This window comes from Xenopus laevis, chromosome 6L (genome assembly GCF_017654675.1).
Source record: "Xenopus laevis strain J_2021 chromosome 6L, Xenopus_laevis_v10.1, whole genome shotgun sequence".
Taxonomy (NCBI): Eukaryota; Metazoa; Chordata; class Amphibia; order Anura; family Pipidae; genus Xenopus; species Xenopus laevis.
The window spans coordinates 147,988,457-148,060,545 of NC_054381.1; the positions used below are offsets into that span (position 1 = coordinate 147,988,457).

Here is a 72,089-nt window from a genome sequence, read left to right on the forward strand (position 1 = left end):
CGTCATATACACAAACAACGTGCCACTTGCGTATGATGTGTTTGTCTCCTATACATCGCTAAGAACCCAGAAGAAGACATTCTGACTACAGCAACATTTACCCATTTGCAATTTTGCACCTGGGCTGTAACCCAGGGTCGGATTGGGCCGATGGGGCACCGAGAAAAAAACAGTCCCTGGCTCTTGTGGCCCAGTCCTTTTCCCTGAGCTAATCTTCTTGCCGCACGTCGGCGCACGCATGTGCAGGGGGGGGCTGCACCATGGGCAAACCCCACGGCAGGGGATCTGGAGGGGGACATGCGACACTAGTCCCAGTGGGCCCGGGCCCCCCTGTCTGACCCTGCTGTAACCTATAGCAACCAATCAATGATTAGCAGGTAGCTGCATATAATTCAGTTGGTTGCCATGGCTTACTGCTCTAGGGCAAATTGGCCCAATGTTAGTAAAATAGCTAGTTATATAGCAGAAAGTGTATGTGTCAGAAGAACACAAAAATATGAGGATGTGCTCTAGATTCCTTAATTACATAGTTACATAGTTAGTTACATAGTTAAATTGGGTTGAAAAAAGACAAAGTCCATCAAGTTCAACCCCTCCAAATGAAAACCCAGCATCCATACACACACCCCTCCCTACTTTTAATTAAAATTCTATATACCCATACCTATATTAACTATAGAGTTTAGTATCACAATAGCCTTTAATATTATGTCTGTCCAAAAAATCATCCAAGCCATTCTTAAAGGCATTAACTGAATCAGCCATCACAACATCACCCGGCAGTGCATTCCACAACCTCACTGTCCTGACTGTGAAGAACCCTCTACGTTGCTTCAAATGAAAGTTCTTTTCTTCTAGTCTAAAGGGGTGGCCTCTGGTACGGTGATCCACTTTATGGGTAAAAAGGTCCCCTGCCATTTGTCTATAATGTCCTCTAATGTACTTGTAAAGTGTAATCATGTCCCCTCGCAAGCGCCTTTTTTCCAGAGAAAACAACCCCAACCTTGACAGTCTACCCTCATAATTTAAGTCTTCCATCCCTCTAACCAATTTAGTTGCACGTCTCTGCACTCTCTCCAGCTCATTTATATCCCTCTTAAGGACTGGAGTCCAAAACTGAACTGCATACTCCAGATGAGGCCTTACCAGGGACCTATAAAGAGGCATAATTATGTTTTCATCCCTTGAGTTAATGCCCTTTTTTATGCAAGACAGAACTTTATTTGCTTTAGTAGCCACAGAATGACACTGCCCAGAATTAGACAACGTGTTATCTACAAAGACCCCTAGATCCTTTTCATTTAAGGAAACTCCCAACACATTGCCATTTAGTGTATAACTTGCATTTATATTATTTTTGCCAAAGTGCATAACCTTGCATTTATCAACATTGAACCTCATTTTCCAGTTTGCTGCCCAGTTTTCCAGTTTAGACAGATCACTTTGCAAAGTGGCAGCATCCTGCATGGAACCTATAGTTCTGCACAATTTAGTATCATCTGCAAAAATAGAAACAGTACTTTCAATGCCCACCTCCAGGTCATTAATAAACAAGTTGAAAAGCAAGGGACCTAGTACAGAGCCCTGCGGTACTCCACTAACAACACTGGTCCAATTAGAAAATGTTCCATTTACCACCACTCTTTGTAGTCTATCTTTTAGCCAGTTCGCTATCCAGGTACAAATACTATGTTCCAGGCCAACATTCCTTAATTTAACCAGTAACCTTTTGTGTGGCACTGTATCAAATGCTTTAGCAAAGTCTAAGTAAATCACATCCACTGCCATCCCAGAATCGAGGTCTCTACTTACATTCTCGTAAAAAGAAATTAAGTTAGTCTGGCAAGATCTATTACGCATAAAACCATGCTGGCACAAACTCATAGTATTATGATTTGCTATGAAGTCCAGTATCTTATCCTTTATTAACCCTTCGAAAAGCTTTCCTAATACTGACGTCAGACTAACTGGCCTATAGTTTTGAGGCTGAGAACGGGATCCTTTTTTGAATAGAGGCACCACATTAGCAATTCGCCAGTCTCTTGGCACAATACCAGATCTCAATGAATCCTGAAAAATTAAGTAAAGAGGTTTGGCAATCACAGAGCTAAGCTCGCTAATTACCCTGGGATGAATACCATCTGGCCCTGGACCTTTGTTAATCTTAACCTGTTCAAGTCTCTTTTGAATTTCTTCTTGTGTGAACCATGCATCATTAGTTGTATTACTAGAATTGGGAGTGTTAAGAAGGAAACCTTCACTTACTGGTTCTTCATTTGTGTAAACAGATGAAAAATACGAGTTCAGAATCTGCGCTTTTATTTTGTTTTCATCAACCAGCTGATCCCCCTCTGATAGTAAGGGTCCCACCCCTTCCTGCTTCATTTTTTTACTATTGACATATTTAAAAAATAATTTGGGATTTTTTTTACTGCTTGCTGCAATATCCTTTTCTATAGCAATTTTAGCTTGCCTTATAGCTTCTTTGCATGATTTATTGGCCTCCTTGTACCTTATAAATGTTTCGGCTGTACCAGCTAACTTGAAAGCCTTAAAAGCACGTCTTTTCTTACCCACCTCAACACCAACGCTTCTATTGAACCAAAAAGGTTTTGCTTTGCAACGACGTTCCTTGCTTACAAGTGGAATATACTGACAAGTATATTTATTAAGCAGCATTTTAAAGACTTCCCATTTTTGTTCTGTGTTTAACCCTGTGAAAAGCATTTCCCACTTAATATGTTGCAGAGATGCCCTTATACTGTCAAAGTTTGCACGTCTGAAATTTAGTGTTTTAGTTACTCCCTTATAGAATTGCTTCTGCAACAGAATCTCAAAGGAGACCATGTTATGATCACTATTCCCTAAATGCTCACCCACACAAATGTTAGAGATGAGTTCAGTATTGTTAGTTATTACAAGGTCCAAAAGAGAGTTATTCCTAGTAGGTTCTTGAACGAGCTGGAATAAAAAGTTGTCATTCAGCATATTTACAAACCTACTAGCTTTTTCTGTCTTAGCAACCCCATTACCCCAGTCAATGTCTGGATAATTGAAGTCACCCATAGCAACAACTTGACCCAGCTGTCTATCAGCTGTCTATCATCCTATCCATGTTTTACTCTGGATAACCACAAAATGGCAACCGATAATAAACAACAAGCCACTGCCATGTTACGATAAGGCTCCAGAAAGCGTCTACACATCGAGACCTTCTGCTTCAATTCACAGGCTCTTGTTTTGTGCAGAGGAGAAGGAACAAATCAGAAGCTGTGTTGGTGAAATGTAAAGGCCATTAGGGTCTATAAATAATTGAATGAATAACATGCTCTGGCTGACAAAGCCATGTCTCCCAAATGACATTCATCTCATCCGTGCGGCCATCTTGTACAGTGATTTGCAAGCCGACTGTGTGTGTCCTGGAGACCAGTATAATGTATGCATGATCTACTGGCTGAGGGACTTATCTCACATTCACAAAGTCTCCGTGGAAAGTGATACGGTGACCTAAATTTCAGTCTCATTGAGAAGAAGTTGGGATTTTCCTGACAGGAGAGACATGCTGTCAGCTGAGCGAGCCGAGATAGAGGCCACAAAGCAAGAGCACACGGCTGAGGAAATCAATATGAAAGTGAATGCAAAGGGAGCGAAGGAATGGAAAGAGGAATAGGGTTTCATAAAGTGATATTAAAAATATGAAAATCAGAAGGAAATGGAATTTGTTGTTAGAACATTCTCTAGGTCTGAGGGTCAAAACAGTGTTCAATAACCCCCACACCCATCCTTCACCAAGAGAAAAGAGTCAACTCCCATCAGTGTATTTAAATAGTCTTCTTTTATGACTTTTATATCAAGTAAATTATAGTTATAAAAATGTACCCCAAATTTATGAAATCATTAATATGTATGATTCATCAATACCTCATAGTTCTAATGTCAACTGCCACATCCACTCTCAGCCTAACATTAGGGCTCATTAAAGAAAAAAACTGCATCATGGGTAGAAAAGCATAGCAAATTGTGTTTGAAATTGCACTTTTCACATTGCACTTGTGTTTGTAAATGAGCCACGGGTCTATAAAAGGAACCCAGAAGTCGGACAGGTGCAGGTGGAGGGAGGGTGGGTGGCGGTTGTGGGTTGGGAAAATCCCAACCCACACATCACTAGTACATTAGATAGCTTTAAGAAGGGGACGTCAGGAGAAGGCCCCTGGAGGTTGCAAGGAGGGCCCATGAACTTGCAGCCTCTAGTGGCCCAGTTTGACCACAAACGTTCTACCTACCAGTTTTGCATGCCTTGCCTGTTCTCCAGTACCTGCTCCTCCTCAGCCCTTATTTCCATACCTGGAGGCAATTTCCTCTTCAGAAATCTCAACCACCCCTCACTAAATTTCAGGATGTTTTTGGTCATGCCCAAGTCATTCCATGCTCACAACCCATCACACACAGACCATGCCCTGTTCATGTCCTATTATACACTTACCACTCCACCCAAATAGGGTATATCATACAGAAGACTCCTGACAAATGGTGGACGTGTTCATCTCCAAAGGGTACCCCCTGCTGTAAAATGTATTAGATATTAGAAATCTTAGGCCTCGTGCTTTTTTGTGGTCCTCAATGACTTCTCTTCACAGGAGGTCCATGACCTTATCACAAAAGCAAGGCTCTTGCGCGATTTTATACGGTCATGAACTTCCTCATTGACTTCTAAAATCCTTATATTTTGTAACAAGGGCACTTTATTCCCTATTTCTTTGAAAAATTATTTACTTTCCCTTTAATAAATGGGGGAACAGTGAGTCGCCTCCTTACTAAGCAATGCATGGCAAGTACCTTGCTTCATTCACCCATCCCTAATATATTTGTCAACCAGTGTCTGTTATTATAGGTGTAATGAAGGTCAGTCTATCAAGAAAACAATTTTATCAGTATATTATTGAGCCGGGGAAGCACTAAATGTCCCCTCCTGGCAGTTCATTACATTTTGTTTGCTCGGTGCGCTGCCCATGTTATCATCACACTGGGTGTGCAGTAAAAATATTCAGTCCCATCACCGCTTGCAGGTAATACATAATAACCATGTTCTAGTGGAACTGCCAGTGACTTGCTCGTGTAAATGAGGGTTGGAGAGAATTCAGCCTAATCCAACAGCAGCACAAAGAATATTAACTCTACTCTTCATCTATGCTAGACAGACAGACAGATAAACACACATACAGACACAGAGATAGACATGTAGATAGACACAATGGCAGACACAAAAATACACATATATATAAATAGACACATAGGTAAACACCTACATAGACACTCTCATAGACACTCAATGTAAAAGTAGTTGAAAATTTTTTTACTACCACAATATTAAGCTTTTTCGAACACCTAATATAATGAATTTATACTACACTGCCTGTCGGTCAGTTTTCCAACTATGTTACAGTCAGGGGAATATGTCAGAATCAACACAGAGAACTGTTTGGATGTTGCTCTGATTGGGAAAGAGATCAGGAGCTTCAGAAAACCTTTCCCATCTCTTTCCTGAGCAGAACAACAACAGGACAGTTCTCTGATTTCCTTCTGACTTGGTCCCCCATGACTGGATCACGGTTGGTCGAAGTGACCAGTAGATGGAGCCGTTGTTGCAAAATTCATTATATTAGCAGTTTTACAAGATTTTGAAGGAGCAGTATAACTCTTTGTTCAATAAGTGTGCAACGAATATACTTTCTGCCTATTGTTTTAATCATGAGAAATCTATGTTTTTTGTTATTTCTTGAGCTAAACAGAAAAACAGAAGCTCCTCCGTGTTTAGTCCATGTGACTTAGGTCAAAAATGTTGGGTATTTTTCATTGCCACCAGAACCAATGATTTGTAGGCATTTTAAAGGATAAGTAAGCTTTAGAAAAAATTTAATGTAAAATTGCTCAGGATACTTTTCTAAGCACTTTTGCAATTTACATTAAAGGAGTTGTTCACCTATGATATCTAGTATAGGTCAGTCTAAAAAACTATGAGTTAACTTTTAGTATGATGTAGAGAGTGATATTCTGAGACAATTTGCAATTGGTTGTCCTGTTTTATTATTTGTGTTTTTTGAGTTATTTAGCTTTTTATTCATTCAGCAGCTCTCCAGTTTGCAATGTCAGCAATCTGGCTGCTAGGGTCCAAATGACCCTAGCAACCATACATTGATTTGAATAAGAGACTGAAATGTGAATAGGAGAGGGTCTGAATAGAAAGACGAGTAATAAAAAGTACCAACAATAAATGTGCAGCCTTACAGAGCCTTACAGAGCCTTACAGAGCATTTGTTTTTTAGATGGGGTCAGTGACCCCCATTTGAAAGCTGGAAAGAGTCAGAAGAAGAAGAAGGCAAATAACTAAAAAAAAACTATACAAAATAAATAATGAAGGCCAATTGAAGTTGAAAGTTGCTTAGAATTGGCCATTCTATAACAAACTAAAAGTTAACTTAAAGGTGAACCACCCCTTTAATTGTTTTTTTTCTGTTTCAGAGCTATATAAGTTTTCATTAACTGCCAATATCATGAATTTTGTAACAACAGCGCCAACTGCTGGTCGGTTCCAGTAACAGTACAGTCAAAGAGATATCAATTTAGAAGGAAAACAGAGACGTGTTTTGATGTTGCTTTGCACAAGGAAGAGATCAGACACCTTCCCATCTCTTTCCTGGGTGGAGGAAGAAGAATAGTAGGGTTATGGTTGTTTGGATGATGTTTGGGTATGGTCATTAATGACTTGTTTTATGGATTTCAAATGTTGACAGCAGTAGCGTAACTGGATGTTACTGGGCCCCATAGCAAATTCATTTTAGGGTCCCCAACATATAAAGAGGTTTTTACCAATATATATTGAAATTGCTCATTAATTAGGGTCTCACTGCCTGGGCCCCCTATACTGCCTGGGCCCCCCTGCAGCTGCAGGCTCTGCTTCCTATGTAGTCACACCCATGATTGACAGGCAGCATGTGACTTAGCCAGGCTCCCTAGCAAACTCCAGGAGCTGTGCATGAACCGTGTCTCATAATGAGGCGCATTTTGATGTTGTTTCACAACATGACTGCCCTATGTCACATTCTTATAGATGCACCGATCTACTGAGTGATCCCATATAATTCTGCTTACTGACCTCTGCTTTCTTCTTACAAATAATCAGATCTACTGAGTGGTTCCATAGAGTTTCACTAATCGTCATCTGCTGCCTTATTATACACAGATCTACTGAGTGATCCCGTTGGGTAGTGGCAACCCCTCCTTAGATGCCTCCAAACTTGATTGTTGATAATTCTGGCCCTTTAATGATAGAATTCGCTATGCAGTGGACTTTGAAATCAGCCTTTTAGCATCTCAGGTGATATATCATTAAGAATTAAAAATTCTTTTTGACAACAGAACCCTATAAAAAACCACATTATATTGGTGAATCTCAAGCTTTGAAGTGGGGGGGCTGCATTTCAGGTATAAAAAATGTAATTATGCACAAAGCGTGAATCACTGCACAGCACTTAACTACTACATCTGATGTCGCCAACAGAGAAGCAGCTTTCCATATAATTATCTTCATTGTGTGGTTGAGGATACAGGAGGTCTTTGAACAATAGCAAAGCTTCTTTTCTTGGAGACCCCTGAATGGATAGAAATGTGGCGCGTAAGTATCTTATTTACATTAAGTCAATGAAAAGTGAATTCATACTGGGGTGATTCATGTTGAAAACAACATGACACTACTTGCGGAATATTATACAGACGAAAACACAGAAATCACCCAATAAAGGCTCCTGTGCTTTACAAATGAATCCTCTGATTTTAACTCACACGTGGCATCTTCATACCTAGCAATGGCTTCTAGCTGGTGGCTTGTTCTGTGCTTGTGCCTAATAGTCAAGGATAAAGAGTCCTTGGTGGGGCTTTGACTTTCAGTGTTTGTTTAATGACTTTTCATCTTCTTTTGGGAGACAAAAGCTTTTGCTAAACGCCATTAAATTGTAGCTACACCCTCTATTTAGCTATTTGTGCCTACAAGGATGAAGGACATGTCTAAAAAGTAAAGATGCATCGAATCCACTATTTTAGAATTCGTCCAAATCCTTTGTGAAAGATTCTCCCTAACCCCGAACCGAATCTGAACCTTAATTTGCATATGTAAATTAGGAGGGAAACAGAACTGTGCACGTAGAATGTGGTAGAGAAATTTTTGAATTTCTTGTTTGTGTGCCATTTTTTGGATTTGGATTCCACCAAATCCTGCTGAAAAAGGTCGAATCTTGCCCGAATACTGAACTGAAGGCTTAGAGAAATAGAAACAGAAGTTTTGTTGTATAAAAACTAAGTGTACTGCCAAACAGAGCCTCCTGTAGGCTGCCAGTCCATGTAGGGGCTACCAAATAGCCAATCACAGCACTTATTTGGCGCCTCAGGAACTTTTTCATGCTTGTGTTGCTCCCCAACACCTTTTACATTTAAATGTGGCTCATAGGTAAAACAAGTTGTGGGGATCTCTGTCCTAGTGTCACTAACTCCCAGGAACCAAGGATCTCTTGCATTTCAGTGACTGCTCCTCCTGCGTGAGCCACAGGAGACAGTATGACAGAATGCCTTCTGTTTTACATGTCCATCTTCATTGACACAAGCCCTCTATCCAGTTGCTTGTTTAAAGGCTATTTAAGTCTGCTTCCCAGACTCTCCCTTGCTGGATTATTGGACTTCCTTCCTGTTTTTGCTCCTGTTCTTGTTCCTGATCCTGTTCCTGATTTGGCAACCTTGTTCCTGTCCTGTCCTGCTCCTATCCTGTCCCTGTACCCTGTAGTATCTGATCTCCCAACCTTGGCCCGTTAACCGACTCTGCAAGTACTGACCCGACCCATGACTTGTTCTTGATATGCTGGTCTGCCGCCTGCCCTACCCTTGTCCCTTGGCCTGAACTTGGACTTGTTTTTTGTTGTCTGCCTCATTTTCGATCACCTGCAGAGGTTTGAATATGTTTTTTTTTATTTTACTAAACTATAAGTTACACAGAACATCGGCTCCTGTTGGTTAATCATAAATTAATCCTTACACCTAGACCCTAATGCCTGTTGCTAGCCGGCCTTTGGGACACTTTCAGGGAACTGGACCCAAAGACAACAACACACTTTCTTCTCCTTGGACCTTAATGATGCTCTGCAATATTTCTTGTTGAAATGGATATGTGGAACTGAGCTGCCATGGAATCATGTTTAGGTTGTATACATTTAATAATTGCACATTCACGACTAATGAACTCCCTGTTGATATGTTTTTTTTTTTATTGACTCCAGTTAAAAGTTAAATGTATCATCTCAATCACTCAGTAATCTTTAATTATAGATTTATAGTAAGGTTACAAAAAGTTAAAAAAATTAAGTTGAACATTTCCAAAATCTTCTAGCTAAATGCCAACCCCTCAACACACCCAGACTTGATACAAATTCACTCTCTTACATACCCCTATACACTTAATATACTTATGCTCCTTTCTTGCCAAATAAGCATCCTACTATTCCTACATCCCCAGCAATTAGCCATTACTCGCTGTGTCTTTGTGAATTCATGTGACACTCTCAGAATGATGGGGAAGCGAGAGGGGTCTCTAACATGTAGATACCATGAGGTGCTTGTCATGTCTAGTTGGGTTTTACCTTTTATACCATGTGACACATTCAAACTCATGAGAATTATGTTGGTAGTTGGTATATGAGTAGTGATGGGCGAATCTGTCCCAAAAAAAAAAAAAATCGCGAAACGGCAAAAATTCTCCAAACGCATTGAAGTCAACGTGTGGCAAAATAATTTTGACGTGAGCAACAATTTTTATACATGGGATTATTTTGACCAAATGCATTAAAGTCAATAAGCATCCGAATCATTTTGACGTGCAACAATTTTTATGCACGGCAATTTTTTTTTTGTCGCAACTGATTTTTCGCCAGTGGATTTTCGACGCAGTTTCGCTGCCCGCAAATGTTTTGGTGCAATTGTGTTGAAAATTTGCTGCCGAAAAATCCGCCGCGACAAAAACAATTTGCTGCAAATCCATGCCTGGCGAATTTATATATGAGGTGCTATTGGCTCATAACTCATCCTTTGTGTGACACTTTTGAGTGATATCATATAAAAGAAAAACCATCTTTATACATCTAATTACAGTATTGCTATGAATGATTAAAAGGGCAGTTTTACATTTTACCAGCCCTCCTGTTCCTCGCTGTGAACATCACAATTAGATTTGGGCTGCACTTCCCAGAAAGAAGACATTATCGGAATGGGACTGAGATGGAAATGGGTCAGCGCATTTATATTTAGAAATATTTTTGTGATGAAGACAGGCTGTCAAAATCAGGTTCTTACACGGGAACATGAAACGTGCAAACGCTTCTATTCATAGTTAGTACAAAGAACTGGGGGGAGTATTTATCCCCTGGCATGTAGAGAGTCTTCCTGGTGATGAAAAGAAAGGAGATTTCACATTTAGCAAAGGAAAGGGCACACCACAGCAGGACATGCCAGTGGGGCTCCTGCTAATGTTGGTGGTATCCAGCCCTCACACGGGTAATTGGGTTCTGATACTGATAACAGGCACAGATGAGAACCACAGTCCCTTGGTCACCCATATCTTTCAGAGCACAATAACAGAGTATTTCTAAAGCACTTGACTATGAGAAGGAACCACTGATATTTCATTATCTTATCAACTAGGGATGCACCAAATCCAGGATTCGGTTTGGGATTCGGCCAAGATTCAGGCTTTTTCAGCAGCGTTAGGATTCGGCCGAATCCTTGTGCTTGGCCGTACCGAATCAGGTACGGCCAGTCACAAGGTACTAGAATTAGGATTCGGTTCGGTATTCAGCTGAATCTTCCAAGATGGATTCGGGGATTCGGTCGAATCCAAAATAGTGGATTTGGTGCATCCCCAGGGCCGGAACTAGGGGTAGGCAGAGTAGGCACGTGCCTAGGGCGCAAAGCTGGGGGAGCGCAAGGCACGCACTTCCTCTGTCGCCTACCCCCAGTCCAGTGCCCGACTCTTTGCGGTTCTTACATATTCTTGTGCTCCTGCGCATGCGCGCGAATACATTTCTCTCCGCATGCGCACATTCGCACCAATTCGCGCATGCGTAGAAGAGCAAAAGAAGAAAAAAACACTGCATGCGCACGCGAGCGCCACCTTGCGCGTGCGCACTTGGGCTAAACCGGCGCCGCGTCCGCCGGCTTGCCTTGGGCGCCTGTGCGGTGCGGCCCTGTGCATCCCTATTATCAACCATGTGTATAGTGCAGAGCAGAGGATAAACCCAACACATAAGAGCTATCAATATCCTTTGAATATATTCTTATAAACTGATATGAGTTATAATCAGTGTCATGGCCTGGAACTTGGAAATTATAAAAAATAATGTATCCTTGTTAAATGTGCAATGACCTCAAGCCTTTATATTGTCATTAAACTCGTTGATGATTGCTTATAATTTTTGATGTGCGGGCCAGGAAAAACTCAACTTGCACCCGACCCTAACCCGAAAAATGTTGCCATTGTAAGACCCACACCCGACACACGTCACCTTGCTTTATACACTACTTATGTTCTGATTCTGTCTCCAAGACTTGAAATCTTCAGGAGAAGTAGAGGAGTGTACTTCCCTGCACCCAACCAAGCCCAACTGGTGGTCAACATGAGGGTCAATGCAGGTTTTGGGTCAACCCACCCATCACTAATCATTATATTTTATGATAGTGGGTACATTATATTTTCAAATCTTGCACCCCAGTGTATAAGCTATGGAAAGATCTGAGCCAACATTTCTTTTAATTTCTTTAGCCACAAGCTGTGGGGTTACCCCCACCCCCTGGGGAAGCAGGGAACAATGGTTGGGATGCACTCAATCTCAAGGCCAGTTAGGGAAAGATTTGGGGAGAATGCCTATTTGCACTGCTAGAAACACCTGAAAGTCCTCCCTACAGAGTAGCCATGTTCTTCCTCTTAGGTTTTCCCTCTATGAAGGGGGTCCATCTTGCTGAAGAGCCTGAGACAGGAGGTCTGAGTAAAGGAGAGAGGACCTCATGAATGAGGGCTTCTAATTAGTGGCAGGGTAGGTCCTATTATAGCCCAGTCCAGAGGTGTGAGATAGACAGTGTGAGCTAACAAGAGCAGTTATGGGCTCCACCAAGGAGTAAGGTACTTTCACAGACAAAACCTGACAGACTGTAGGGACTCCAATGGTTGGATCCAGGGTGGTGTGTGAAATCCCTTTGAGGGAACACTGTGAGATCTTGTTTGTTTGGGGCAGACGTCTGGGAGTAATATCCATGTGAAAATTTCCCACAAATATTCAGTGTACGAAGTCATGAACCCCCATTATATTTATTTTGTTCATCAATATGAATGTCAGGACTACAGCTTGGACAACCTTGTTATCAGGCCCAGACTGGCAGTGGGTTCTGGCAAATGTCAGAGGGGCTGCTGTACGGCTCCATAGAAAGTTACCATATAGTGGGCTGGTAGGAGGCTGTTTGGGCCTCTGTGTACTTGGAATGACAGGGCCTATTTTGACTCCCAGTCCAGGCCTGCTTATTATATATATATATATATATATATATATATATATATATATATATATATATATATATATATATATATATATATATACAAATACAAGATTCCTCTGCACTCAACCCATTATCAATATATTTAAGACAGAGACATATTGTGCTTACTGCTACTAAAAAATGCCTTACCCTTTAAACAAAACAGGGATTGTTTGTCCATATATTACAATATATTTAAGCTGGCCAACTACATCAAAGTCATCCCATATCTGGCCAGTCCTAAGCTCAATTTTATCTGATTCATTAAGAATTCTATTGCTTCATTATACATTTTACACAGGGACTAAGTTTTACCTGCAACTTATTTGCTGCTTTCAAAGTAAAACTCCCAATATATATAAATATATATTAGGGCTGCTCACAGTTTCTGGCCAATCGTCTGTAATTGTCCAAAATTAAGGTGCAAACAGGTAAAAGCCTTAAACACTTTCCTCTTGTGTTTCCTTATGATCTTGTTCTCAGCAAAAGCTCAAAAAGAAAATGTTTATCGTAATCCTTTGCCTTCAAGTAGATTAATTTTATTTCATAGCACACAAGTGGCTTTCCCTCAGAAAAAAAAAATGGATTATGAGCGGTAATTTCCAAGAAATGCACCAAACATTGTCTGAAACAGACTCACGACTGTTCTGTTCCGGAACAGGAGACCCCCAGCAGTGCAAATAGTCTGCCTTTTTTTACCCTCTAAAACCTGAAATTATTCGAGTAGAAAGGAATGTTATGCGCTGGATATTATATCTGAGGAACGGAAAAATGATTACATTTTATTTTGCTGCAATCCTCCGGCTCAATGGGGAGCCAGCGACTGAAATACGAGGCACACAAACCTGTTCTAGCTTTATTTCTTCTCACAGCATAAAAAAGCATAGGGGATGTGAAAGAGTTAACCTATTGACGTACAGTATGAAGGGGAAGCTAAGCCTGGGGGAGGGATGTGAGCCTATTGGCCCAGCAGTATTTGGGGTAATCTTTGCTACTAAGGACTTAGGAGACCGGCAGAGGTCCACAAACAGCAACACAAGCATGAAAATGTCCTGGATAGTTGCATTAGCCATTTGGTAGCCCCTATGTGGACTGGCAGCCTACAGGAGACTCTGTTTGGCAGTACATCTGGTTTTTATACAACCAAAACTTGCCTCCAAACCAGGAATTCAAAAATAAGCACTTGCTTCGAGGCCACTGGGAGCAACATCCAAGGGGTTGGTGAATAACATGTTGCTCACGAGCTACTGGAAAGAAATCGGCTGCTCTGATGTTCTTCTGGTTAGGAAAGATTTGAGAAAGGTTTCTAATTCTTTACCTAACCAGAAGAACATCAGAGCAGCCGATTTCTTTCTCCTGACAACTTCCTTGACTACTTGGTGGTCAGACTGGTCAGAAAATGACCAGCAGGTGGCGCTGTTGTAACTAAATTCATTGATGTTGACAGTACATGTAACCGTTAATATCTTGGAATTAAAAAACAAATTAATAAATGTACATGACAAAAGTTCTAGGAACAGCCCTGTGGTGAGATTAACATATTGTAGGAAGGTCCATATTACCGCCATATATGTACCTCCTCTGTATCTCTATGATATACTTGAGAGATTTGATGGGTTTTTTTGTCAATAAATCTCTGATTAAGAATCACTGGCCCCCAAGATTTATTTCAAAAGTGGGTGTGAGAGTTATCATTCAGCTCCGAGACTATTTGCAAGGGCCTCGCTGACAGAGAGAGAATTGTACCCCTGGGCCAATAACCTATCATTGCCCAACCTGAGAATGACTTGGCCCACTATGCCACCATTATTTATATATCCACCTGCCCAACTCCGCCACTGCTGAGGGGGTGATTTTATTTTATGTTTCGGCCACAAGAAAAAGATTTTGTGATGGGAAGGAATGGTGGAGCGTAAGACCTCCCCAGCTGTCTGAACCCCTTGGAACACCATAAACAGGTGATGAAAATGGAAAACTTTGAACCAAAACCTTGTGCCCTTCCCCACTACTAGTCTGTCCAACATCCAACGGGCAATCACCAATAGACATGACTTGCCTACTAAGATTATAAACATCTTGAGTAACTATAGCTCCATCATCTGGCTCACTTCAAATATTGTGTGCTCCCCCTTCCTACGGCACATTCTGAAATCCCTGCTTATTATAAGGAATAACGTGCCCCCAGGGTTAATTATAAGGAGATTAGCAGTCACCTTGGACTTGTGTAACCTTTAAAAAAGCCTGTATCCTTATTTCTGTACATGGAGACCCGATGGTCCTTATATTTAACACTCATAACGTTTCATTATCCGCTACGTTGCTTGATTGGTTGCTATGGGTTACTGCCCTGGAGCAAATCTATGTAATGCCCGGTTCGTGCAACATGATATTAATTCTGAATCACCTCACACTGACATCTACAGGCGGGGCCCCTGGGGGTTATTATTCCTGCCTCGCAGATCTCAAGCAGCCACTGGAAAAAGCTGACTGACTGCTCTTAACAAAAGAAAAGAAAATCAAATCCATTTGTGATGGCAGCCGACAGAAACATTAACAAGCTCTTAGTGGCCCCGGCTCGTCACAGTGTTGAACATAAGGACCCATCTCTGTTTCATAGCATTACTGAATCCATTATGGCAGCACCTTCCCTTCTCACTTTCTCACATGTTGTCAAAAATAAAAGCAAGTGCACAGGGTGATGAGGATTTATAAAGCTCCCATATCACAGTCTGCACTATTGTTTTCACTGACACATACAAGAGGTTCTCTGCACTCAACCCATTATCAATATATTAAGGACATTGAGAAATTTTGTGTCTTAAAGGAGAAGGAAAGGTCTATATAAATACACCAGTAAACCCTCAAAGTAATGTTGTACTGAGTCCTCTGTCAAAAGAAACACATCCTTTTCCTTTTATTATGTACTCATGGGCTTCTGTATCAGACTTCCTGTTTTCATCTTAAACCTCCAGGGCTAGGGCTTGAGCATGCTCAGTTTGCTTCTCTCTCTCTCCCTTCTCTGCTGTAATCTGAGCCCAGAGCTATAAGTGAGCAGGGAGAGGCAGGAAGTGATGTCACACCAAGCTAATATGGCAGCTGCTATCCTAAACAAACAGAGAGCTTCTAGAGCTGTTTACTCAGGTATGGTAAAACATTCTACAGAATAAATATAGCATTCTAGCTTGCACTATTGCAGCTAGTATATTGGCAATAAAATGACACCGTAGCTTTCCTTCTCCTTTAAGATACTAAAAAATGCCTTAAATTCCTAAAGGCCCCTATACATGGGCCGATAAAAGCTGCTGACAGACCAAGGTGGCAGCTTATTGGCCCGTGTGTGGGGCCATCCCATGGGCTTCTAAAATTTAAAGTGAGGGAGCTACCTTGTAGCAGTTAGACCAGGACTCCTCATCAGGGGACCCAAATTAAGTTGCGGAATTAGCTTAGAAATTCAAAGTGTGGGGCTGCTCCCCTTTAACTGAACGTCAGTTAAAGGGGTTGTTCACCTTTAAATGAACTTACAGTATGATGTAGAGAGGGATATTCTGAGACAATTTGCAATTGGTTTTCATTTTTTATTATTTGTGGTTTTTGAGTTATTTAGCTTTTAATTCAGCAGCTCTCCAGTTTGCAATTTCAGCCATCTGGTTGCTAGGGTCCAAATTCCCCTAGCAACCATGCATTGATTTGACTAAGAGACTGGAATATGAATAGGAGAGGCCTGAATATGAAGAGGAGTAATAAAAAGTAGCAATAACAATATTTGTAGCCTTACAGAGCATTTGTTTTTAAGATGGGGTCAGTAACGATCATTTGAAAGTTGGAAAGAGTCAAAAACTATGTAGAATAAATAATGAGGACCAATTGAAAAGCTGCCTAGAATTGTCCATTCTATAACATACTAAAAGTCAACTTAAAGGTGAACCAACCCCTTAAGGTGAATAAGTATTTGCTGTAGGAGCTGTGGCTGAATGACTGAGCCTGGCTCCTGTTGGTGGATGAAATGAGCACAAATATAGGAAAATATCAGGGTATCAAATGTTGGACCTCCAAGTGGGGCTTGAACTGAAATATCTGGGCAAAGACAGCAATCCTGTATCACGAGAATCCAATATTTTATCTTGAAGCATCGGTTAAGCTTTGCCATACACATGGAGATCTGCTTGTTTGGTGACATTGGGAAACAAGCAAATCTCTCCCCAATATGTTCACCTCGAGGAGAATATGGGCTGCCGGATCGAGAGCCACAATAAACCGAGACAGTCCCTGATTCAAAGGGATTTTTAAACCCACCGCTCAACATCTGGATGAGTTTCTGCCACATATCAATGAGGCAAGCCTGTAGGAGAGCCCGATACACTGCCCAATAAGTTGTCTGCAATGTATATCTCTCCGGGGCCTTTAAGGGTTCGTGGGATAAAGTGGCCACCCATGGGCAGAATAGAATAAGGCTAAAAATGCTGTATTTTGTATACTAAATATAAACATGTACTTACTGCACCACAAGCCTAATCAAACAAATGATTTATACTTTCAAAGTTGGCTACAGGGGGTCACCATCTTGTAACTTTGTTAAACATCTTTGCAAGACTAAGACTGTGCACATGCTCAGTGTGGTCTGGGCTGCTTAGGGATCGTCATAAACAAAGCTGCTTGAGTTCTGCATGGCTGGGAAGTAAGGCGGGGACTCCCCCTGCTGTTCATAAGTATGATTGTTTCCCTGCAGAGCAGTTAGGGACCGTCTGACAATTCCTATCCACAGCAGTAAATGAAGGGAGACTTTCACTGCATACAGTATAAAAACGGTACACATTTTTTATTTAAAGTATATTGGAGATAGATAGGTTTCTTTTTCATTAAAGAAAGTAAAAATGGGATTTTATTTTTTTGCCTTTACATGCCCTTTAAGCTGCTGATTTTAGTGAAAATGACTCAAATCTGTCTGATACTGACCCAATACCCAGCATGTGGGTGGCCAAACGGAGCTTGCCAACAAGCAGATGTGACAGTGTATGGACACCGTTAGGCAAACAAATGCAGCAGGTATATTGGAATATTCCACTGGGTAGGGAAGAAGCTTTCCTGTTAAGATATATCAGGGCAATACTAATGCAGGTGGAGTTTATAAAGAGACTAAAGGCCACATACACAGGCACATATAAACTGCAGACAGATTTATGCCGGACATACATGAAGCGATCCACTTATTGGCGACATCGGCAAACGAGCGGATATTTCCCCGATGTGCCACCAACGGCAGGGTTATATCTGGGTAATCCGAACATTTGGCCCAAGGGTTGAACGATCGGATTACAAGGAGGAGCAATGGGCTCCGAAGGGTCGGTCGGCGGAAAAATTAAAGATATCGATCGGGAAGACCCGTCGGAAGCCCCCATACACGGGCATATAAATTGCTAAATTGGTCTGAAGGCCTGATATCGGCATCTTTAATCTGCCTGTTAAATCGGCATCTTATTGCCCAGTGTATTGACGGGCTTCCCCGATCGATATATGGCCAAAAGTCAGGCAGATGTTGATCGGGCAGGGTTAAATATCCAGTCGAATCAAGGCCAATGGGCAAGAGATCGGATCCATCTGATATCTCCCACCTCAAAGTCGGCCATATTGGGGAGAGATCCACTCTCTTGGTCACTTTGCCTAATGAGCAGATCTCTGTGTACGACCAGCTTTAATGGCAGTGGCACACGCTGCTACTGGGGGAGATTAGTCGCCCAATGACAAATTGCCTCTTCTTCGGGCGACTAATCTCCCCTAAATGCTTTCCCGTCAGCTAGAATGTAAATCACCGGTGGGATGGCACTTGGAACGCTTCATTTTAGGAAGTCGCCCAAAGTTGCCTCACGACGAAACTTCAGGCGACTTCGGAAAGCCAAAGTGATCCAAGTGTCATCCCGACGTTTATTTACATTCTAGTTGACGGGAAAGCATTTAGGGGAGATTAGTCGCCCGAAGAAGAGGCGATTTGTCTAACAAACAATGTATTAAGCCTTTTTTAATTTGATCTGTGTCTCTCCAAAAAAGGAACCTCTGATGCCGGGGGCAAATGCCTTCTGCCCTCCTGCAAAAGTAGCCGTTGATTGACAGCTACAGACTCAACTCTCTTCCCTTTGTACTTCTAAAGGGAGGGGGCTGGGAGAACAGATATGGATCAGTGAGCTCCTTTTATTTCCCAGTATAGATAAACCCTGAGCTTTAGCAACCAGGCAGCCAATTGCACACAAGGGGGTTATGTAATAAAAGGCACTAAGTTTGCCCAGGGGCAGTAACCTATAAGCAACCAATCAGCAATTTACTGGTCACCTGTTTAAAAGCAAACATCTCATTGGTTGCTATGGGTTACTGCTCCTGGGCAAACTTAGTGACTTTTATAGAGTTTATACACAGAGCAACCAGGGAGCCAAAATGGCAACTAGCGAGTAGCAGAACTAATGACAACTCTGTATTAAACTGGTGGTTCATGTTTAAAGTTCACTTTTAGTATGTTATAGAATGAACAATTCTAAGCACCTTTCCATTATTTATTTATCATTTTTTTAATTATTCGCCTTCTTCTCTCTCCAGCTTTCAAATGGGGGTCACTGACCCCATCTAAAAACAAATGCTCTGTAAGGCTACAAATGTATTGTTATTGATACTTTTTATTCCTCATCTTTCTATTCAGGCCTCTCCTATTCATATTCCAGTCTCTTATTCAAATCAATTCATGGTTGCTAGGGGAATTTGTACTCTACTAACCAGATTGCTGAAATTGTAAATTGGAGAGCTGCTGAATAAAAAGCTAAATAACTCAAAAAACAAAAATAATAAAAAATAAAAAACCAATTGCAAATTGTCTCAGAATATCCCTCTCTACAGCAGTGATCCCCAACCAGTAGCTCGTGAGTAACATGTTGCTCCCCAACCCCTTGGATGTTGCTCCCAGTGGCCTCAAAGCAGGAGCTTATTTTTGAATTCCAGGCTTGGAGGCAAGTTTTAATTAGGGATGCACCGAATCCAGGATTCAGTTTGGGATTGGGCCTTTTTCAGCAGGATTCGGATTCAACAAATCCTTCTCCTGGCTGAACCAAATCCTAATTTGCATATGCAAATTAGGGGCGGGGAGGGCAAACTTTATGTCACAAAACAAGGAAGTAAAAACATTTTCCCCTTCACACCCCTAATGTGCATTTGCAAATTAGGATTCGGTTCGGTATTCTGCAAATCTTTCGTGAAAGATTCTGGGGTTCGGCTGAATCCAAAATAGTAGATTTGGTGCATCCCTATTTTTAATTACATAAAAACTAATTATAATGGCAAGTAGAGTCTCCTTTAGGCTGCCAGTCCCCATAGGGGCTACCAAATAGCCAATCACAGCCCTTATTTGGCACCCAGGGGACTTTTTTTTCATGCTTGCATTGCTCCTCAACTCTTTTTACATTTGAATGTGGCTCACGGGTAAAATAGGTTGGGGACCCCTTGTCTAGATCATAATAGAAGTTAACACAAAGGTGAACAACCCCATTAAATGTAAAGCAGAAGATGAATCTCCTTTAACACACAAAGCTGCCAACTGAGCGGAAGTGGATTTCCTGCTCTCTCATTGGTCAATAAGAGACGGGGACAGAAATCACAGGACTAAATAAAGATGAACCTGTTTGTAACATTCACACAAATAGCTGTCGGCTCCCCGTTTATCCCAGGGGGGTGCGCGTAATGTTATCCTGCTGCATCGACTCCTTTGGAAGCCTCTCTGCAGCTTTTAGATCAGTTCCAGAAAACGAATATACAGATATTCTCACCGAAAATCGTGAAAATAGGCACAATTCCATTCTCTGTTCTAGGTTCCTACCTCCCCGCCCCCCTCACTTTGCCATTGTGAGGTTGTGTTTGGAATATGCGAGTTGTGCTCTTTGTAACCATCAGAGATTTCAGTTCCCCCATTGTGAGCGTCCCCCCTTCTACAGTGAAACACCTGTGGCACATGAGAGAGAGAGAAAAGGCGGCAGTTAGCAGGCGGCAGATCGATAGCTCAAGCACTTGGCAGCAAGTAAAGCAACAAAGGGCTGTAAATAGGCTCCGTCTGTGCCGCTAAGCAGAGAGATGGAACACAGAGAGTGAACCGGCCCAGAGACAATGGAGACATTGTAAGAGGCAAAGCTCCAGTTCAGCAGCACTTGATCCAGTAGAGATTGTTCGATGTTAAAGCTGCAGCCTAATGAGAACAGGGAAGAAACCTGAACATCGTCTTATAACCCCTTCCCCACTGTATGCAGCCATTTCTAGTCAGAATGTTGTCTAATTGGCATCCTTAGTATTCTCTGGCCCGCCAGCTGCTGAACTACAACACCGAGACGTCTATCCCAGTTAAAGGGGAATTCACACACAAACGTATGTTAAAGGGGAACTTATAATCACACACACAGGCCAATCTCATCCGTTGCTCCCCTGAGCATTTTTGCAGTAGAGGCTTTAAGTGTCTCTGAATGTTCCTGCAAATGTCTCGATTGCTGCAGAGTTGCAAGTGGTTCACTCCATATGTACAATGGGGTTTTCAAGCCCCTTTCTCTTTCCCCAAAAGTCACTGTGCTGGGGGTGATTATAGAGATGGAGCACACAGGTCCCAAGTCCATCTTGTGCTCAGGCGTTTGTGTCCCTATGGGTGCTCCGGCATTACAGTGCTACGCAATATGTTGGCGCTATATAAATACATCTTAATAATTCTCCTGCAACTTCTCACTATTCCTACCTACACCTACAGAGTTAGGGCTGCAATAGTTACCCCACCTGCACCCTCCTAAAAATCAGCTCTGATCACCCCAACATCTCACAAATCAAATATGTACCAGTTGATAACCTGCATCAGAATAACTCAATCCCTATCATTTTAAATCAAAAGCAGCTCACAGGCTGAGCAAGATACACTGACAATATGTAGCCGCCATGGCATTACCTTATCCTATTGGTTCCTGGGTGTAGGGGGAAGGAAACATTTCAGGGTGCAGGTCCCGGCTCTTCCCTGTGCCGGCCTATTAGGATACTTTATATACAGAGTTATGCACATAGAACATATACTGGAAATGAACCAACTAAGCTGCTGTAGACAAATGATGGAAAGTTCCTCTTTAAAGGAGAACTGAACCATAAAAATGAATGTGGCTAAAAATACCATATTTTATATACTGCACTTATTGCACGAGGCTAAAGTTTCAGCTTGTCAATAGCAGCAATGATCCAGGACTTCAAACTTGTCACAGGGGGTCACCATCTTGGAAAGTGTCTGTGACACTCACATGCTCAGTGGGCTCTGATTGGCTGAGAAGCTAAGCTTAGGGCCCGTCACTAATTATCCAGCAGAAAATGAGCTTCCCCTGTAATATAAGCTGATGCTACAGGTTTGCTGATTCACTTTTATTACAATCTCCCTATAGTTGTTATGTACAAACGGTTCTTATATCTGTAAATATGTTTCTAGACTTGAGTTTTGCACCAATAAGTGCAGATTCACTATACCTCCCAACTGTCCTGTTTTTTGCAGGACAGTCCCGATTTTGACAGCTCAACCCGCATTACCGTATTGTTACTGAAATGTCCCGACTTTCTCCTGCACTGAACAGCCTAAAAAAAAAAAGATATGTTTTTAAAACTTAATTGGCTTTTGGCAGAGAGCCCAGAATATGTGGCAGGTGCACTTTGCTTGTTTAAGATAAGCAAAGAAACAATTGTAACAATTTAAGGTAAGCACGTCTCTTGGGAAAACTGTCACTTGCATCTTAAAGGGCAATTCACCTTAATAAGCAAAACTTTAATAACGCATAAAACTTAATCCTAAAACCCCCAGAAATGTGTACAAACTAGGGATGCACCAAATCCAGGATTCGGCCTTTTTCAGCAGGATTTGGATTCAGCCAAATACGTCTGCCCGGCCTAACCAAATCCTAATTTGCATACACAAATTAGGGGCACGGAGAGAAATCACAGGACTTTTTGTCACAACAAGGAAGTAAAAAAATGTTCCCATGCCTAATTTGCATATGCAAATTAGGATTTGTTTGTTATTCACCAGAATATTTCGGCCAAATCCAAAATAGTGGATTCCGTGCATCCGTAGTTCAAACTTTAATAACTTGCCAAATTTTGTGAAACATGGTAATTAGGGGGTGTGGCCACAAAACTGGGTGTGGTCAAAAAACTGGATGTGGACAATCTTTTTGTCCCTCTTTCGGTTTCCAAAATGTTGTGAGGTATAGATAAACCCCCCCCTTTGTTAAATAAGTTGCAGGGAAAAGGGATAAAAGAGCCCAGGAATAAACACCCACCATGAGTAGCTGGACTCCTATAATTACTAATATTATAATAACATATTGTTGCTTTGTGGGTAAAAAACATGGCGGATTTACAGGTGAATTTCTGAAATGGAGCCCAAGGGAGACTTCCCACAATCCCATAAATCTAAACTTACAACAGACACAACTGTCCCAGAAAGGCCCCACGTCACTATACACATATGAAGCAACACCCAACAAAACAAAGCCGAGCCTCTGATTGGCCAGCGCCAACGTACATTAGCCAGTTGTATCGACCGCCCATCCTCCCGACCGACCCGCAGTAGCCAATAAGCACACAGTCGCGTTAAAGAAAGAACTCTGATTTTAATAGTTTTTTGTTCATTAAAAAAGTGTAACCTGCATAGCAATCGTTTCAAAAATAATTATTTAATTAAACTGTACAGTCTAGTGTCGAGACGGCCGAGCTCAGGGGGGAGGAGTCCAGTGAGGCCACAGTCTCCGATTGCAGTTGATCCTGCGCAATGTCTTTGTACAGCAACTGTCGGTTTTGCCTATGGATATGCACTGGGCACGGGGGAGGGGGGGTACTCAGTCCGGGGGTGGGGGCTCAGCCGTGTCTCAAAGTCTCTCGATGTCTCGATATTTTTTCCTTAGGATGGAGACCTGATCTTTGAAGAGGACAGGGTCAAGTCTCATCTGTGAGTGAAGGAGCGGCATGTAACCAAACCAGCTGGCAAACGTGTTCATACAGGTCTGTCTCTGGGCAAAGTGGTCGGGGTCGGCCCATCGGGAAGCTCTGGAGGTCTGCGGGGGAGAAAGGAGAGAAGTGAATGCGCAGGAATATCACAGAGACCCCATTTGGTGGAAGATTTATTAAAGGACCAATAACATCAAATTTTTACAAAAAAAGATTTGTTGGTATACAACGAAAAAACCCCACAAAGACAAATTCAACTTTGAAATCGCAAAGTCTTTATTAAGAAATAACTTACCGAAACACCTCTTCAAAAAACGGTCGGGTGATCCATCGTACGGCGCTCGATTTCTCCTCCCTGCCTTCCTTATAGGAGATAGCCAGGGAGGAGAAATTGAACGCCGCGCGATGGATCGTCGCCCTGTCGCCTTTTCTGAAGAGGAGCGCAATCATAGAGTTTCGGAAATTGATTTCTTAATAAAGATTTCAAAGTTTTCATTTTTCGTTGTATATGAATAAATTATTTTTTTTTAAAAAAATTCATGTTACTGGTCCTTTTCGAAGGGAAAATTTACATTCTAAAAATATTATTTTGGTCAAAACTCTCAAATTCAAATTGTAAATTATCCAAACTCGATTCGAGTCTTTATTCAAATTTCGAGATTTATCATACTCTGGTCCTTTAGGAAATTGAATTCAACTATTCGCCACCTTAAACCGGTCGAAATTGCTGTATAAGGTCCAGGGAACAATTTGGTGATGTTTGCAGCCTTCCTGACACACAAGTTTGTTTTTTTAATTCATTTTGAGTTTTTCTAATTTGAATTGAATTCGATTCGAGTTTCCAGGTTGATTCAATTCGTCAGAGCTGAGAAAATTCAATTTTATTAATACATTTTGATTGCTAGAATTTTGAGTTTATGGGAGTTTTAAAAAAAAAAAAAAAACTTGCATGAATTCGAAATACGACCCTTGATAAATGTGCCTCCCCATGAGCAAGGCGAATCTGACTCCACCAATCAATAACCCGGGGTTAAATATCATATGAAATGATACAGGTCCAGAACTCAATGACGTCACAAGTGTTCTCCGTGGATCAAGTGACAGAATTAAGGGAACAATAACTCTAGAATTGCACTTACTGACATATTAAAGGGCAAATAGTAACATACATTGATTTCCATGTCAATATTTCCTTATCATGATAAAAGAGAAGGTATAGGATCTGGTGTACGAGGCCTCCCCACTGGCAACTCAACCTGTCTTGGTCAATTCATACTAAATTGTGAATCATGTGAAGGATGCAGGAGCCTGATGGAAAAACTCTTCCTATGGAAACATCCATACAGGACATTTATAATCACACTGTATCTATCTCTATCTAGTCTACAAATTCTCCCCAAATGTCCTCTTCTCCCCTAATGTCCTCTTCTCCCCTAATGTCCTCTTCTCCCCTAATGTCCTCTTCTCCCCTAATGTCCTCTTCTCCCCTAATGTCCTCTTCTCCCCTAATGTCCTCTTCTCCCCTAATGTCCTCTTCTCCCCTAATGTCCTCTTCTCCCCTAATGTCCTCTTCTTCCCTAAACACCATTCACTAAAGATCTGCTCATCTGATGTGATGTTTGCTGGATTGGTCTGACCCAATAATTTGGCTCCGGGACAAATTATAGGGTCTATTTGGGAGAGGAGCACTTCCACCTGCTGATGCCGTCCTTACAGGTGGAACTTCCTAACCAGCCACATTAACCAAGATCCCCAACGCAGATGATACATAATAGAGCCAACCTTCTGTATAGATATAATATAGTAGAGATATAACGCCCACACTAACAAGGGAAAGGGTGGGACCATGAGCAGAGGAGCAGGGAAATAAATAGGGAAGGATCAGGGAGAAGATCCCATGATGGAAGTGGCAATTTGGGGCGGAATGGGGTCAGAACGACAGCTAATTACAATTTATTGGAAAATACATTTCTGGCAAATTTCTTATCCGGGCCTTGGCTGGTGTTTTACTGGGCAGGTGGCAAACCTATGATTAAGTGCACTGGGAGGCATGAAACGCGTAGGGCCAATGGAGATACTGTTCCTTTTTTAATGAATCTACAATAAACATAATATTTTAATACCGATCTGTAATTGTTGCTTGGGCGCACCCCTCCTGAACCGCTAAACTTTCACTGCCTAATTCGTTCTGCCTCACCGACACCGCGCCGTTGAATTTTGCCCCTTTACTGACTTTGCGGCCGCCATGTTTGCTGTGTGCGCATCACGTCCTGCGTCTCCCTCTGTGAAGTGCGCAACGATGACGTTGCCTTGTACCACCTGACCCGATTATCACCGCTCACATGGGGGAAGTAAAGGATCTTGTACGCAGGGCTTACAACATTTCTACTGCGCATGCGCAGCCCCTATTAGAGCCGACTTGGATAGCGAGAACAATATTATATGCACCTTGCAAAATACGATTTTGGATTAAAGCTACAGGGAAAAACATATAGAGGAACTATTCCTGGAAGTATGACTTTTTGGGCAATAACTTTATTTGTAATTTACCTTTCCTTCTCCTTTAAAGAAGACTATTACACTGTGAAATGCACATTTTTAATTATTATTTGTGCAAATTGTTTTGCTCTTTGCAACTTTTATTACATTCCCCCAAAAGTGAGGATCTGTTATCTGGAAACTTGTTATCCAGAAAGCACCGAATTACGGGAAGCCTGGCTGCCATAGTCTTTATTTTATTGAAATAATTGTAATTTTTTTAAATGACTCTGCAATAATAAAACAGTATCTTGTACAAATTAGGGATGCACCGAATCCAAGATTCGGTTCGGGATTCGGCCAGGAACAGGCCTTTTTCAGCAGGATTCGCCGAATCCTTCTGTCTGGCCGAACCAAATTTGCATATGTAAATTAGGGGCGGAGAGGGAAATCACAAAACAAGGAAGTAATAAATGTTTTTCTCTGCCCACACCTAATTGGCATATGCAAATTGGATTCGTCTAATCCTTCGTAAAGGATTTTGGGGTTCGGCCGAATCCAAAATAGAGAATTCGGTGCATCCCTAGTACAAATACAGGTTTGGGATACGTTATCCGGAAACCAGTTATCCAGAAATCTCCGAATTACAGAAAGGCCGTCTCCCATAGACTCCATTTTATCCAAATAATCCACATTTATTAAAGTGCGAATTTCACATTCATGTGAGTTTTTTTTTTTTTTTTTTAAAACTCTATTAAATTCAAATTTACTTGAAATTCGAATGGGGTGTTATTTATTAAAGAAAAATCGAATATCCCGACCAGAAAACTCAAATCGAGTTTAATCAAATGCGATTGAAATTCGATTTAAGTTTTTTCTACAAAAAAATCTTGAATATTTAGGAAGGTCACTAACATGCTCAAATTGGTCCCCAGACCTCTCCCATTGGTTTATACATGTTTTAGGTGGCGAATAGTTCTTAAAGGGCCAGAGCGTGACAAATCTTGAAATGCAAAATGTAAACCCGAATCCAGTTTGGATAATTCACAATTCAAATTTGAGAGTTTTGATCGTGAAAAAATTTGAATTTTCAGTTCTACCCTTTGATAAATCAGAACTTTTATGGGCAGATTTATTAAGGGTAGAACTGAAAATTCTAATTTTAAATCAGAATTTTAAAGTTCTGATTTGTCAAATCTCAGCTGACAGTTAGTCCCCTTACACAGGACCAGAGCTGACATTTGTACCAGGGACATGACAGATAAGGTCTAACTGGCGGCACGTACCTGGCCCATCATGGTCTCTTTATACTGCTTTTTCTGGGTCACTTTGATTGGAGGAAGCTTTGTCACCGCAGACACCAGGAAGTTCATGAGGATATCTTCACAATTGGCTAATTGGTCAACCATATTTTTCAGACTGGCAGGCAAGTAATTTGTGTAAAGGTAGTGATAGTACCTGCAGAGCATAATGAATTCCGTGTCACAAACGATTACAATCCTAGTAAATGCCCAAGTCTCTAGCAGTTTCCCCAATTAATAACTAAAGTGTCGAGGAGCAGCCTCTTTCTCTCCATTTATGGGAGCTGACATAGCGCTTGCAAAGGGACAAAGAATACTCATCTGATTTAGCAAGAGCACAATACAAAATATACACAGATTTTAATTGACTGTTGCCTTCTGTTGAGGAATTTTTCATACTGAACCATAAGGTGTAGCAGGTCTAGCCCAGTTGTTAGTTGAGCTTAAAAGAACAGTAACACCAAAAAAATGTAAGTATTTTAAAGTAATAAAAATATAATGCAGTGTTGTCCTGCACTGGTAAAACTGATGTTTGCTTCAGAAACACTACTATAGTTCATATAAACAAGCTGCTGTGTAGCAATGGCGGAAATTAAAAAGAGACTATATGCACAGGTTAAATAGTGGATAACCGATAACACCATTATGTTCTACAGAGCTTATCTACTGTGTAACCTGAGCCTTTTCACCTTTCAATGGCTGCCCCCATTGCTACACAGCAGCTTGTTTATATAAACTATAGTACATTTTCTAAACACAGCAGATTTACCAGTGCAGGGCAACACTGCATTATATTGTTATTACTTTAAAACACTTTCATTTTTTGATGTTACTGGTCCTTTAAGTTCTCCTTTAACGCCAGTGACTGGGCCTCCCTTGGCACACGTGTTAGTGGGTGCCATTTTGCCTCCCTTTCAGTCCACTGCAGCGTTTAAAGTAGCAACCGTCTATAAATAACATTTTCTATTTCATAAAAAGGTGACCTTTACGGTACTTTGTTATTTCTTTCTCCCAGTTAAAGGCCATTTTTAAGATGTTTTTAGAAAGCAGAGGAAAGGCGAGCGTGTGTAGGGGGGGGGAGTTTTATTCCATCTCAGACATCAGTAGAAGTCTGACAGTGAGTAAAGAAACTGTCACTTGTCAATTGGATCTGCTTGGATTTATTTTAAAGCTCTAGCCTTGGGGATCTCGTGTGCTCAGGGTGAAGCTTACATGGCAAAAACGGAGCCATTAAAGGAGAAACAAACCTCTTATTAAAAAAATAAACACCACACCACACCACAAAGACACCCCCCCCTCCAAGCCTAGCTGCTACTCCGGGCAAATGCCCCTAACTTTTTACTTGCCCCTCGGTGCAGATTCACAGGGATGGGAGTTCACAGCAGCCATCTTCTGGGTCTTCGGTAATCTGAGAATGAGACCAGCGGAGCGGCACATGCGCAGTTGGAGAAATTTCCTGGTTTGCGACAAACGCGCATGCGACGAAATGGACGGAAATTGCCGAAGCGACGGAAGAAAAAAAGAAGACCCGGAAGACGGCTGTGTGGACCTCCGATGCCTGACTGCACCGAGGGATAAGTAAAAAGTGAGGGGCATTTGCCCTTGGTAGCAGCTAGGCTGGGGGGGGGGGGGAGAAGAAGGAAGGGAGGGTTTTTTTTTAAATAAGGGGTTTGTTTCTCCTTTAATATTTAATAGTGAATTACAGGCAGCTTCAGAGGGAAACATCTGCATTCACAGAGGATGGAGAGACGTCTTACTTGTGGTAAATAGCAGCTCCTGTTAGTACCATGGAATAGTCATTTGTCCACTTGGACGTGTACCCCCATCTCTCCTTCGTGCTGTCCCAAAAGTGACTCCGTGCCGGGTACCCCACGATCCTTTCAGGAAAGCTCTGCCAGACAGTAAAGGCAAAATCCACCTGCAAGAAACAGAAGCAAATGATCAGTTTGCATGCGGTCGCCATGGTTACAATTGGCCACAAAAAATCCCATGAATATTTGGTGCATTATCAGATCCACACACAACGAGAGAAGGCCAACTCTCAGACCCTTACACCTCGATATTCCAGCCCGAGACGATATTCACTGTAACGAGGAGCCGGGGGAAGCTCAGAGCAATGTAGCATTAAATGCATATTTATAGCATGCAAAGGAACCCTGAGATTTCCCATAAATACCTCATTTCTATGCGATCACCTTCCCATGCCATGAAGTCTGTTTATTAAGGTTATTCCTCCGGAACTACAGGAGGGCTTTTAACTCTCTATTTAAAGATGGTGGATCATATGCCGGACTAACCCCCTATGGGTCCTTCACTTAAAACCACAGATGACATCCATCTGCTTGAAACGATGACATTCAACAACTCAAGGGCAAGTGAGTGTTGGACAGGAACATTAAAACTGCACACGCTCCAAAAATCATAATAAATATGTGAGTGCTGGCGAGCAATGGGCTCCTGGACTTACTGGCTGGACCTCATTTTTTCATCCAATGGCAGAAGAGTCTCATCAAGCACTATGGGGGATACTTTTGTGCACCTTAGGGGGCAGCTTAACTAGAACCTGGACAGAACACAGGGGCACAATTATATTTTGTAACTCTCTATTTTGGACCAAATCTGCATCTCTGTTGCCTACAAGAGAACCCCAGGGTTACGGATGGCCACTCCTTGGCATGAAATCAACAGCCAAAATGGAGAAGGATGGAATCACCCCTCTAGTACCTATAGGTACAATAGGGTCATCCATAGGTTAAAGGAAAACTATACCCCTCAAATAATATAAAAAATATTGCATAAAACAGCTCATATGTAAAACCCTGCTTCATGTAAATAAACCATTTTCATAATAATATACTTTTTTAGTAGTATGTGCCATTGCGTAATCATAGATAGTAAATTGGCATTTTAAACTAATAAGGACCGCCCCCTGGGATCGTATGATTCACTGTGCACACAAACAAACCAAACATGTTAGGTCACATAGAGCTGCAGTATTTCTGGTCAGGTGATCTCTGAGGCAGCACACAGACCATCACAAAATGGTGGCTCAAGGCAAGAGATGTAAAAGGGCAAGATTTACTTAAATATATAGACCAGTTTGATGATATTCTTTAATGTGCCACTTCATTTGATATAAGTATTCATTTTGGGGGTTAAGATTTCCTTTAACTGACCGTTTAGTTACAGCTCACCCCCAGGTATGGTCAGATTTAATTGGGCAATTAAGGATACTAATAAAAAGGAAAGGAACAGCCATACCCTATGGTTCATTCTAGAGTCATGGAGGTGAACATGTATAAAAGAAATGTATACAAGATCATAAATATATCCATATTTTATACAGCATAGGTATAGAATCTATTATCCAGAAACCTGTCACCAAGAAAGCTCTGAATTACTGAAAGGCCATCTCCCATAGACTCCATTTGAACCAAATAATTCAAACTTTTAAAACTGATTTCCTTTTTCTCTGTAAAAATAAAACAGTCGCTTGTACTTGATCCCAACTAAGATATAATTAATCCTTATTGGAAGCAAAACCAGCCCATTGGGTTTATTTTTGTAATATGTAAACTATTTTCTACTAGACTTAAGGTATGAAGATACAAATTACGGAAAGATTCCTTATCAGGAAAACCCCAGGTCCTGAGCATTCTGGATAACAGGTCCCATATCTATATTCTAAATTTCTTTTTAGGAGTGCAACAGTGATCATGATAATGTCCCTATAATGGTGAGAGCTTCAAGCTATGTTCAAACATGAATGGCTGCTCTCCTATTTAATGGAATGGAGTGCAGTCAATAAATAAAACCCAAAAGCAGGTTGCTGTGACAGGACTGAACAAGGGCAGTGCATGTAGTAACGCAGCAGCTGCTCAGTAAGTGCCTGGGCTTCTCGCTTTGCCCTTCATCTCACTTCCCAAAAGAGCACGGGGGATTAAGCAGCTCAGAGATGGACATCTGCTCACCCTTCAGCTCTATGTGAAGTGGCAGATATTATACAGTGTTGTGTGGCCCAAGATGACTCATTATTATCATTATCTGTTCTTGGAGTTCATCTGCATATCAGTTTATAGATCACTCATGTGAAAAAACAGCCATTCTATGGCAGTGGTTATTTGGCAAAGGTGCCCATACAAGGAGAGATCCACTCGTTTGGCAATGTTGCCAAATGAGCGGATCGATCCCAGGTATGTCCACCTTGAGGTGGGAGATATTGGGCTCATCCAATCCTGGGCACTAGGGCCCAACGATCAGATAACGATGTGTGAACGGGCAGTCGGATCGAACAGATGCGGTCCGCGATCCGACGGGATTTTTAGTCCTGTCCGATCAACATCTGGCTGACTTTCAAGCAGATATTGATCAGGGAAACCCATCGGAGGGCCCCATACTTTTATTGGCCCGTGTATGGCCACCTTAAGTGATATACATTTATATCAGCTATTCCTTAAGATGGCCATAGACGTAGAGATCCTCTCCCCCCAATATGCCCACATTGAAGTGGGTGATCCCTAGGGCCCAACGATCGGCTCATGTTGCATCTGAAACGGGCGGTCGGATTGCGGGACTGTATAAACGCACAGATACAGCTGCAAAACCGACAGGATTTTTTTACCTGCCCGATCGAGATCTGGCCAACTTTCGCCAGATAATCGGGGAAGGCCGCCGGATGGCCCCGCACACGAGTCAATAAGTTGCCGACTCGGTCTGTCAGCAGCTTTTATTGGACCGTGGATGGGGCCTTTATATCTAGGTGTATTTGGACTGTGCAAACATGGGGTAGGCAGTAGAAGCACCTGCCTAGGGGGCAACTATTTTTGGATTCTAGAAAATAGAATAGAAACATTTCTGTAATTTGGATAAACCCAATAGGCTGGTTTTGCCTCCAATAAGGATTAATTATATCTTCGTTGGGATCAATTACAAGGCACTGTTTTATTATTACAGAGAAAAGGGAAATCATTTTTAAAGATTTGGATTATTTGGATAAAATGGAGTCTATGGGAGGCGGCCTTTCCATAATTCGGAGCTTTCTGGATAACGGGTATTCCATACCTGTATTTGAAAGGCCCATCATTGGGTGACATCAGACTTTTTGAGATCGCTCCAAAGAGGGAAAAAAAAACGAAGTCATGGTCACTCTGGGGGCAGTTAGCACAGCAGGACAGTTACTACAGGTGCCAACAAGGGGTCATAAGTCAAAAAGAATACAGGTATAGGATCCATTATCCATAATGCTCTGGACTTGGGGTTTTCTGGATAACGGATCTTTCCATAATTTGGATCTTCACACCTTAGGTCTACTAGAAAATCATGTATACAATTAAATAAACCCAATAGGCTAGTTTTGCTTCCAATAAGGATTAATGATATCTTAGTTTGGATCTTCACACAGGTATGGGACTGGTTATCCAGAATGAATGGGACGGGGGGTTTTCCGTAAAACAGATCATTCTGTAATTTGGATCTTCATACCTTATGTCTAGTATAAAATCGTGTAAACATTAAATAAACCCAATAGGCTGGTTTTGCTTCCAATAAGGATTAATTATACCTTAGTTGGGATCAAGTACAAGCTACTGTTTTATTATTACAGAGAAAACGGAAATAATTTTTCAAAATTTGGATTATTTAGATAAATTGGAATCTATGGGAGGTTTCTGGATAACGGGTTTCTGTAGAAAGGATCTCATATAGCATATGAACCCAGTGCAAGGAGATGGTTGGCGGGATGGGGTCCCAAACAACTGCACAGCCGTACATACTTTATTGCCGGGCAAACATGAGAAAAACCCAGCGAATTAAATGCTGGGCACCCTTGTGCTTGCTGTCATACATGTAATTAACAGACACGTCTCTGGTTTTCCCTGTGCTGTTCCCTCGTTTCCACTCTTTCCTTCTCTGCTGTAATTATCCCTGCACAATGTGGGCGCCTAAACGTCTTCTCTTCCGTGGGGAATGTTTGATTTGGTGGCGGTTACAGAGAGACGCGGCACTAATTAGCCAAACGACTGTGTGTGTGTGAGGGCAGCTCTTTGAATGACGCCGTGGGAAGCCAATAGCAGGGCCCGCGCCCCTTTTCTCCTTCTTCTGGAAAAGTATATATATATATAAAAAAAAAACGTCCTTATGCAAATGAGCAGGCCAATTAGCAAACAGAAGATGGAAAATTCATGTTCTGCAACTGTTAAAAGCTGAAAGTCTGACAGAGAAATCTGTTGTGGCAGAGCATTTGCATCAAGGTTTAAAGGGGAACTTCATTTTTTCTAAATATTTTGGGTTAATATACTGCTCATTTCACCAGCCTGTTGGGCAAAAAAATTCTCTCTCATCGTTGTTGGGGGGAATAACACAGGGATAGACTCATTATCCCTGATGCTTCCCTCCTGTTATTCCCATAATATTCCATTTTAACATTTCATCTTTGCCACCTTTTTCACGAGTTATCTGGAAACCAGTTATCTGGAAAACTCCAATTTACAGGAAGGCCATCTCCCATAGACTCCATTGTAACCTAATAATTAAAACATTTTTTAAAAACTTTAGGCATGGAGAACAAAATTACTGAAAGACCCTTATCTGAAAAACCCAAGGTCCTGAGAATTCTGGATAAAAGGTCCTATACCTATATAAGAAAGGTTTTCACATAATACTAGAGAGGGCCAAGAATGCCATTTGAACTCTGTTGATCTTCCTGTGTAATGTTGGCCATACACTAAGATCTTTCCCCGATATTACCAACAACGGCAGGCTGCTATCGGGTTAATAGGCCCTAGGGCCAAACGATCGGATTAGAATGATGGCAATGGGCGCCCATGCGGTCCTCAATAGCAGGAAGATTCAAACCTGCCAAATCGATATCTGGACGATTTTAGGCCAGATAACGATCTGCGAGACCCGTCAGAAGCCCCCCATACACGGGCAGATAATAGATTTTAATAGATTTAATGTGTATGGCCATCCTAAGAACCAAATCCTTTTTTTTTCTGACAACGCTTTCTGCTGTGTAAACCTATGCCCTAGAGCCCTATTTCAACTTGAATAGCTGCCCCCTTATCTTAAAGGAAGGTGTCATTGGCTCTACTTGCAACTTCAGCCCTGTGTAAGATAATTATGAGACTTTCTGGCAACAACTTTATTACGTACCTCCCATAGCTCTCCTGCAGTGTTACAATCCCTTAAGTTTCCAGCAGGAGGCACTGTATAGAGGTATACATGGAACAACCTACACTGTTGCCTGTACAGAAAGTGTTGTAGGGACCCATAGGGTTAATGTGAACGTATGGCTTTAAATCCCTACACTTCCTGATCTCCCTAGTTGCTGGGCAGATGCCCATATAGCTAGTTGTAATTTACATATTCCAGTTATTTGTTATGACCACTTGCTGTCACACTTTGGTATAGTGAGTGAGAAGGGGTGGATCTTCCTCTTTGGCTTCTGGTTGCTGATCCAGCTGGGTGTTTCCAGGGAGACTGGGTACAACAAGGCCCAGTAAAGCCACGTGAGCTAGAGAAACCTGAACATTTAAATAGATATAAGTCGGGGAGCAGGGACCCTGTGGATGAGGCTAGTGAGTGGCAGGAATATAATGTTATAGACTCTCTAGGAGAGTGAGACAGTGAGGGAAGAAAGAAAGAGCAGCTTTGTGCTCCATCAAGCAGGCGTAACAGGGAGTAGCTTCCCAGGCTGTAAGATTTGCCTACAGAGAAGGGACATAGGGTGTCAGGCTTTAGGTTCTCCTCCCTGACCCCTCCGCTGGGTGAGATCCAGACCACGTGTGAGATATTTCTGCCTGGAGGTGCTGTATTGCCTTGACTACATCCTCAGGGGATTCATATACAGTTGGCTCTGATGTACAGTCCTAGCCTGTGAATATATTCTGCAAATGCTTGCATATACTGTAAGCAGCCTGTGGATCATTTGTCTATTTTGACAAATAAAATATTCTTTTCTGTTTGACTGCAAGAACCTCCTGGCGCCCTTCAGTTCATACACAGTAGCCTGTGGCAGTTGTAGTTGCTTTTCCGATTTGTCCACTTTGCGAAGGCCCAGCCTTAAGTGTTAGAGTGAAATGTAGCCCATGCTCTAGTATACTAGCTGGTTGTTAACCCTATTGGCCTAAACAGTCCAAAATTGTGTTACAGTGTGAATATAATGATGGTTTAGTCCTATCCCCACAGACAAAGCGGATATAACCCTACCTCTGTGGTTGAAAGCACGGTGTCCTCATCAAGGCTTAGAACAGCGTCTGTCACTATGTTATCGTAAGGTAGGAAACGGCTGCTCATAACCTGCACGGAGAAACACAAGAGTGAGTATTCAAAAAGATTCCGGTGTTTAATGGCTACATTCAGTATACAATGGCTCCTGCCCATATTCCTGGTCCATCCTAAGTGTGGGCTCCCATTGAACCTCTACTTTAGGTGGCAGTGCAGCGCAGCTGGCAGTTGCTGAACAGGGAAAGGCATGAATATGCCGAAATGCGCAAGCGGTGGGAGGAATAAAGACACAAATCAACAACATCTATCGATGAATATTAACAAGGCAGCGTTGGATTCCAAGTCTCAGCTGTCAGAATCTTTTCCACCAAAATGCCTGCGTGTGTTTGATGATGTCTGGCACTGAGCGGAGGAGATGCCGGGGAGAGGCTGCGGCACATGCCTGGGTGCACTCAACATACTTGTTTGTTCATACGACAGCAGCAAGGTCACTGATCACACAAGGGGAGAAGGCGGCCTGTTTTTCTTTCTTTTTAAGAAACTTAAAGGGATACTATAAAGGGCATACTTTTTTTCCCCAAAAAAAAAGTGCTGCTCCAGCAGAATTCTGCACTGAAATCAATTTCTCAAAAGGGCAAACAGTTTTTTTATATTTAATTTTGAAATCTGACATGGGGCTAGACATATTGTCAATTTCCAGCTGCCCCAAGTCATGTGACTTGTGCTCTGATAAACCAGTCACTCTTTACTGCTGTACTGCAACTTCTCTCTCCCCCCGGCAGCCTAACAACAGAACAATAGGAAGGTAACCAGATAACTGATCCCTAAGGGCAGGGACACACGCTCAGATTTGGGGAGATTTAGTCGCTCAGCGATAAATTACCTTTTGTTCGGGCGAATATTCTCCCTGAACTGCCTCCAGTCGGCTAGAATGTGAATCGATGGTGGGATGGCACTCGGAGAGATTTATTTTCAGAAGTGGCCTAAGTTTCCTCGTGAGGCAACTTCGGAAAACGAAGCGCACGACAGCCATCCGGCAAAGATTTACATTCTAGCCGGCTGCAGGCAGTTTGGGGAGATTAGTCGTCCCGAACAAGAGGTAATTTATATCTGGGCGACTAAATCTCCCCTAATCTGAGCATGTGTCTCTACCATAACACAAGTTAACAGCTGCCTGGTAGATCTAAGAACTTAATAGTAAAATCCAGGTCCCACTGAGACACATTCAGTTACATTGAGTATGAGAAACAACAGCCTGTCAGAAAGCAGTTCCATCCTAAAGTGCTGGCTCTTTCGGAAAGCACATCACAAGGCAAAATGACCTGAGATGCACCTACACACCAATATTACAACTAAAAAAAACTACACTTGTTGGTTGAGGAATGAAGTTTTTATATTGTAGAGTGAATTATTTGCAGTGTAAACAGTGTAATTTAGAAATAAAAACCACATCACAAAAATCATGACAGAATCCCTTTAAAAGGACAAACTTCATTGGAAATTTGGAACCTTTCGAGTTGCTGCTGAGCTGTCTCTGCACAGCGCAACTCTGTTCCTTCTCTTAAAGGGGAAACTCGCATTAAAATAAACTTCTACTATGATGTAGTCATTATAGTTCATGGGAAAAAAAATAAATAAATAGCGGGATCACTTGTTCTTACCTTGCTTTCTCCTTCAATGACAATAACAGGCACAGTAGTGGCAGGCCATCTGTGTTTGGCAGGGAGTGGCTTGTCACAGTTCCACAAGACTATAATCTGGGGGTGTAATAATATATATATATACGCATAAATAACACAAACAAAGACTCAGGACATCAGCTTGATTCCCGCGGCAGGAGTTAGACAGCTGGTTTCCTTTTGTGCAGTTAATAACTTCTAATTAACTTTAGGTAAAGAAAAGAAACAGTAAATGTTTACTGAACCAGCTGGCCATAATTACAAAAAAATAAAGACCTCTTCAAAAAATTGTCTAGAGAACAGCATTTTGTGTGTGTAGTAGCACTGCTACTAGAGCCTCCATACCACAGCCCCTTCCCAGAGACTACTATCCCAGTGTTACTATAGGCACTATCTCTCCCTACTATACCTGCTATCCCACAGCCACACTCCCTTCCCAGAGACTACTATCCCACTGTTACTATAGGCACCATCTCTCCCTACTATACCTGCTATCCCACAGTCACACTCCCTTCCCAGAGACTATTACCCACTGTTACTATAGGCACCATCTCTCCCTACTAAACCTGCTATCCAACAGTCACACTCCCTTCCCAGAGACTATTATCCACTGTTACTATAGGCACCATCTCTCTCTACTATACCTGCTATCCCACAGTCACACTCCCTTCCCAGAGACTATTATCCCACTGTTACTATAGGCACCATCTCTCCCTACTATACCTGCTATCCCACAGTCACACTCCCTTCCCAGAGACCATTATCCACTGTTACTATAGACACCATCTCTCCCTACTATACCTTCTATCCCACAGTCACACTCCCTTCCCAGAGACTACTATCCCACTGTTACTATAGGCACCATCTCTCCCTACTATACCTGCTATCCCACAGTCACACTCTCTTCCCAGAGACTACTATCCCACTGTTACTATAGGCACCATCTCTCCCTACTATACCTGCTATCCCACAGCCACACTCCCTTCCCAGAGACTACTATCCCACTGTTACTATAGGCACCATCTCTCCCTACTATACCTGCTATCCCACAGTCACACTCCCTTCCCAGAGACTATTACCCACTGTTACTATAGGCACCATCTCTCCCTACTAAACCTGCTATCCAACAGTCACACTCCCTTCCCAGAGACTATTATCCACTGTTACTATAGGCACCATCTCTCTCTACTATACCTGCTATCCCACAGTCACACTCCCTTCCCAGAGACTATTATCCCACTGTTACTATAGGCACCATCTCTCCCTACTATACCTGCTATCCCACAGTCACACTCCCTTCCCAGAGACCATTATCCACTGTTACTATAGACACCATCTCTCCCTACTATACCTTCTATCCCACAGTCACACTCCCTTCCCAGAGACTACTATCCCACTGTTACTATAGGCACCATCTCTCCCTACTATACCTGCTATCCCACAGTCACACTCTCTTCCCAGAGACTACTATCCCACTGTTACTATAGGCACCATCTCTCCCTACTATACCTGCTATCCCACAGTCACACTCCCTTCCCAGAGACTATTACCCACTGTTACTATAGGCACCATCTCTCCCTACTATACCTGCTATCCCACAGTCACACTCCCTTCCCAGAGACTATTATCCACTGTTACTATAGACACCATCTCTCCCTACTATACCTGCTATCCCACAGCCACACTCCCTTCCCAGAGACTATTATCCATTGTTACTATAGACACCATCTCTCCCTACTATACCTGCTATCCCACAGTCACACTCCCTTCCCAGAGACTATTATCCCACGGTTACTATAGACACCATCTCTCCCTACTATACCTGCTATCCCACAGTCACACTCCCTTCCCAGAGACTATTATCCACTGTTACTATAGGCACCATCTCTCCCTACTATACCTGCTATCCCACAGTCACACTCCCTTCCCAGAGACTATTATCCACTGTTACTATAGGCACCATCTCTCCCTACTATACCTGCTATCCACAGTCACACTCCCTTCCCAGAGACTATTATCCATTGTTACTATAGACACCATCTCTCCCTACTATACCTGCTATCCCACAGTCACACTCCCTTCCCAGAGACTATTATCCACTGTTACTATAGGCCACCATCTCTCCCTACTATACCTGCTATTCCCACATCACACTCCCTTCCCAGAGACTATTATGCCACTGTTACTATAGGCACCCATCTCTCCCTACTATACCTGCTATCCCACAGTCACACTCCCTTCCCAGAGACTATTATCCACTGTTACTATAGGCACCATCTCTCCCTACTATACCTGCTATCCCACAGTCACACTCCCTTCCCAGAGACGATTACCCACTGTTACTATAGGCACCATCTCTCCCTACTATACCTGCTATCCCACAGTCACACTCCCTTCCCAGAGACTATTATCCACTGTTACTATAGACACCATCTCTCCCTACTATACCTGCTATCCCACAGCCACACTCCCTTCCCAGAGACTATTATCCATTGTTACTATAGACACCATCTCTCCCTACTATACCTGCTATCCCACAGTCACACTCCCTTCCCAGAGACTATTATCCCACTGTTACTATAGACACCATCTCTCCCTACTATACCTGCTATCCCAGTCACACTCCCTTCCCAGAGACTATTATCCACTGTTAATATAGGCACCATCTCTCCCTACTATACCTGCTATCCCACAGTCACAGTCCCTTCCCAGAGACTATTATCCCACTGTTACTATAGGCACCATCTCTCCCTACTATACCTGCTATCTCACAGTCACACTCCCTTCCCAGAGACTATTATCCACTGTTACTATAGGCACCATCTCTCCCTATTATACCTGATAGCCCACAGCCATAGTCCCAATTGTTTATGCCAAATTGCTAATTTGTTTCTGCCTCCTCTGTCTCTAGGTAGTCTCCAGGTTTGATGGCAATGTCTGCACAAAAGTAAAAAGTAAATAAGTAGCAGAAGAGAACAAAGAGGTTTACCTGATAACAGTACTGAGACTTTGCTACAGCAACCAGCAGCTTTAGGATTGGTTGGGACTGAGACACCAGGGGGGTTACAGCATGGATCACAGCGGTAAATTTAGAAGGAGGTTTTGCACCTGAAAAAAACAGCAACCACTTGGTTAGTTATTTTCTGGCTAAATTAATCTGAACATTCAGACCAACATGACTTTGCCCGTCTGTATCTAAAGACAACAGCACAAAAGTCTCCAGAATGAATGAACCATCCAGAGCCAGTTGTGGGAACATTTAATCGACTACAGGGCCTAATCTGTCTCAAGCCAAAAACTCCCATCATGGCTGAAAATGAGGCTCTTGCAGTTGCTCCGACATGTAGTAAGATTTGGTTTGAGGCAGAATTGCCGCTGTAGTAACTGTATCTCATCTCCATGCCATATGGTACTCACAGTGAGCTTACTAAAGGTGCAACGTCACTAAATGTGGCTTAATGAAGCTATAGAACTGCAAGTAGGACATTAACTGGAGACAATGTGTATGATACAACCCAATCCAATTAATCAGGTTTCAGCTTCTCCATACAATTACCAGTGCACAACAGGGCAGTTATTAGCCATACAATTAGCCATACAATTAGCCATACAGTGGTGACACTTGGTAAACTCTCCTTTAAACAAATGTACTGTATAATAGGAACATACCACCTGCTTGTTGCCGCTGCTCTTCTTATAAATGGGAAAAGTACCCGTTTCAATAGGTTTAATGGCGCAGACTGCACTGTGTGAGGGTTTATAAGGAACAAGGGTTTATAGGGGTACAAGAAAGTTCAATAGGGACATTATAGTTAAAGGGGTTGTTCACCTTTGAGTTAACTTTCAGTATGATGTAGAGAGTGATATTCTGAGACTATTTGCAATTAGTTTTCATTTTTTATTATTTGAGGTTTCTGAGTTATTTAGCTTTTTATTCAGCGGCTCTCCAGTTTGCAATTTTAGAAATCTGGTTGCTAGAGTCCAAATGACCCTAGCAACCATGCACTGATATGAATAAGAGACTGGAATATAAATAGGAGAGGCCTGAATAGAAAGATGAATAAAAAGTAGCAATAACGATAAACTAGTAAGCCTTACAGAGCATTTATTTTTTTGATGGGGTCAGTGAGGCAAATAATTCAAAAGCTATAAAAAAGAAAAAAATGAAGACCAATTGAAAAGTTGCTTAGAATTAGCCATTCTACAACAAACAAAGTTAAAGGTTAACAACCCCTTTAAAGCAATTTTTGTGATTGTATTTAGCCGTTTACTCAGATAAATGCTGATTATTTTCTTCCCTCGTTTTCACTTACAGTAGAAGAGTTTCAGGCTGATTTGGATCTGTAGTTCTTTCTTATTATTTCAAACTTCTTCCCATTATGGCTCCTCCTCGTTACAAAGGTTTATACTGAATAAATAAGCAGAATATCCTATATATGACCCTAATAAGCTGATGATGCCCAGTTGGGCTAGTAACTGACGGGAGACCATCAAGAAATACATACCTCCCAAAATTCTGGAAACAGAAAGAGGGACAAAAAGATTTGCTGCGCGTATTGCGGCAATTTTTTTTAGACCCTGCCTAATTTCTGGCCACACCCCCTAATTACCATGTTCATTTTACAAAATTTGGCAGCTTATGAAAGTTTGAACACTTTTCTGTGGTTTTTATGTGTTATTACTAATGAAGGTGAATTGCCCTTTAAGCTGCAAGCCACAGTTTCCCCAAGAGACCTGCTTATCTTAAATTGTTACAATTACTTATTTGCTTATCTGAAATTGTTACAAAAGTTTCCAAGTCCACCTGGTGGCTGTTCTGGGCTCTCTGCCAAAAGCCAATTAAGTTAGAAACTTTGTATCTTTTTCTGGCTGTTCAGGCAGGAGATCAAAAAGAAAGTCGGGACATTTCAGTAAAAGCTGGGATTGTGGGTTGAGCTGTCAAAAGCGGGACTGTCCCATGATAAACAGGACAGTTGGGAGGTATGGGAATATTAACTGAATGGAGAACTTGTAAAAGAGAAAACAAGACGGAGGAGAAAGCACTCACCTAGATTAGAGTAGTAGTACGGGAAGTCTCCCAGATATGCTGAATACTGAGGCAGCACAAACAGTCCCCCGGGATGCTTGTTCCACATTAAGCTGTTACGTGATATGTGCTTGAAGATTCGATCCTGAATTATCTGAAAATAGACCAGTGTTGATAAATAAGCTTGTTGCAAAACTAGGCACAATGTTATCAATGTATTAGGGGGTCAATTTCATGGTTAAGTTCACCCCACTGTTCCTCAAAGTAACAAGAACAGCCGAAAACACTGAAACTGCCACAAGCATTATTATCATTTCCTGCCATATTTATAACCACAGCCTTAATAAATGCTTGCGAAACCTAATACAGGTATGGGACCCGTTATCCAGAATGCTTGGGGTTTTCCGGATAACTACTGTTTTATTATTACAGAGAAAAAGGAAATCGTTTTTAATAATTTTGGATTGGGAGATGGCCTTTCCATAATTCGGAGATTTCTGAATAACTGGTTTTCCGGATAACAGATCCTATACCTGTAAAAAAGGTGATATAGCAGTAAATGTACAAAAAAAAAAAGCTAAATAACTCAAAAACCTTAAATAATAAAAAAATGTAAACCAATTGCAAATTAACTCAGAATATCACTCTCTACATCATACTGAAAGTCAACTCAAAGGCGAACAACCCCTTTAACACAGCACCCAGAGCATTGTGGGTGGGCTCCCTACACCCTTGTTTAACTCAACAACACTTGCTCTTTGGAGCACAGCCGTTATCTCCGGATCTTCATACTCTCCCTATGTTTTGCCACAGATATGGCCAGCGCTTCATTTATACTCCAATAATTATAATTTCCTCCACTAACGATTTAGAAAAAAAAAAAAAAAAAAAGTGAGTGTAGGATGAGGGTAGAAACGCCGGCAACTAATATAAATGGAATTGGTTTATAAAAAGACAGCAGGAACAACAGGGAAATAAATGTTTTTAAGAGACCTAAAATATCAGCTGTTTGTTTGTTGCTGTGAGGTGGAGGGTTTTGATGGACGTTGCGATTCACCGTGCTGCTCTTATCCTTCCATTCCGACAAAATCCCAGTTTGTGCTACAAAGCCATATCGGAACCCAAACAGACAAAGCTGCTTAGTCTCGGAGAGAGAGGCCCCCACATGGCAAAGCACAGAGGATTATGTGGGGAGCATTCTAATTGGAAAGGGCACCTCAGCTTATACTAGAGAGAAGGCTGCTTTAATATTTTATACTTCAATTCAACCCAGACCTACAGAGTTCTCCATTGTGTAGGCTCCAGGGCTACAGACTAGAAATGCAACATTCAGCACTACATACTACAAATGCTTTTTCTACCCAGAAACTATTAACCACCACTGTTACTATAGACACCATCTCTCCCTACTATACCTGCTATCCCAGTCACACTCCCTTCCCAAAGACTATTATCCCACTGTTACTATAGGCACCATCTCTCCCTACTATACCTGCTATCCTACAGTCACATTCCCTTCCCAGAGACTATTATCCACTGTTACTATAGACACCATCTCTCCCTACTATACCTGCTATCCTACAGTCACATTCCCTTCCCAGAGACTATTATCCACTGTTACTATAGGCACCATCTCTCCCTACTATACCTGCTATCCTACAGTCACACTCCCTTCCCAGAGACTATTATCCACTGTTACTATAGACACCATCTCTCCCTACTATACCTGCTATCCCACACTCACACTCCCTTCCCAGAGACTATTATCCACTGTTACTATAGACACCATCTCTCCCTACTATACCTGCTATCCCACACTCACACTCCCTTCCCAGAGACTATTATCCACTGTTACTATAGGCACCATCTCTCCCTACTATACCTGCTATCCCACAGTCACACTCCCTTCCCAGAGACTATTATCCCACTGTTACTATAGACACCATCTCTCCCTACTATACCTGCTATCCCACAGTCACACTCCCTTCCCAGAGACTATTATCCCACTGTTACTATAGACACCATCTCTCCCTACTATACCTGCTATCCCACAGTCACACTCCCTTCCCAGAGACTATTATCCCACTGTTACTATAGACACCATCTCTCCCTACTATACCTGCTATCCCACAGTCACACTCCCTTCCCAGAGACTATTATCCACTGTTACTATAGGCACCATCTCTCCCTACTATACCTGCTATCCCACAGTTACACTCCCTTCCCAGAGACTATTATCCACTGTTACTATAGGCACCATCTCTCCCTACTATACCTGCTATCCCACAGTCACACTCCCTTCCCAGAGACTATTATTCACTGTTACTATAGGCACCATCTCTCCCTACTATACCTGCTATCCCACAGTCACACTCCCTTCCCAGAGACTATTATCCACTGTTACTATAGGCACCATCTCTCCCTACTATACCTGCTATCCCACAGTCACACTCCCTTCCCAGAGACTATTATCCACTGTTACTATAGGCACCATCTCTCCCTACTATACCTGCTATCCCACAGTCACACTCCCTTCCCAGAGACTATTATCCTCACTGTTACTATAGGCACCATCTCTCCCTACTATACCTGCTATCCCACAGTCACACTCCCTTCCCAGAGACTATTATCAATACAGATTCTACCAAATGAAAAGGTTAGCTAGAACAGTCCCCCTTTCTCTCCCCACAAATAATTACGATGTGAATATTGCAGAATGTCTTGTCCTCTCTGCACTCAAGCAATGAAAATGGACACAAGCGCCTTTCCTGGAAACAAATGAAGGAATTAAAATTTACAGCCATAGTTTTATTTAGTCGATAGTGTGGGGCTGTATTGGTTTATCCGTCGTAAAGATCAATGCAGGGTTCCCAAGCTTAATGTTACATTTTAAAGTGCTTGTTGATGTATCTTTTTTATACTCAAAAATGACACCGTTTTAGTACTTTGACTGTAATGTTTTAAATTATTTACAATACATTAATATGCCATTTACTTGATAAAGTGCCTCAAAACGCGCAGCGCCCGCATGCATTTGAACATGTCGCCGCTAATACTGCAGGTGTCAAATCAGAGAGATTTATTTTGAAATAATGGTTCTTCCGAGCAGAATTCCTGTTGTTTAATGGATAACTCTCCCCCACTGTATCCCCCTGATGTGACAATTATACCGATAACATTTTAACCCGGATAGCTGGGCTTATACGCGCATTATGAGAAATAGGATAATGGAGAAATCCCGTTACTACAGTCAATTTGTACAAATAATTGGTCTGTATTATATCCAGGAGCAGAGTTCATGAACGGCCAGTCCTTACAATATTAAATACTAAAGGTCAAGTCTCCCTGTGGCCCCATACCGGGAAAGTTCTACGGACTAATTCGATTTAGTATGAACTATTATAAAAAAACAAAAACAAAAAAAAAAACAATTTGCTTTGATGAGCAAGGAAATAGTAATAGGTGAATGGGAGTGAGGAATAAAAATCGGAGACGCTAACTGGGTGCAACGTGAGACTGGAGCTTACAGGAGAGAGCAACTTGCTGAAGACCTTTTGGCTGATCCTTCAATTACACACTGTGAATAATTCATGGACATCTTTAGTGCTTGCGTGAGCCGTTGGAGAACTTGTAATCAAAGCAGAAAGGGTCCGGAACCTCTGCCATTTAAAGGAACGGTATATAGCGGCTAATCTGGAATTTTCCCCTTTAAAGGATAAGTAGACCTTAAAAATAAGTGAATGTAAAATTGATGAGGGGGCTATTCAAAGCACTTTCGCAATGTACATTCATTATTTATTTATTTAAATTTCAAGATATTGAAGGCCACCTGCTGGTTATTTTCCAACCAGTTACCAGGAGAAAGAAAGAAAGGCTGCTCTGATTCTGGTAAGGAAAAAAATTATAAACCTTTCTCAAATCTTTCCTAAGCAGAAGAACATCCTGACAACTTCCTTGACTACTTGGTGGTCAGACGGGTCAGAAAATGACCAGCAGGTGGCGCTGTTGTAACAAAATTCATTGATGTTAACAGTACACGTAACCTTTAATATCTTGGAATTAAAAAAAATAAAAAATAAATTATATATACACACACACACACACACACACACACACACACACACACACACACACTGCAAAAGTGCTTTGAATAGCACCTTCAACAATTTTAGTTTTGCTTATTTTTAAAGGGATACTGCATGGGAAAAAAAAAATCAAAATGCATGAGTTAAAGGAACAGTAACGTCAAAAAATGAAACTCTACTATAGTTCATATAAACAAGCTGCTGTGGAGCAATGGCGGAAATTGAAAAACGGCTATATGGTACAGGTTAACTAATGGATAACAGATAACACCATTAGACAGACAGAGATTATTTGCTATCTGCAGTGTAACCTCCTTTTCTCCTTTGAATGGCTGCCCCCATTGCTGCACTATTGTTATATAAACAATAGGAGTGTTTCTAAAGCAAACACAGCAGTTTTACCAGTGCAGGGCAACACTGCATTATATTTTCATTACTTTAAACCACTTATTTTTTGATGTTACTGTTCCTTTAATAATGTTGCTCCAGCAGAATTCTGCAATGAAATCTGTTTCTCAAAAGAGCAAACCAATTTTTTATATTTAATTTTGAAATCTGACATGGGGCTCGATATATTGTCAGTTTCCCAAGTGCCCACAGTCATGTGACTTGTGCTCTAATAAACTTCAGTCACTCTTTACTGCTGTACTGCAAGTTGAAGTGATATAGAAGAAAAAAAAAAATTGGGGGGGGGGGGAGATGGTGGCAACCCTACCTACTTCTTTGCTTGGCAAAACCAGGAAGTGGTTGATTTTCTAACAGGTAGTGGTTTTGTTTTCTTTAGTGTAGAAAAAATTTCTCGATTAAAAGAAAAGGCAAAAAGAATCTTCAGCAAAAGCCCTATTCAGTGAGCTCAGGTTGAAAAAGGAGGGAATACTGCCTGAAAGTGAGTCTGGCTTGATGTCACAACTGATGGGCTCTGAGTGATTGCCTGTCCTACCATTGTTAGTCTGTCTGTATCTAATCTCTTATCTTGAAGCAACACAGATCATCATCTAACCATTGGGCGCTGAAAATCCGGCACTATTCTATAATGTTCTTAGAAAATACAATTCATAGACCAATTTTCCAAACGAGTGTTTACAGTCTTGCCTGCTAGTACAAAGCACATAAATCCAACAGCACCACAAATGGGGCCTGAATAAGAGCGTCCAATCCAGATTCCAGTCTGTTTGTATGTAAGCAATGAGCAAACCCGCAAATATCGTTAAAGGACACGTAAACCCCCCTACAAAATTGTAACCAGTGAATTTTTAGCTAACTGCCACTCTGGTTGTTAAAGGTCAACAATAAGGTTGCAGCATCCCTTTAATAACTTAAAAAAACCTCATCCTCCTCCTCCTCTAACCCACTCTGCCCCCTCCCTCAGGAATTTACTTTGGCTGTTGGCTAATGAGCATGCTCAGTTCTTCTCAGCTCAGATTACTAAACACACCCACCAGTCTAAGAGCCAATGGAGAGATAGCATAGCTGGATCACTAGAAAGCGGTCTGCTCCTATTGTTTTCTCCTCATCACCTGCTGAGCTCAGCTGAACTATTACATTTCTCAACCTCAGTAGAACTTTTTTATCAAAGTATGTTGTACCTGTGTACCCTGCATTGTGCATTGCATGAACGTTACAGCGTACATGTCTCAATGTTACTGATGATGTCAGAGAGAAAATGGCGGCTGGGTGAAAGCTATTTGTTTTAGGAAAAAGTGATGGCGCTGGCAAATGGAGGGGGTGTATACAGTACAAATGATGTGGCTTGGGTGGGGAAGATATGCCCAACTTATATACATGGAGGGAAAATGTAGACTTTACATGTCCTTTAAGTTTCGTGCCAGTAAATTAATGAAAGGTTTCCCGTGCAAAGAAAACGTTTGTTGAACCTCCAGTATGAGAACATGATGAAGGAGGACAAGAAAATCAATTTGCCAACAGCAAAAACAAAAATAGACTGATTAAATCAGACTGCATGATTTCCAATTGCAACGCACAGTGGCAAAAAAACAAAAAACCTACTACAAATGGCTGAGCCGTGGCCCTACTCACCTCTAGTGTAGTCAATACAATCTTCTCCACCGAAGAAAAATAAGCCTCCCACAAAAACTGAGTCTGCTGTCTAAGTGCTAGGATTTTATCCTGATGGATGGACCTGATTGTAGAAGGAATCTGTAACACAAGGATGGAACACATGCTGAGAAAACACTGTAACCTGATCAATGTGGAGCAAGTAACGCGTGCACACACACACAGACATTAATAAAAAACATTAAATAAATACTACTATACATTATAGTGCAAAACGAGCTATGTTCAGCATGGGTATAAGGTTACACAGCACATCTAACATTATTTACTTACAAATATTGCCCAGGAGTCGGATTATTCCATGCTCCTGTATCTTGTGAGATGAACTGAATTGTTAAATAATAAATCTATTTATCCCCCCGTTTATAGGCAACTTTCCTTGAGATTCAGAAAATGGATTGTCAGCGAGGTCACCTTTCCCACTGAGCCATAGTAGCAAGGTGGATTATCATACAGTCTAATGAATAAGCACTGTCAGGCTATAAAAATATTCTTCTTTGGGTAGAACACCACAAAGCAACAATAAAACCGTGTTAACACATACCCAGGTATTCAATATTGTGATATATATATAAAATAATCGAACGTCAGTTCTTTACAATAAGTAACTTTTTAAGACCTGAGAGTGCGGACATTGTTGTTCGATTATTATTATATTTTTTTTTGTAATGTGAGGGTTGGCTAATTTTGAATATAATATAATAATATAATATAATATAATATAAATATATATATATATATATACACACACACACACAAACCATAAAAAAACCGCTCTAGCTCCCCATAAATCCTTCACCCAGGTTCTCAGTCCTCAGTGTCCCCACTGTATAATAGTAACAAACTTGCACTTCTGGAAAAGGCTTTATTATAGCAGGCTGCTGGTAAAACACCCAACACGTTTCAGGATTATCTCCCTTAGTCATAGCCTATGACTAAGGGAGATAATGCCGAAAAGCGTTAGGAGTTTTACCAGCAGCCTGCTATAATAAAGCCTTACAATACACAAGTTTCAGTGAGTCATGTGACAGAAATTAAATCAATAAGCTCCAATTATAACCAATGACATCACTAAGCTCTGATTATAACCGATGACATCACTAAGCACCATTTATAAGGATATCATTTACAGGATTTTATGGCTCCTGAATTATTTATAATACTGTGATATATATATATATTGAGCAACATGTTACTCCCCATCCCCTTGGATTCCTTTGGATGTTGCTCTCAGTGGGTCAAAGTAAATGTATATTCATGAATTAATGGTTTGGAGGCAATTTGTGGTTGTATAAAAACCAGATATACTTCCCAGCAGAGCCTCCTGTAGGCTGCCAGCCCATATAGAGGCTACCAAATAGCCATTCAGAGCACTTATTGACACCACCAGGGACTTTTTCATGCTTGTGTTGCTCCTCAACTCTTTTTACATTTGAATGAGGGTTACAGGTAAAATAGGTTGGAGACCCCTATTCTAGATCTATAACTTGCCTTACGGCCAAGGAAATCATAGGGCATGAAGGTCCAGAGGGCAGCAAAGTGGACATGCCTGGTCAACTGGGCATTAAAAGAAAATAATGTTATTAAATGAAATACCCAGAGAAAGAATGATCTTTCCATTGGGTACATTTGCCTTTTAACGTATCCCGTTTATTTCCTGGCTTATTGTCAAACAAATCTCACAGCCATAAAATCGCTACGTATTTAATGCGATGCACATTACATGACAGATCATAAAACAAAGGCTGTGTAATGAGCAAATAGGCAAGCAATGCGTAGTAAGGCAAGAACATGAATACACTGTACTGAATGCATTACAAGACACCATGAAACAGCTGTTAATTAACTAAATGCCGGGCAGCGCTCCTAATGCGGAATGTGTTTAAAGGCTACTTAATCCCAATTTACTGCTTAGCAACCAAAACAAACCCAAAAACCCTGGTCATAATCTGTTTTAAGACATTTTGCCCAAAAATATATCTAATTAGGGATGTGCCAAAGAATCAACCAAATGATTTTAATAAGATAGATTTGATATTGGCTTCATTGGATGGAAGCATAGTGATTGAACAGTCTGGTCAAGTCCACTCTATTCTGATTTTAATAAGATGTTGATTACTGAACCAAACCCTTATTTGCATGTGAAAAATTGGACCAAAATTCCATAAAAATTAGCAATAGCTGAAAAATGTGTTGCCTTTGGTTATCCATTGCTATAGGGCAATGGCAGACGGCATGAGAGCAAGGGAGTGGGCACCAAAATGATTTCCCGATCAGTTCGCAGGAAAACGCCCTCCGTAGCCTTTCATGGTAATCGCCCTGATCCTGCCACCAAAAACATGGCATCAAGCAATCACCATCTGATCAGAACTCCAGACCTTAAGTTATCACTCATTCTTTGTGACAATTTGTCCAAAATAATTCGAAACCAGGTAAATGCCCCCAAAAATATATTGTCAAAATGAATAAAATAAATAAGGAAAGAAAAAAGGAAATGTGAAAGGAGAAAGCAGGGGATTAGTCGCTTGCAAAGCGAGATTGGTTTGTTCCACGTGCCGGAGGGAATGTGCGAGCACAAACACCCAACTCTCTTGAAATAGGAAATGAAAATCTGTACTTAAACAAGAAAGAGAGAAAATCGAGTCCCAGGGCACATATTCGGGCCGGCTGCCAGCTCCTTAAAAACCACTGTTAATTACGGAACACTTGTTGCTCCATATGGAAGCAGCTGCTGCGGAACGGAGTGCTAAACATACACACAGGTCAGACAATGAGGAGCTCCTATGGAGAGTGCAGTCACCAGGGGGGACATACTACATGTCTGGGGTGTTCAGGGTAACCTCCAGCTCAAGAGGGCCAAGGAGAAATACAGATGCAATACACTGACGATACCAAGGGGAAGACCTGGGGTCACAAGAAACTTAAAATTTCCAGCTCAGTGGCGCTTCTTGTAAATAAATATCAATTGTTTGTTTCCTAGGCTTTGCCGTTAACACATCTGTAAGGCTATGGGGGTTCAACGGAAGGATACAAAAAAATAAAGGCAACATTTTCTTTGAGGACATTCACCCAACATCTGCCTGGGTACAATTCTTGTCCCAAAAACAATATATTGCTGAAATACACCTGGTGTAGAAAACGCCTTAGTATTTATTCAGCCTAAATACTTAAATGAAGTGCTAATCCATAGGAGGCTCCCCATGAGGGTCTCCAAAACTAACAAATAATCAATGACGGATTGCACACTGGGTAAGCAAAAAAATATATTTATTACATAAGATAAAAAAGGAGTGTTACAAAATAATTGGTGAGCCCAACGTGTTCGACCATAGTGGTCTAATAAATAATGAAAAAGAAAAGGCATTATTTTTCCATTATTTATTATATGTGCCCCTGAGGAAGACCACTATTGTCAAAACGTGTTGGGCTCACCAATTATTTTTGTAATTTGGGAGTGCAATTTTTGTAACCCGCATACACCAGCCAATAAAAGCTGCTGACAGACCGAGTCGGTAGCTTATTGGCCCGTGTATGGGGCCATACATACACTGGCTTTCCCGATCGATATCTGGCCAATCTCGATGGGGTAGGTAAAAAAATCCTGTCGGCGTGTATGCGGTCCCGCGATTCCGACGACCCATTCTCCTGCATTATGATCCGATCGTTGGGCCCAAGATCAGATTAGCCTGATATCGCCCACTTCAATGTGGGCATATCGGGCAGAGATCAGCTTGTTTGGCGACATCGTCAAATGAGCCGATCTCTAGGTCTATGACCACCTTTAATTTTGTTGCATTTTTTTGAGATTCTTTCCAGCCATTATAATATTTACCATGGCAGGGAGGTGGGCTGCCTTTCTATCAACAAACCGTCTGAATTCTACTCGAGTCACGACGTGACAAGCCGAGATCAGAAGAGAGAGGGAGAGATGGAAGAACCTTGACGTGCAAGTGCAGAATTAACACCTTCCCCAATCTCATTAAGGTCAAGAAGTTAATGCGCTGTCAGTGCGGTATTTGTTGCAATGAGAGTCCTGACTTTCTGGAGAAACACAAGCCAGAAGGGATTAGCATTAAAGGTCACACTACCTTAGTCATCAGGTACTGAGGAATCCAAACAGAATATTGCCTCTTAGGGGAATACAACTACTGGTCAAAAATGGGCCCGAGTTAACGGGATATTGCCCCAATTCCTAGGGTATAAATAACTACTTATAATAAAAGTATCCTGTATTTCAAAATTCATTAAAACCAAATTTCCTTCCAAATTACCGTATATACTCGAGTATAAGCAGAGTTTTTCAGCCCCCAAAATATGCTGAAAAACTCTACCTCGGCTTATACTCGGGTCAAGCGCAAAAGCGGTCGCCGGCGTTCAAGAATAGTCGCCGGCGTCCGAGAATAGTCGCCGGCGTCCGAGAATAGTCGCCGGCGTCCAAGAATAGTCGCCGGCGTCCAAGAATAGTCGTCGGCGTCCAAAAACGAGACGCCGGCACCTCCAATGGGAGTAGAAACCCTCAATTTTTTGATTGAAACTTACCAGAAGCTGCTGCATTTCTCACCCTAGGCTTATACTCGGCTTATACTCGAGTCAATAAGCTTTCCCATTTTTTGGAGGTAAAATTAGGTACCTTGGCTTATACTCGGGACGGCTTATACTCGAGTATATACGGTACATATAAAAAAAGATTTTATATACCGACAGGTGGATTGTCAAGGGATTACTATGTAAAATCTTTTTTAATGTGTCATTTTCAATTAAAAAAATTGATTTTGAGCTACGGGATACTTTTGTTATAATTCGTGATCAGGTATTGAGGAAACTCACAAAGGATGATGAGGGGAAAGAGAGAGAAACAGTCTGGGCTGCAGGAAGCTGGCACAACAATGGATGAGTAGAACAGAGACAATGATGCTTTGTATCTTATACAGTTGGATTAATTCGCTTTCTGACAACCTTACTAATCTCCAGTGTTAATTTTCCGGTGTTTGACAGTATTTTTAGGAGATGAAGGGCAACCTTCAAAAGCAATGTTTAATAGAATAATAGCGATTGTATTCTGTTAAATACTTTTAAAAGACAAAGTGCCAAAGAGCTGAAGTGTGATGTTACAGTAACATGGGAAGCTAGTACAATCATGTCGATAGAGTAACTTGTCGGCGCTATATAAATAAATGATGATGATGATATAGTTGTATAGCCTGGTGCTCAAACATAACCAAGAACTGTAGGGCACACCAGCGAGTGCAACAGATGCAACCAGATCTAAAGTAATATCCTCATATTTTATTATGCAGGTTTTGATTCCCTCTTCTACCAAAACCATTAAAGCTCAAGTTTATAATTGAGGCCACACACAATTCCCTATATAACACTTGGGGGCACATTTACTAATGGTCGAATATCGAGGGTTAATTAACCCTCGATATTCGACCTTTGAAATTAAATCCTTCGACTTCGAATATCGAAGTCGAAGGATTTATCGCTATTCGTTCGATCAAAGGAATAATCGTTCGAATTGAGCGTCTCGAAGGATTTTAATCCATCGATCGAACGATTTTCCTTAGATCAAAAAAAGCTAGGAAAGCCTATGGGGACCTTCCCCATAGGCTAACATTGATGCTCGGTAGGTTTTAGGTGGCGAAGTAAGTGGTCAAAGTTTTTTTTTAAAGAGACAGTACTTCGACTATCGAATGGTTGAATAGTCGAACAATTTTTAGTTCGAATCGTTCGATTCAAAGTCGTAGTCGAAGGTCAAAGTAGCCAATTCAATGGTCGAAGTAGCCAAATAAAAGACTTTGAAATTTGAAGTTTTTTTTTATTCTAATCCTTCACTCAAGCTTAGTAAATGTGCCCCTTAGAGTTCATCATTTTGGATGACCAAGATTCAGGGCTCCCATGGGACCTGTGCATCAACATAGATGGTACATGCCACAATTTGTCCAGGGCATGCATGAGCCTCTGGCATAGAACATACACTGTCAGAGATTGAGGTGGTATCTGAAAGCAACCACAGTTAAAGCTAATTTAGTGCAAAGGTTATATGGTAAAGCAGGAATTCTCAAACAGTGCCTCATGAGCAACATGTTGCTGACCAACCAATTACACGTTGCTCCGAGTGGCAGGGGTTTATTTTTGAATTTCAAATTTGGAGGCAAGTTTTGGTTGCATAAAAACCATATGCACTACCAGGGTCTCCTGTAGGCTGCCAGTCCACATAGGGGCTACCAATATCCCATATTTGGCATCCACAACTTTTTATGCATATTTTGCTCCCCAACTCTTTTTATATTAGAATGTGGCTCGTGAGCAAAAAAAACAAGTTGGGAACTCCCATGGTAAAGAATCGATATCTAGCATCTTGATTAGGCACAAAGTTTGGTCTTAACTTACCTTGTCCTTCAATATAAAAGTACTCAAATATTTGTTTGGAAGCTTGGCAAAGAAGCAGCTACGGGCATGTAATGACCAATATGGCGGCACACATACTGGTTTGGCATTTCTTGTTAAGATACAAACATTACTCAACACAGAGCCAAATCCAATCCAGCCAATGAATGGCCATAAATATACCAAATTAACCAGCATTAGCTCTTTCCATTAGAACTAGGCTCTTAAAAGAACCCATGTTCCTGCCTTAGACAAAAATTACTTTTTTTTTTTTTTTGACAGATTGTGGCTCCTTGCAAGGCTTATTGGCCCCGTGGCATTGGTAATTCATGCGATGTCCGCAGGTCTAAGTGACACCCGTAACGGATGTCGGCTGAACTGGCAGGGGAGAATAATAAGTGCTGTCAGTGGCAACCTTTTGCTTACCTGTAATAATAATCTCTCATCCCCAATGACTGCTGCTTGGTTCCAATCAATCACTTCAGAGAACGGCAACTCCCATCCATTACTGAGCATAACTGGAACGCACGCAGCCTGCAGATGGAGTGATTAACAGCATTATTCCCATGAAGCGCATCTACATTCATTTCCTTAATACCAAGTGAAAAGGCCAAGCAAATGGCATTAATATTTGGACAATGATCGTCAATAACGGAATATTTCAACAAGACAATTAAATCTTTAAAGACGAGGAGCCATGGGGGTCTATCTTTGGATTCTCATGACGCTACAGATTTTAGTTACTGTGCAAGCTATTTTGGGGTCAGACAGGTCTGGAGCCACCCAGAAAACCTGGTCTATTTCTGGAGAGACTGAAAAATGCAGTACAGGATTAGAACAGTAGGGGTTATTGATGTGTGTGTGATCCAATGGCTGGAGGTTCTCAGCAATTTAGTAAAATATGGCCTTTACTATAGCCACTTTTCTACTTGCATATTACCTGATCCACTTGGGTCTATCTACAATATCCCAGTCATGTGACTTTTTGCCTGCAAAACCATGAACGAGAATCAGTTGTCCATGACCTTTATCAGAACACAACTACTTGATCATTTACTCACATCAGGGAAGTGGGAAAGATCATAAACAAAAGCTTGCAATAATATCCTTGTATATCTCCTATATCTTCTTATCTACACATCCTGGAAAATAATCATTAGTAATTTAGACATAGAACACTAGCCCTGCTTAATTTACAGATGCAGGAAGAATCTCCTGACTCAGTCCTCTTGCTCCTACACATTGAGAACAGAACTGAGCAGGAAGGCATCAAGAAACGCCTCCTGTATCAGCACAATAAGCTTTTGCCGTTCTGCCTGACCCTCTCAAAGACAGAACAGCAAAGGGCATGTAAGAAATGCTAACACCAAAGAATCTAAAGTGCTCTTAATAGTTTTGCATGATACTACTATAATGTGGGAGGGGATACAGTAGGTCTTAATATCTATATTTTTTTCCAAATACCAGTATCCCTTTAATATAAAAGTAAACTGAAAAAGTGGTTTGTTCAAGAAATAAAAGCAAAGACATAAATACTTCCATTCTCCGGGATCCTTGGCAAGTATGTTTTTAAAATGATTTTGCCACGGATACTGGAGAGTGGGGAAAATCAATATTTTTGCCTTTTGCTCCTTTTATCTCCTTGTTCCTTCCCTTTGACATTTCTTGCATTTAAATGTGATTCACCTACTTTCTCAATTGATGGCTACCTTAAAGGAAAAGTAAACCTTAAAAATAAGTGAATGTAAAATTGACGAGGGTGCTATTCTAAGCACTTTTGCAATGTACAGTCATTTATTTATTAATTCCAAGATATTAAAGGTTACATGTACTGAAGACATCAATGAATTTTGTTACAACAGCGCCACCTGCTGGTCATTTTCTGACCAGTCTGACCAGCAAGTAGTCAAGGAAGTTGTCAGGAGAAAGAAAGAGGCTGCTCTGATGTTCTTTTGGTTAGGAAAAAAATATCTTTCCAACCAGGAAAAAAACCCCACCAGACCAGCTTCCTTCTTTCAGTTTCTTTCTTTCTCTTTCTTTCTGACAACTTCCTTGACTACTTGGTGGTCAGACTGGTCAGAAAATGACCAGCAGGTGGCGCTGTTGTAACAAAATTCATTGATGTTAACAGTACATGTAACCTTTAATATCTTGGCATTAATAAATAAATAATAAATGCACATTGCAAAAGTGCTTAGAATAGCTCCCTCATCAATTTTACATTCGCTTATTTTCAAGGATTACTTATCCTTTAAAGGGATCCACATATCCAGGAAAATCAAGGCAGCACTAGGAATGGAAAGCTGTCTCTTTTAATTACACAGAAATGTCCAGTTCCCCATGCCCCCAATCCCCAATCAGCCATTAATACTAGGATGCGTCTCTTGAGAGATATTAATTGCACAGCTCCGCACATAAGGAAAGGAAGCCGAGCTCATTTCCACTTCAGCCCGGGGAGACTTGACTGATCTCCCAATCCCGTCATGCCATGCCCCATTTATACCATTCGTACCTGTAGTGCCTCCAGAAAGCGGAAGGATCCAAGCCTTCGGCCACGGGGGACCAGACAGAAAGTGGCATTGTGCAGCATTTCACGATAATCATACCTGAACGAAAGAGAGCAGAAGAAGTCCAATTAAACAAACTGAAAAATAGTCAAGAATTTCAAATGAGCAACAAGGTGACAGTCTGAGGCTCTCTCTGTAAAGAGCAATGTGCCAAAGGCCAAGTCAGCAGGAACGTCCCTAATCACTCTGCTGCCAATGGCATCAAACCAAGCCAATTAAACAGAACATTGCGCAAATAGAAATATATACATAAATGGATTACATTTACAAACATTTTATTAGGCGGATATAGGAGAACACCATTTTGTTTTCCCAAACCTAGAGCTATCTGCATTAGTGCAGAAAAACCTACTAGCTGGATCTGAGCTCCTTTCAATGCTACAATCCATGGCACTAAAAGCCTTAAAGGGGAACAATCGTGAAAATGAAAATGATAAATTTAATATAAGCTTCCTCATACTGAAATAAGAAACTTTCTGAATGCAATCAATTAAATATTCTATATTGTTTCTGAAATAATCAAGTTTAACTTCACTATCCCTCTCTCAGCATCTGTTTCTCTTCATTCTTTTTTCATTCAGGAGTTGGGCGTCAGATATTCATTGAGAGTTAGATCCAATATTTGAGGGCTCATTTTGCCTAGAAAATGTTATCAGAGCTCACTATTAAAATCACCAGACATCATGTCTCTCTACATGCAGAATTTGCACAAAAGGCAATTATTTTGTTAGATTTTGTTTGTACTGTTATTTGAGTGAGCTCTAATTCATCTGTTAGGAAAGGAGCCCCCCTATAAGATATATTGGATCTAACTGTCAGTGAATATCGGACACCCAACTGCTGCATGAAGAGAAACAGATAGTGAATATAAACTTGATTATTTCAGAAACCATGTCGAATTTTTAATTGATTGTATTAAGAAAGTTTCTTATTTCAGAATGATGAAGCTTATATTAAATTTTCATTTCTGCGATAGTTCCCCTTTAAACAATAATTCTGCTCTAATAATTCACAGCAAGAGCATTTCATACAACAGACCAGTAAATGCCACCTGCTATGGGTATGAGCAAATATAGCACCTTTTAGGACTTGTAGGTTTTGAAAACAGTTTAAGGAGCCTGTTTTGAAAGTTTATAGAGATATATAAATAATTCCAGAAAATCCTTAATGGTGACAAGAGTTCAGGTCCCCATTAACGAACACAGCTTACGTGTAAAATCTTGACTGTATAGAATTAGGTCACAAATGGGACTTGTTCAGTTGCAACAATGAATTGCAGCAATTGTGTTGTTACGGCGAGGGCTGTTCATGTTTCAAAAGGGGCAACAGTCACAACAGCAGTTGCAGTCACCTTTCAAAACAATGAACTGAAGACACCCAGCTTTCTATGGAGCTTCTACATCTGGAAAGTCAAGCCGTGAATCATCAATAGACCTGACAGTCGGCTGATTGACATTAATGAATGCCCAGTTAAAAAAAACAAAAACTTGTACATGGGAAGCCATTGGCTAGCGGGGGACACGCAACAGTCCAATTGCAGACTGTGTAACAGGCTAATTGTATCACTGCCTGCAGGCATCACATTTAGGTTGCTCTTCCCACCCTTGGTTTTAGAGAACACAAACCGTATAGCAAAAAAAAAAAAAATAAAAAAAAAAAATAAAGGGTGTAGGGCACACTAGAAACCACGCCAAGTCAGACCAAAAAGTAAAAAAAAAATTGAATATACTTTATTGAACAATAATCTCAAGATTTACCCGTTTCATGTCTGTCTGACACTTAAACATAATCTTAGTGTCAGACAGACACGAAATGCGTAAGGCTTGAGATTGTTCAATAAAGTATTTTCCTTTTTTTCTTTTCACGTTTTGGTCTGACTTGCCGTGGTTTCCAGTGTGACCTACACACTTTATTTTTTGTTGCTTTACGGTTTATAGCCGCTCCCTTGAGCCGAGAGCCTGGGGCATCTCTTTACTTGGTGAGTCCTTACTAGTGCATTTATGCGAACAATTAATTTTTTAGTGGACATAAACCTATTTTTAAATGTGGACGTGATGTGCACGAATGGGAAAGTACAGTGTGCAAAGGATACTTGAAACAATTGTGAACATTGGAAGATGATCCTCTGAGATTGTTGGAATTCTAAATGTCAAATTCTGAAATGTGTGTATTTAAAAAAAAAAAATCTTCATCCAAAACCTAAAATGATGGATTTGATGGATACTTGGTAAGGTAGTGTAAGACTTGCAGCCCCAATAACATTTAGGAGTGCCACGTCTCACCTATGGAGGAATAACGTGGCCCATTATGTGCATGAGGCCCCTGTCTCTCACTTAGGAATTGGAAAGAGAATTGCGGCGTTTGTATTACGGTAATCTGAGCGGCGCAGAACAAGCCATCGATTTGCAAAGAGTCTCTCTTTTCATTGTTCAGGGCTGGGCACTGATGTAGCGACTCCGTGGCAGAGAAGCAGGTTATACAAGGTATTACAGATTGGCTGGAGGGGGAAGAAAAAACAAAAAGAAGCCCTTCCTCTGAGCAATAAAAGGATTTCATTAACAATATCCGTGCAGGAGAGCCGTCGGCCTCCCTCGATCCAAAACAAAAACACAAATGGCTCTCAGGGAGCGGCTGTAATTTTGGTCTTGATGTTCCGACCCTGTCAATCAGCGGAGGGGATTAAGCGGCTGCTTGAGATTCTTGCTTCACTATTATCTGGGGCAGCAGAAGCCGTGTATCGAGACCCTGCGGTGACTAATCAGCCGTCGCATGCATTCCAACCCTCGGCTTTCACTCGTGTCTCTGCACTTAAGTGATGGGAAGCTGCCCAGTGCACCATGGGAACTATCACTTGTACTATACTAGACTTAATCCACCATTTCTCCTTTATTTCCTCCTCCACCCTCAGCCATCACTCATACCATCTCTTAGAAAGGATTGAAGCAGTGGTATATAAAGCTATGTGTCCGTGGGATTGCGCTACTGCGGCCTATGTTCTAGCGCCCGTTAATTTAACGGGCTTAATGTCTAATTTTATATATATATATATATAGATATATATAGAGATATATATATATATATATATATATATATATATATATATATATATATATATATATATATAGTATTTAAGAGCACTCACGGGTATTGTGAAAAAGCTTTTATTGGAGTATTACAATGTACCCCACATCAACGCGTTTTGGTTCTCTCTGAACCGTCGTCAGGATGTGTGTGTGTATATATATATATATATATATATATATATATATATATATATATATATATATATATATATATATATATATATATATACACACATATATATATATATATATATATATATATATATATATATATATATATATACACACATATATACATATATATATACATATATATACATATATATATATATACACACACACACATACATACACACAGTGGCTACTGATTAAAAATGGCACATAGAGCATAGGCACCAGGATTCTGTGGCAGAATGCCGCCTGTTGGTACGGGCACGGCCATACAAGCAATAGTATTAATATTTTAATTAAGACTTATTTATTAAGTACCAAACTATTCAGCCGATTACATACAAAAATACAACCAATAACTGATACTAGAGGCAAATAATTTGAAAAACGGAAAGAGGGACAAAAAGTTGTGCAGCGCTGGGAAATGGTTTGGCCCTGCCCAGTTGGGAGGTATCTCATTTATACTAAGGGCTCACTTATACCCCCAGCATGCAATATACAGCTATCCCTACTATAAATATATATATCATATATCGTTATCAATATAATCAAAATTATCTGTCCAGGCTGTTTTTACAACATAAATGCAACGATTATCGAACGAAAATTCGTTCCGTACGTTATCTGTGCATTTATGGCCATCAAGTTGGGTTGAAAAAAATAAAAATAAAACAGACCAAAGTGCATCAAGTTAAACTCCAAATGAAACCCAGTGCACATATATACACACACTGGATAACACATGAACTGGGTATTGGCACTTATATGACAATGTAAAAAACTAACCTACAGCACTTTAATACCCTTCTGAATTGTGGCCCATTTAGACTGTAAGCTCTATGGGGTAGGGTCCTCCCGCCTTTTGTCTCCTTGACACGGAGCACTTAATCTGTATTGTAATCACATTTTATATTTATGAGAATTGTATTTCTATTAATGCACTTGTTGCTTTTTATTTCAATGACCCCTTGTTTGTTCTACTAATTTATTGTTTTGCCGTACAGTGCTTTGCCGCAAGGAGCGCTACACAAATAAAAATATACATACTATTTTATTATTATTAACATGTATTTATATAGCGCCAACATATTGCGTAGCGCTGTCTAACTTCTAACAACTTATCTATACAGTCACATATATACCAATATCTATACATGTGGCCCTTTAACCTGCCACCCTGGGTGTGAAGTTCAACTGCCGATTGAAGAATGGGAAGAAAACCCAAACTAGACTTCTTGCCCATAGATATAAAGCAACGAGGAAATTTTCATTATTTGGCATTTTATTCGTTAAGCATCCCATATCGTTATCATGTGCATCCAAACGCTGTAGCTTTTTTCAGTACAGACTAATAAGTGTCTTTATATAAAAAAAAATAAAGCAAGAAAAGCAGCTTATGTCGGCTGAAGCATCATTATCACCAACCTTATACTGCCTACATTCTTTCCGCCTCTTCGTTTTCCCTTCCTTACGTCTGAGGCCTGATTACCATAAACACAAGCTGCCCATCAGCATCCAATAATAAGGCAGTGGAGCTTCATTAAGACACGGAACTTTGAAGTGAGCAAAAATTATTCATTATGCTTATTTTTTCACCACTTGGGGTCAGAATATTACTGGGACCCCTTCAGAGCCGGCAGCGCTCCTAAACATGCCTATTAATCATGTACAGTGTATGTGCGGCACATGTACACCGGTGTTATACTGACGGCCTGACAGTTGCTGCCACATTATCTTCTACAATCACTAATTATGGGGAAATCTAAAGCAAATATAGGCGCTTGGTCTATATGAGGGCTTAGGCGCGGAGAAGTCAACTCCAAATCAGAATATATTCTAATTGGACATGTTGCTAGATACAGGTGACTGATAAATGTAGAACTCTGTGTATACGACCATAAACTGGAATGGCACATCATATGGATGACAAGACTGGATATGGACAGGGATCTTCATATCTCACCCTAAACAATACAGGTTCCCACACTGTTGACTTATCTTTTTAATATGCATTGAATTCAAGATGTGGCCTTCAAAAAGTGCCTCCTTAGAACCAGCCCTTTGAGGACTGACTGGGAACTAGGAACAGAACCCTTGTATCAAAGGAACCAAGGATGCACCGAATCCAGGATTCGGTTTGGTATTCGGCCCTTTTTAGCAGGATTTGTGTTTGGTCGAATGCTTGTGCCTGGCCAAACCGAATGTGAATCCTTAAAATCATGTGAATTTTCGTCACAAAACAAGGAAGTAAAATTTTTTTAGCCGCGTGATGGGCTCTTTTTTCCCTCCCCGATTTGCATATGCAAATTAGAGTTCTGATTCGGTTAAGTATTTGGTTGAATCTTTTTCGGGGGTTCAGCTAAATCTAAAATAGTGGATTTGGTGCATCCCTAAAAGGAACCAATATTTGTTCTTTTTATTCTGCATATTTATAAACAGAGAATGTTCTGCAGATCGAAGTAATAGCGGCTGTGTCAACTGGAAGTTGTTAAAGGAGAAGGAAACCCAGTCGGCGCAAAAATTCTCCCGTGTTGCTTCCCCTCCCTCCTGGCCTACCTGTCTCGCTGGGCAAATGCCCCTAACTTGTTACTTACCCTTCTGCGCAGGTCCAGTCTACGGAGTTCACTGACGCCATCTTCTTCCAAGCGATCTTCTTCCTGCTTTGACCGGCATTTTGTCGCATACGCAGTAGGAGCATTTTGCCAGTACGGATCTACTGCGCATGCGCCAAAAGTCACAAAGTTTTCCGATTTCACTTTGTGACTTTTGGCGCATGCGCAGTAGATCCGTACCAGTGAAATGCTCCTACTGCGCATGCGCCGGTCAAAGCAGGAAGAAGATCGCTTGGAAGAAGATGGCGTCGGTGAACTCCGTAGACTGGACCTGCGCAGAAGGGTAAGTAACAAGTTAGGGGCATTTGCCCAGCGACACCGGTAGGCCAGGGGGGAGGAGGGAGGGGAAGCAACACGGGGGGGGGGGGGAGGGTTTTTTGCGCCGACTGGGTTTCCTTCTCCTTTAAGTGGTGCAACCACACATGGAGCTGTAGGGCCTCAATGAAGGGGAGAGAAAGGAGGCCATACCACAAATGACCACTAATACAATATCAGTCTGGCCGAGTCAGATTCGTTGACTACCAAATAGTACTAGCAAGTGTATGGCTACCGTTGGCACAATATAAAACTACTTTCAAGTTTAAAGCAACAGACAGCAAGATGTGCAGCCATTGTTCACGCACCGGAGTATCAAACAACATCAAGTTTGTGTGAGTGACAACGCATAATTCGGCTTTGTATTTTCCTTCCTGCTCCGAGGGCTAATTGATTTCACAGGTGTTTAATTATCATTTGCCGGGAGATAATACCTCATGGTCCCATAAAAAAATGGATGTAATTTTCCAGCAAAGATCGAGCTAAACCTGGATAATTATTCCATAAATCACGCAAGCTGCTTCCCCTTCTTTGAAAATTTTAATGCTCTCCTATAATTGTATTTGACGACCTTGAAATGAACTACAGAGAACGGAAAGTAGCTGGGAGGAAAAGTGCCGGAAGATTCCATCTTGTCTGCTTCATTAAAGTTGAGTTTAGCGGAATGCGCAGCACCTGGGCGAGAAGGTCACCCGAAGCTGGTGCGCAGCGAGCCAACGCGTTCTGCACAAAGGCGGGCGCTCAATTCCATAATTGCTCTCTCTCTATGCTGTTAATACAAATTTAATGACAGGAATGGTGGGGTAAAGTGAATTCCTATAAATCCTATATTATAAGGATTAGTGATATCTGTAGCAAAAGATCACAGGGCATTTCATGCACATAATAGAATGAAAGAAATTTATGGGCCTTGGAAGATCCTGCCAATAGATATCTACCCCCCACCCATCTACCACCATCTGAGTGATATCGAGTAGGTCGGAAAATCCTATTAGAGAAGAGGTCATCTGCGGATGGGTCTTCCTCCCAGACCATTGGCCCCATTGATGTGCCCATACTCTGGCCCACCAAATTAGATAGATGTCTCATTCGGTAAGGTTAATGAGCAGATCTTACGGCCAACATAGCATTTGCCCTTGGCTGGGCTCAACTGGTATAACTTTTGTGAAATCCTTTTCACAATGAGAATGTCTATAAGAGCTTTTTAAATATGTGAAAAAAATCGCAAATTGCGAATATTTATGCGCACATTCTGCGACTGAATTACCCCACAACTTTGGTGGCGGAGAAAATACTCGCAAAACAGTTTCAAAGTGCGAATTTAAGTTAACGTCAATGATATTTTCGCGAAAACAACCTCGCTCACGCGCAAACTCCCGTCTCATTTGCGCGCCATTGGCGAAAATGTATTCACAAGGCGAATTCGAAAAAGACGGGCAGAGCAGTGCAATATATTAGCATTCAGGAAATAGCATGGGCAATACAACCAACCATTTGCAGAAAAATATGCATGGTGTGAACTTTATAAGTCACCCCCTCTAACTTTTTGGAGCTCGGCACTTTTCTCATAAATAAAAAATAAATAAAAAAAATTATATATATATACACACACACATATACATACACACACGTGTATATGAACATACAAACACTTATTAGTGATCATGTTTGTTTGGGGGGGTATTAGGGTCAGAGCACAATCCCCCTGCAATTTACATTTTAGCCAGCTGGAAGGCAGTTCGGTGAGATTAGTCGCCCGAAGAAGAGGAGATTTGTCGTTGGGCGACTACTCTCCCCGAATCTGCCTGTGTGCTCTGACCTCTGACCTTTAGTTGTACAGTGCTGCTTCTCTTATTATTTATAATAAAAGGCCATAATTTAAAAAAAAAAAAAAAAACACATTTCATATAGCAACTCTGCTTATTAAATTTTTGGGGAAGGGTTCAACTCTCCTCATTTTTGGGTTACAAAGGACCACAAAAACAAAATACAAACAAAAGGACATGAGCTGGTACCCAGACCCCATAGGTAAACCGATGAGCATCTCTGACAGTACCTGCAGTCATGAGCAAAACAGACAAGTGCTCGGATCCCCATTCAGAACTGGAGCTGAACCAGAGCTCTAACAAGTGCAGCTGTTTAATGGAGCACAAAGGCATTTGTAGATGACAAGGAAGAAGTGACAGCTTCATGCTGGAGAGTGTTTCAGGCGCATTCCGTTGCACTCATTTGGAATAGAAAATAAAACCATCCGAATTTGCCTCCAACTGGGAAAATTTTCCCAAAAGGCCAACTGGACCAGTCATGATGGGGCATTATCACTGCTTTGTACAGGGGGGTGAATGACCTTCTCCTCCTGTGAATCAATAGCCCTTTTAATAAAGGATGATCCCTCTCTGGCTAAAATTGCTTGAGCAAATTATTATTATTCACAAGTGACCCTAGGAATTTCTATAGCAAGCATTCACCCAATATTTTATTATAAACCATCATACAAACAAACACCAGGTAAATAAAGTATATGTATAGGAAATATGGAGAGGTTAATATACCCAGACACTTCTCTATTTGCTCTCAAGGACTTCTGGGAGTTGTAGTACATGTGAACGCACAAAGCAGCAGGTTACAGGCGTGAAGCTGTGTTGGTGACAGCAGAGAGAGCCAAGAATTCTGTAGAACAAACTGGCCGACATGCGATACTGAGGGCAGGGAACAATGGAGATCATCGGATGGGCACTTAAGCGCACGCACACACACTCACTATCAGGTTCAGAGACGTGTCCCTAAGTGCGCTTACTCTTCTTACTCACAGATACATTATTTAGCAGAGTTAATACAAGAGCAGCTAGTTCAATCGTAAACACGGGGTCAGATTTATCAACTCTAGGATTGATTTCTCTCGCCGGATCCATGGACGGGCAGCAACATCGGATGTTACTTAAAGCCTGCGTTTAAGGGGTTGTTCACCTTTGAGTTAACTTTTAGTATGATACAGAGAGAGTGATATTCTGAAAATTTTTTATTGGGTTTTATTTCTTATTAATTGTGGTTTTAGACTTATTCAGCTTTTTATTCAGCAGCTCTTCAGTTTGCAGTTTCAGCCATCTATTTGAAAGCTGGAAAGAGTTATCAGAAACTGCCTGCGTGCCCTGACCCTTAAGAGTATGGCCCCCTGCCTAGAAGATTGAGCTGGCAGTTTGGGGAACTCTACTAGAAGATTGAGCTGGCAGTTTGGGGAACTCTACGAACCACACAAAGGCCCAGAGGTTTTACGCAACGACCAGTAGATGGCAGACAATCCCACCAAACTTCTCTATGGCCGATAGCTCATTAAAGGTCTCTTCAGCATATGCTCTGTATGTGATTATGGGCAAAGTCATTCCCTTCAACATTTTGTCTGTTCTGCTGCCTCTGCTGAGCTCAGGCCAATTCCCCTCTCGAGCGTCTATCTAACAGCTCTTTCCCACAAGAGCCGCGCTCTCTACAAGGTGTTGATTGCTTTGGACTAGAAAAGGTGATAATTGATCGGCGGGTCAAGAGTGCCTGGTAATCAGGACAGGGAAGGGCGGCTGCATCTGCCTCTCTCATAAGACCACACTTAACTGCAAGCTTAATTAATACAGGCAAGGCATAGATTATAATCACGTCTTCATAGAACTCAATCCATTATTTTCTGCTAAACTGTGCAGAACAACTACATTATAACAGACATTAAAATTCCCTCTGATTATGGTCAGGAAATAAGAGTGGTGTGTTCACAGCAGAGGAAAACCACTCACATCCCTATTTGAATATACTTGGAGGTTATACAGACTGAGAAAATCCTTTTTAAAGCTGCACCAACTGGCTTCCGGTTTGAGGAGGTGATGTTGGGAGCTGCTGTGGAGCGCGCACGAATGTGTGTGGCACAACTGAAGTCGCCCTATTGCCTTTTTAGAGAACAGGAAGAGAACTTTTTTTAATGGTAATTGTACATAAAGCACTTGACATACAAAACATTGTGCAGGGTAGATGCATTGTTACAGGGGTATAGAATACATTTTGAACTTGTTTTTTAGTGTTACTGGTCCTATAATACGAAACAGAAAACCCATTTGTTATATTCTGCAACTGTGACTGTTAAGCTAAAATAGATAGTTCCCTGTTATAACTCACTGCTGTCTCTCTCTCCTGGTTCTGATAATAAAAAGCATTTGTTCCACTTACAAATCTGGCAGTTGGAATGCTGCACCTTCCACAGATTAAAGGAACAGGAACGTCAAAAAATTAAACCGGGTGCGTTTGCTTCAGAAACACTACTATTGTTTATATAAATAAGCTGCTGTGTAGCAATGGGGGCAGCCATTAAAAGAAGAAAATGCTCAGGTTACACAACAGATAGCAGATAAGCTCTGTAGAACATAATGGTGTTATCTGTAATTCACTATTTATCCTGTGCCATATAGTCTTTTTTCATTTTCCCCCATTGCTACACAGCAGCTTGTTTATATGAACTATAGGAGTGTTTCTGAAGCAAACATCAGTTTTACCAGTGCAGGGCAACACTACATGATATTTTCATTACTTTATAACTAGGATAACTAAACCCTAAAAAATTAATATGGTTAAAGATGCCATATTTTATATAGTGAACTTATTGTGCCAGGTAGTTTCAGCTTGTCAATAGCAGCAATGATCCAGGACTTCAAACTTGTCACAGGGGGTCACCATCTTGGAAAGTGTCTGTGACACTCACATGCTCAGTGGGCTCTGATTGGCTGTTGAGAAGCTAAGCTTAGGGCTCGTCACTAATTATCCAGCAGAAAATGAGGTTGGACTGTAATATAAGCTGATGCTACAGGGCCGATTATTAAATTCTGATGCTAATTGCTCTGGTTTCTGTGCTGCCATGTAGTAATTATCTGTATTAATAACTAATCAGCCTTATATTGTGACATTTCTATTCTATGTGTACTGTATATTGTGAGTGGGTCCCTAAGCTCAGTAAGTGACACCAGCACAGAGCATGTGCAGTGAATCAGCTGAAAAGAAGATGGGGAGCTACTGGGGCATCTTTGGAGACACAGATCTTTATTGCTAAAGGGCTGAGGTTGCCTTGGGCTGGTACAGAAGCCCAAAACATAATATACAACATTTCTAGCTACTTCTTTAGTTCGTCTTTAGTTCTCCTTTAAACCACTTTCATTGTTTTGGTGTTACTGTTCCTTAAAACAAATAGGAAGCCAAGCCCATGAGCTCCTATGTTCTGACAGGTGTGGTTTCCATTGCAGCAGGGTCACAGAGGTAAGAAGATTATCTTCCCAGTCTCTGATCTTCTGCCTCCGGCTCTTTATCTCTGGCGCTTACTACATCCCACTGTTTGTACACAATACTGTGAGTTACAGTCACACCGGAGCTCTCTTATTCTGTATCCACTGGAAGGAGCACTAAGGCAGAGCCAATGGTTAGATATAAATGTTATGGATGTAAAAGATGATTTAAATGTGTATTAATAGAGCAAACTAGGTCAATTGGTATTTTCTGCTATAACAATGTGCATGCCTCACCTGCAAGTTAGTGGAGTTCACCTGCAATAGTGTACCACTTCTGTAACCTATGGCAACCAGGTGTTTTCACATCAGATACGGATTGGTTGGTGCATACAATGACCTTCCCTGTTTACCCCATCAGTGATCACACATATGTTATAAAGCTATGGACAATACAATTTATGGACAGGGAACCTATATTGGACAGGACAGGGTGATACTTTAGCTATAGGATTCCGGATCCCCAGCGCGTAGGAGTCTACGTAGCAATGACATATAAAGGAGAGAGCCCTGGGGCCTGAGAGATAATAATGAAGTGCTCCTATGGAGCCCAGAGAAGCCGTAATTCAGTTCTGTGACTCCCCGTTGCAAGAAGAAACCTCATCTCCATAAATTAGCTGATTAAGTGAATTGCGCTGCTCCACTCGGCCCTATACCCCCCCCCCCCCCAAAACTGGAAATGCTTGAGAGGAGAGATATATGCTCATCACTGGTTCCCAGGCACAGATAAATAGCCAGAGAGAGTACAAGCTAGCCCAGCAGCACCGGCAAGTCAAGTGTGCACAATTGCTCACTGGGCTCAGCCTGGCAGAAATCTAGATGTGTTATACAAATGCCATAGGATCTTCATGGTGCAGGCACAGAACATTTCTGCACTGCATGTGTGTATATACTTAAATGGAAGCTACCATATTGCTCATTTGTAAAGGGAGAAACAAGCTTAGGATACAGGATGAGATTGCAGGGTTCCCTTAAAGGAGAACTAAAGCCTAACTAAAGAAGTAGCTAGAAATGTTGTACATTATGTTTTGGGCTTCTGTACCAGCCCAAGGCAACCACAGCCCTTTAGCGGTAAAGATTTGTGTCTCCAAAGATGCCCCAGTAGCTTCCCATCTTTTGCATCTCTTCCCTTGAACCACCATTTTGCAATGTCTATGTTCTGCCTCAGAGATCACGTGGCAATTTTCTATTTAGGATTACCCAATGGCACATACTACTAGTAAAGTACATTATCATGAAAATGATTTACATGAAGCAGAGTTTTACATAGGAGATGTTTCATGCAATATCTTTTTATAGAGACCTACATTGTTTGGGGGGTATAGCTTTCCTTTAAGCAGCATTTCTGTCTATAATTACCCTTTCATGCCATATCTCTCATACATCAGGCTGGCAGCTCCAATCTGTCAGTTTCCCAGCTTGCCGTATTGCACTCAAATTAAAGGGACAGAAAACTTTCCTTCCTCTCGCACCCCTGTAAAGGCAAGGAAATCATATCCCTGGCTAACTATGGAATGCATTATTATGGCTAATCTATTGGTTATAAGATACCTCACTAGCTTTTCCTCTTCTTTAAAGGCTCATAATTCAGAATGGGGGTGTGGGGGGGAGAGAATAAAGCGGCGTAATTACAAAATATCTTACAATAGTGAGTAATAAAGGATATTCCAGCATCCAGAGGCTATAGGCCCAGTTCCATCAGGGAATACCTGGCTGCATTTATATCAGTTGAATTAATCTCTCTGAGCCACCACTAGGTGGAGCTTTTCCCTTGAGATATACACAGAGAGCAAGCAACATAGCAGCACTTGTGTAAAAGCTTACCAACCACTCCTTAATTACATGGGGGGCGTAACCCTTTAAGTTTGCAGTGTTCCTTTGTTTATAAAATAATGAAATGTGTGGTATAAAGGGTTAAAGGGCATGTAAAGTATACAATAGAATAAGGCTAGAAATGCTGTATTTTGTATACTAAATATAAACATGAACTTACTGAACCACAAGCCTAATCAAACAAATGATTTATGCTTTCAAAGTTGGCTACAGGGGGGTCACCATCTTGTAACTTTGTTAAACATCTTTGCAAGACTAAGACTGTGCACATGCTCAGTGTGGTCTGGGCTGCTTAGGGATCATCATAAACAAAGCTGCTTGAGTTCTGCATGGCTGGGAAGTAAGGCTGGGGCTCCCCCTGCTGTTCATAAGTATGATTGTTTCCCTGCTCAGCAGTTAGGGACCGTCTGAAAATTCCTATCCACAGCAGTAAATGAAGGGAGAATTTCACTGCATACAGTCAGGTTTCTTATAAAGACAGAACACATTTTTTAATTAAAGTATATTGGAGATAGGTTTCTTTTTCATTAAAGAAAGTAAAAATGGGATTTTATTTTTTTGCCTTTACATGCCCTTTAACATTATTAATACCACTGGGAAGGAATAGAGAACATGACTTGCAGCCAAAGGGAATAGGAAGGAAAACATGGCTACAACAAGCTGCTGGTAAGGCAAAGTTAAACCAAAGAAATCCACATGAAAGGAACACATTCGTGTAGCACAGGCTTCCTGAGAATGTATGGTGTATGTAGTCGCATCTCAGTTCTCATGCGGTAGCAGCTCAGATATATAAAAGTCAAGGCTCTAATAAGGCTGTTCTGTGGGGAAGCAGATCAGAGTCAGGCTGGTGTAGCTGGGAAATTCGCCTCGGGTCTTACAGAACTGACAGTTCAGCAATGCAATAGGCCTAACACTTCATATACAGGGAAAATATATTATATATCGTATATGTATGAGCAATGAACCAAACTGGAAGGACAATCATCATCATCATTTATTTATATAGCGCTGTCAAGATACGCAGTGCTTTAACATTGACAAAGGAAAAAGCGGAGAGTTGAAGTTTCCAACTGCCCAAGAATTGGAGCTCATGGATCCCATTTTTTTCCTTTTATTGGTGCATTGTAAAGGGGTTGTTCAGCCTTTAAATTATCTTACAGTATGAGATAGAGAGTGACATTCTGAGACAATTTGCAATTGGTTTTCATTTTTTATTGTTTGTGGTTTTTGAGTTATTTTGCTTTTTATTCAGCAGCTCTCCAGTTTGCAGTTTTAGCAGTCCGGCTGTTGGGGTCCAAATGACCCTAGCAACCATGCATTTGATTTGAATGATA

General features: G+C 41.3%; 1 protein-coding gene across 1 annotated transcript; it reads right to left on the reverse strand.

The window, feature by feature from the left end:
- Positions 1 to 23,252: 23,252 nt before the first annotated feature.
- ext1.L (exostosin glycosyltransferase 1 L homeolog) lies at positions 23,253 to 57,471 on the reverse strand (the record flags this gene model as incomplete). Its single annotated transcript, NM_001088611.1, is given in 12 exon segments — positions 23,253 to 23,711; positions 27,369 to 27,540; positions 29,141 to 29,301; positions 35,592 to 35,681; positions 37,271 to 37,366; positions 40,278 to 40,295; positions 40,297 to 40,370; positions 40,373 to 40,396; positions 42,336 to 42,468; positions 48,437 to 48,556; positions 55,292 to 55,399; positions 57,378 to 57,471. Coding segments are annotated over 12 exon segments (1,276 nt in total), but the record flags the coding sequence as incomplete, so codon positions are not given.
- Between the last annotated feature and the right edge of the window lie 14,618 nt (positions 57,472 to 72,089).